The sequence below is a fragment of the Hylobates moloch genome, unplaced genomic scaffold (assembly GCF_009828535.3).
Source record: "Hylobates moloch isolate HMO894 unplaced genomic scaffold, HMol_V3 SCAFFOLD_3, whole genome shotgun sequence".
Classification (NCBI taxonomy): Eukaryota; Metazoa; Chordata; class Mammalia; order Primates; family Hylobatidae; genus Hylobates; species Hylobates moloch.
In genome coordinates this window covers 153402332-153474420 of record NW_026652278.1, presented here as the reverse complement: position 1 = coordinate 153474420, position 72089 = coordinate 153402332, and the positions used below count along the sequence as shown (strand labels likewise).

The following is a 72089-nucleotide window of genomic DNA, read 5'->3' as shown; positions in this document are numbered from 1 at the left end:
CTCACCCCCATCCAGGAAGGTATTGTAAAAGCAGTATAGAGCTGAATGAGAAACAAATGGCTAGTTTGTGCTGAAAGGTTTTGTGCTATTCATACTTGCTCTACTTATTGTGAAAAAACCCAGATAATTTATCTGACAGTTTTAGATAGGGTTGTCACTTGGGGGTAAAAAGAAGGAAGAAGAAAAAAACCCAGAATCTAGGCTCTGGTCTGAAGGGTAAGGGGGCCAGACATTGAAACCTCATTTGCACACCACAGCTGCAACAGTACAATTGATTTAGCTACAATCTAAAGTGCACAGCAGCAGTCTTAATATGAAAATAGTTATACATTTTGTTTACAGCGAAATTTCAAACCAAAATTCCAAATTTTAGAGAACAAAAATGCCAAAGTGACCGTGTGTACACAATGTATTCTTCTAAGTAAATATTGGAGCAACCAGTGTGATTTTTACTCTCGTAAAACAGAAACCACAGACTGCTAAAAATTTATGATTTTTGTTTCTAATTGTTTTATTATATGAATAATGTATGTTTCATATAATATGAATAATATGTTTTATGATATGAATAAAATAATGTATTTGCTCTGGGCTGGTAAATGTTGATAAAAGGAAATTCTAGAAAGTTTAAAGAAATTGGAAAATTTATAAGCATTAAATTGTATTTATCTTTAGGGAATGCTAATCAGGACTTGACTACATATCAAATTTTTGGGAAAAAAAGGTGGACCTAAAATGCTACTTACAAATAATTTGAAGAAAGCTTGAATATAAATGAAGTACCTTTCTTTCCCCTTGTAAATTTTCCTTTGGGTTCCAGTCCATGAGGTCTCATCCTCATGACCCTTTATGAAGCTGAGTGACCTCCAACAAAACGTAGGCATGATTAACATTTAATTAAGCAAGAGGGGATTCACAGAGAACATTTATAGAGCTTAGGACTGGAGTTTTCTATCTGAAGTTACATATTATCATTTATCTTCATATAAATAAGTGTAAAAGTGTTCACTCGTCCATCAACCCAACGACTGGCTATAGCTGGTTTGGGTGGGGCCATACTAATAACTTGCCAGGTAGATTTGGGGATAAAGGCAATTCTTATAAAATCAAAACTTCCTTCCCTTCCATTAAAAAAAAAAAAAAAGCGTGATGCCCAAAATAATTGTAGAAAGCCAGATCAAATCAACTGATTTCATTCAACGTTACTAAGTTTTCCATCATCGGCCTGTGACAGCGAAAATTCCTGAATGTTCTCAGTGATCTTATATTTTAGAACGGTTACCTCATGTAATTTGTATGTACTTCTTTTAAAAAGGGGCAGCTTTATCTGGTTTCTCGCTAATGTGCATCGTAGGTACTTTTTTTTTCTTCTAAATCCCTTTGGCATAGTTTTTTCTGACTCTGAGGCACACTTATTTTTAATATGAATAACAGCCAGTATTCATGATAACAAAAAAACTGTTGGGAAGGCATGAAAACCCCCAAAAGTAAACATAGCTGTGGCCATCTCCTGTGGAATGATCACAGCTTCCATAAAAACACATTCCTAGGGTTTAGCCTGGGAAGTTTGCAAACTAGTTAAAAAGGTACATTGTCCCTTTCTCTTCCTGTCATGTAATCTACAATATAGCTGTCTAAAAGGCACTGAGCACCCTAGTCCTTGGAATAGGATGGAATTGTCTTCTTCTAAATAAAGTGCAGCTCTGTGTCAACTCTTCTGCCTAGTTTTCTTGCCCACTGAACAGAATTGAACGTGGTTGAGATTAATACTTGTGCTCGGAGCTGTTGCCTGCATGGTTCATTTCCACATGCTTTTCAGCTGTTTTTGTATTTCCCGGTCTTAGTAGTAATATTACTTAGTAAAAGGTAAAGTAAAAGTTTTATTCACTGCTCACAATGTCTGGGAATGGGAAAAGGAGTTCAAATTCTTTGACATTTTGAATTATCCTCAGAAGTCCTTTTGTGTATTTACTACACATAAAAATGGGTAAAGGCATATTTGGAAGAATGTTTGTTTAATACTGGAATGAAGAAACAGTTTCAAAGAAGAAAAAGCTATCATGAATTGGAGAATTAAAATGGTAACACAAACAAAATTGCCTTGGAGACAAAATTTAAACAATGGGGCATAGAAAAACTATCAAGATATTTTATAGGATGGATATTGCTAATTGCTGCCATTTACTGATTTTTTTTTTCTTATGGGCCAGTCACTGTGCTTTATATACACTATAGCTTTTAAACTTCCCAAAAGTAATGTTAAGAGTAGTAGCTGGCTGTGAATTAAGACCATTATATTTCCCATGATGAAACAAAGATGGGCTGAGAGATGTTGAATAACTTGTCCATGGTCTTAAAGACAGTAACAAAGCTAGGACTGACTCAAGATGCTTAACCACATACTATACTGTTGATCTCCTTTAATGATTGTCTTATGAAATATCAGAGGAAAAAAGGTTATAAATAGCTTTATTAGTTCAAATGAGATTTTATTATCACATTTGGCAAGGTTTTCGTACCTTATGAATGCAGAGGAAACTTTCAATTTTCAGATTTTTGGATTTTGGAATTATGATAAGGGATATGAACCTGAACTTAGTCTTTAAAATGCAGTATTAAAAAATGGTCTTGAGAATGTTACCATTTTGGAAAGGAACATGCTTTCCCAGAAAGACAAAAGCAGTCTCTGAAGCCCAGTGTGCAACCTCATATTTGGAAAAGCAGTCCCTTTTACATAAGAAGTGTTTTATACCTGTAGTTCATCATCTATAGAAGTCGTTCCTTGATAGAAAACAAAGCTGTTAAATGCATCAGGTTATTTCTTATTTTCTCACTTTTTGAGGGAACAGTTTGAGGTTTCATATATATTAATCAGTACATCATCTTCTGGAATCCATTTTACCTCTACTCTAGAGCCAATTCTGCCTCAAAAACAGTATTTCCTCTTTTGAAACATTCAGCTTAATTTAAATTTAAATTGGGAAATTTTACCTTATCCCTTTAGTTACTTTTACTAGATTTGGCATATCACTAATGTAACTCCTTTCCCCAGACCTAACTCGAACAGATTTACTCATACACTGGAGAAATAGCAGAGAAAAACTGAGAGGTCTTTTAGTACATTTTATGGAGCCTGCACAAATATTGGGAAATTGCAGATTTTTAACTTTTTTTCATGAATGTGCACTGAATTCATGTCAGAATTGTTGCTATATAGGTTTCAAGTATGAACCGTGTTCTTTATGAGCTTAAAGCACAATATGAGATGATATATGCAGTGGTTACCTAATATTAGGCATCTATCATGAGACAGAATAAAGTGACTGGAAAATGATTAGCTCTACTAGAAGACACTGGAGCTGAGCGCGGTGGCTCACGCCTGTAATCCCAGCACTTTGGGAGGCTGAGGCGAGCAGATCACTTAAGGTCAGGAGTTTGAGACCAGCCTGGCCAACATGGCAAAACCCTGTCTCTACTAAAAATACCAAAATTAGCTGGGTGTGGTGGCACGCTTCTGTAATCCCAGCTACTTGACAGGCTGAGGCAGAATTGCTTGAACCCAGGAGGCAGAGGCTGCAGTGAGCTGAGATCACACCACTGCACTCCAGCCTGGGCAGCAGAGTGAGACTCTGTCTCAAAACAAAGAGCAAAAAACAAAAACGCTGGAAACCAGGAATTATGGCTTGTTTGTATATTACCTATGGGAAAAACTCTTCCTGGTTGATGTTTACATGTGTTCATTTACATTTTATTGAATAAATAAAATAATATAAATATTATATATTATATATTATTTATATTATTTTATTTATTTATTTCTTAGAGACAGGATCTTGCTCTGTTGCCCAGGATATAGTGCAAATGGCATGAACATAGCTCACTGCAGCCTCGAACTCCTGGGCTCAAGCAATCATTTCACTTTGGCCTCCCAAAGTGTTGGGATTATAGGTGGGAGACACTCTACTCAGCCAATAGAAGTTTTTAAAGTACCAAACCAGAAAATATTTTGGCAATTGACATACAGGTTAAGTTACATGTATATATATCATCTATTATTTTATGATTAATATCTTTTAAAAATTATGTTTTTATTTAATAAAAATTACGACACAGCCAAATGAAATATAGAGAATATTTTAATTTTTTACTTTTCCCAAAAGGCATCATATATAAATAATATGAAGTCTTCTCCCTTCACTGAGCCATGACACAATTCCACATCACATATAAGATGTTTTCCTGGTTGGGCGCGGTGGCTCACGCCTGTAATCCCAGCACTCTGGGAGGCCTAGGCGGGCAGATTACAAGGTCAGGAGATCGAGATCATCCTGGCTAACATGGCGAAACCCTGTCTCTACTAAAAATATAAGAAATTAGCCGGGTGTGGTAGCGGGCGCCTGTAGTCCCAGCTACTCGGGAGGCTGAGGCAGGAGAATGGCGTGAACCCGTGAGACGGAGGTTGCAGTGAGCCGAGATTGCGCCACTGCACTCCAGCCTGGGTGACAGAGCGAGAATCCATCTCAAAAAAAAAAAAAAAAAGTTGTTTTCCTGTCTGTCACTTTAAGGCCTTGCAAAATGAAATAGTAAAATGACAGTATGGTTTAGCATATAGTAGCCTGAAATGGTAGGTAAAATAGTTAATCCTGGACTTATTAGAAATGATTAATTTGTTGATATTAGAAAAAAATTTTAATTTGTATCTCAAAGTCATTATAAAAAGTGTCTTTGGAATTACTTGGTAATTGCGGTGCATAATAGTAACAACCACATTTTAATAGATCTTTCCTTTATGTTACTGAAAACTCAGGCCGGGTGCAGTGGCTCACGCCTGTAATCCCAGAACTTTGGGAGGCCGAGGCCAGTGGATCATTTGAGGTCAGGAGTTTGAGACCAGCCTGGTCAACATGGTGAAGCCTCCATCTCTACTAAAAATAAAACAGTAGCTAGTGTGGAGGCACGTGTCTGTAATCCCAACTACTTGGGAGGCTGAGGCAGGAGAATTGCTTGAACCCAGGAGGCAGAGATTGGAGCGAGCCAAGATCGCACTACTGCACTCCAGCGTAGGCAACAGAGTGAGACTCTGTCTCAAAATAAAAGAAAAAAAAAATCACACATGGTTACAAGCTGAGCCGAGCTATATGTAGCTCAGTTTAAGACCTAATTGCATGTGTGGTTTCATCTGTTAGGTCTGAATGCTATGCTATTTTCATTAACTGTGCAACATTTTATTCCAGGGGTTGTTGATTTTAGTTATTTGGGTATCATTTATCAAACTGAACTTTACAACCTTTTATTTTTGCTCATAAATTTGTACAAATCTACTTTAAAATGAAAATTTTTCATATTAAAAGAGAGCACAATGGTTTATTTGTTAAATCACCAAAGCCTGGAAATTAAAAAGGAATTTAGATTTTTCTTAGTAAGCTACATGATATTCTAGCTTTGTGTGTTACTAGATTATGTGTATAGTCTGGTGACATTTATTGTGCATCTTCTGATCCTGACAGAATAAACCTTTGATTTTGTGCTAAAGTTAAAACAGAATGTGTTCCTAGGTCCAGAGAAACCCAGCTTTTAATGTTTTGTTTAAGTTATATTTATCATTATGCTTTCAAAGAAGAAATAAATCATCACCGTTCTTCCATACAAGTCAAACAAATGAACGTGAAAATGTCACTACCAGTTTCATGATTTGATCTATTTCAAGATATGATCCCAAAACAGTGCCCAGAAGTACTCAATAAATTTACTCATCAATTTACTTCTGGTCTCTATAGATACCTTAAACAGTCTTTCTTAAATCACTGAGGAAAAATGTAGATTCTATTGATCTACATTCCCAGACCCTTTGCCACTCACTTAAGAGACACTAAAACAATGATATGGAGTTTATCTAACTACTGTCCCCTGCCACCATCATTAACTAACAAAGACAAATAAACACTGATAAGTCATCAGAGGGCCTTTTAGGAAAGTGTTAGCTCTTGGAAAAGCTTCAGGACCTCATTCTTCAGATTCGGTAGAAGAGAAAGAACTTCTTCCACCTTGATGTTGATGAGCACACCTGACTTTCAAGATTCAGGTTAATGGTGGACTCGCTTTCTTTACATGTACTTCCAATTCGAGAGATTAAATAGCGTGAGATCCATTTCCAATAATTAGGATCCAATAATTGGGCCTATTTCCTAATTGGGGTCCATTTAACTGTGGTGAAGGGAAATGACAGATTTCACAAGACTGCTCAGATAAGCCTTCACACACTTGCAGTTATCCACATTTCTTTATTCCAGCATATGAGTGGCAGGTTTTTTCCCCATCTGAGTCTCACTTTGCGTTCATGTTTCTGCTCCTTTATGGGACACAGAGGTTCAGGTGTATTACAAGTTAAAAACATTCTGCATGTGAACACTAGCTTTACTTTTTTTTTTATCCAGAGGGAGTCTCATCTCATTTCTTCAAAATCAGAATTTTAAAAAAGTATTTTGAATGCAATCGTGTTTCATACCAACATGAAGGTACCATTATAGTTAGTGGAACAGAAGTGAAGTGTTCATTAAGACAAACCAATCAAGAAGACATCCAAATAGAATCCACTAGAGATTTATTCAAAACACAGAGCATTGACATCTGTGGAAAAGTGCCACAAAAGATAAGTCAGCCTGATGGAGGGAGGAAAGAGCATTTTAGGCACAAAGAAATGTAGGCGGAAAGGTGAAAGAGCCTAGAGAATGCCAGGAACTTAATAAAGATGGTCAATGGGACCAAGATTGGGAGTGAAGGCGGGCACAGTCTGAGATGAGGGCAGGAGCCCTCACAGACACCAGATTTTGCACAGCCTTCTGGAGAAATTAAGGAGTTTTAACTTCATCATAACTACAGTGGAAAGACTGGAGAGTTTTAGGGGGTGTCTATTGTGGGATAGGGAAGGTTGGGAGGTAGATGGGATGACTGGGAGTCCTGTGAGTAATGACCAAATTTTTGAACAGTACACTAGCTCCATGGTGGAGAACACGTGGAGGAGAGCCAGTGAGACTGGGAGGCTGCTTCCCACATGTTAGTGAGTGATTATTATCTCCGGGGCTCAGATGGTGGTGGTACAGGGAAGAAATGCAGATGCTTCGGGTCTCCAAGGTTCTTTGTATACAGTTTCATGAAAAGACAAAGGATGGCCAGGCGCGGTGGCTCACGCCTGTAAAAAAATCTCAGCCCTTTGGGAGGCCAAGGCGGGTGGATCACCTGAGGTCAGGAGTTCGAGACTAGCTTGACCAATATGGTGAAACCCCGTCTCCACTAAAAATACAAAATTTAGCCGGTGTGGTGGCGTGTGCCTGTAATCCTAGCTACTAAGGAGTCTGAGACAGGAGAATTGCTTGGAGGCGGAGGTTGCAGTGAGCCGAGATTGCGCCACTGCACTCCAGCCTGGGAGACAGAGCAAGACTCCATCTCAAAAAAAAAAAAAAAAGACAAAGGAAAGTAATTTGATGAGTAATGGAGGAAATACTGAAGATAAAGTGGGAATATTGATGCTTTCCTTTGGTATATGGAATGAAGCCCAGTTTTTAATACAGTTTCTCATCTCTAATGTACAAAGGGCAAAATGTTATAATTCATTTTAGGAAAACTGAAAAAAAAAATCCAACTGAAATCATTTAATCTCCAACAACATATACTGCAAAATGAAGATGAATGAAGACTTTCTTTTTCGACAGTATATTTTAAGTTTCTTAAGTGATTAGGCCAGGGAAGATATATTTTGGTATGTACAGCAAGAGACTTAATTGGATACCTAATCAAAATTACAGATTTTTTTTTCCCCTGAATTCTTTCCTTACATGATGATGCTATGATGTAATTGGTGAAATTACTCCTAGTTGACCCATAGAACTAGTGAAAGCTGAAAGCTGAGAAGCCTGTATAATTTGATTACAGGTTTCCAAAATGTGTTCTCCATATGGTCTAAACTATTTAGAGTTATGTTACTTAAACTGCAGCAAGAGTGCAATGACAGCAAAGTACTTTTGTTTTTGTATTTTTTCTTAAGTGCAAAGGATTTTTTTCCTTGATAAAAAATGTTTGCTGTGGCCGGCAACTCTTTCAGTATGGGCATTGTGTTTCTAAGAAGAGCTTTGAGTTTCCTACACAGAACTAATTCCAAGACTTAGACTGACAAAGGGACAAGTAAACATGTTCTCTTTCTTTCCAGAAGACTCCAAGGTCATTCTGTCTTTTCCAGGCTTTTATTTAAAATATATCTGTTCAAAATGTAATCTTTTCTTTCTTTCTTTTCTTTTTTTTTTTTTAAAATATAGAGATGGGGTTTCACCCTGTTGCCCAGGCTGGTCTTGAACTTCTGGGCTCCAGCAATCCTCACACCTCAGCCTCCCGAGGCGATGGGATTATAGGAGTGAGCCATCGCACCTGGCCTGGAATGTACATAATTTTATTCCCTCTTCTCTCCCTGTTTTTTTGCAGAAAATCACACAAGTCTGAGGACCTGTAAGGCAAATGACAGGGGCAATCTTGAGTCCTTTTTTAAAAAAGATGTTGTTTTATTCTTCACAGCAGCCACCCTGGGGCCTCTATGTACAGGGGCCCCACCTTTGCCTGTGACCCCCAAGGAGTAATTTTTATCTCTTGTGCCATATGTTAGATGAGTTGTTAATTCTTTCATTGAGCCTGGATATTATTATGAGATGCTCATTCAAGTTCCCAGACTCCTCAAAAAACCTTGCAACTGCATAAGGTCCTAAAATCACTCACGGAACATTTCCAGGGAAGTGAGGAGGAGGCAGAAAATCCCCAAGGCTAAACCCCTGAGGTTAAAATTTTCAATGCCCTTCTTGTAAACACAAATTTGTGGTCTGAGATCTACGGACTGAAATCCACACCTATAAATTTATCTTATTTATGATTTTCTGAACCTGTTTCTATCTCTCTTTTTGGAGAATGCCTTTCTTCTCACTGAGAGGTAATTTGAAATCTTAGATGTGGGTAGAAAGGTTTTTCTTACTTCAACCTGAATGGTTTGATTACTTTACCTATGAAGGTCAATTTTTTTAATGTGTTTGATTTCTGAATGTAATTTTTAAAGTCTTATGTAATCTGAGCTCTAGCTTGCTTCTCCTTTTTGAAGTCTCGTATGAGCAATGTTGTGCTCCTACAAATGTTGTCTTGCGTTGATGTTTCAAGGAGGGCGAGTAGTATAAAGCAGTGCTTCCTAAATTTGGCAGCCTGGCAACCCCCCGGACTTTTCAGAAATACAAATTTCCAGGTTCTGCTTTAGACCTACTAAATCATACTGCTGGGGAGCAAGACTCTAGAGTTCATGTTTTATAAAGGCTTCCCAAGTGATTTTGATGTAACCATCGACTCATTTACAGATTGCCTTTAAGAGCTCTCTAAGCATTTTCCTGGACAGAGTTAATTTACTTAGAAAACCTCTGTATTTGGATGTGAAAAAATTTTAGGACGTCTTTTGCCATTAGGAAGGGTCATATGACAGGACAAATACAGATTTTCATTTTGGTGGCTGCCACAGTGTTAATTTTAATAAAAGTTTAGAAAAATCTAACTACCAGAAATTAAATCTATTCCTGATATTCAGTTCTCAGGCATTTAGTTATGACAGGATGGGATTAAACATTTTAAAAACATGCATGGAAGCCTATAAGGTCAAAACTCTTTTTTTTTTTTGAGACAGAGTCTCACTTTGTTACTCAGGCTGGAGTGCAATGGTGCGATCTTGGCTCACTGCAACCTTCACCTCCCGCGTTCAAGCAATCCTCCTGCCTCAGCCTCCTGAGTAGCTGGGACTACAGATGCGCATCACTACACCCAGCTAATTTTTGTATTTTTTAATAGGACAGGGTTTCACCATGTTGGCCAGGCTAGTCTTGAACTCCTGATCTCAAATGATCCACCCACGTTGACCTCCCAAAGTGCTGGGATTACAGGCATGAGCTACTGCACCTAGCCCAAAACTCATTTTGACCTTACATTTGCAAATGTATTTTTAATGATTCACCATATAAGCTTAAACAATTAAATGTGCTTTGATAATTCAGACAGTCACATATTGAAGGCATAACTATATAAAGTTCCTAGTAGTCAAGTTCATTGGTTACTGGATTTAAAATTAATATAGTAGTCCAATTCTTGATTAAGCTGAACAACAAAAAACATAAGCTACAAACAAATAGATATATACAAAAGTACTCATTTTGTCAGCAGAGTCTACAGTCTTGCTAGAAGGTGAGAGAAGACTAAATGTATTTCTTTTTTTCTTTTTTTTTTGAGACAGAGTCATCCAGGCTGCAGTGCAGTGGCGCGATCTTGGCTCATTGCAACCTCCACCTCCTTTCAAGTGATTCTCCTGCCTCAGCCTCCCAAGTAGCTGGGATTACAGGCAACTGCTACCACGCCTTGCTAATTTTTGTATTTTTAGTAGAGACAGGGTTTCACCAAGTTGGCCAGGATGGTCTTGAACTCCTGACCTCAGGTGATTTGCCTGCCTTGGCGTCCCAAAGTGCTGGGATTACAGGCGTGAGCCACAGTGCCTGGCGAAGAGTAAATATATTTCTTAGCATATGATGTTACGTTCCTTGAAAAGAAATGGGATAGGCTTTGTAATGATAATGGCCTGAGACCTAATTCAACCCAGCATCATGTGGTAGGATGTTGTTAATTATTTCAAGCAAAACTTTTGCAGGATCTCCTTTTCCCTCCCCCTCCCCTCCCCCTCTCCCCTCTTCCTCCCCTCCCTCCCCTCCCCTCCCCTCCCCCTCCCTCTCTCTCCTTTCCTTCTTCTTCTTCTTTCTTCTTCTTCTTCTTCTTCTTCTTTCTTCTTCTTCTTCTTATTTTACACAGGTTTTCACTCCACGACACATCACTGCTCACTGTAGCCTCGACTTTCCAGGCTCAGATGACTCTCCCACCTCAGACTCTGGAGTAGCTGGGACTATAGGCATGTGCCACCACACCCAGCTAATTTGTTGTATTTTTAGTAGAGACAGGTTTTCACCAGAGACAGGTTTTCACCATGTTGCCCAAGCTGGTCTTGAACTCCTATACTCAAGTGATCCTCCTGCCTTGGCCTCTCAAATTACTGGAATTATAGGCATGAGCCACCATGCCTGGCCTCTTCCTTTTATATCCTCTTCTAGGTATTTCCAGATTCACAATACTGTTGATATCACACACGTTTATCACAATAAATATTTGTTTACTAAATCAATGTGTAACTGAAACAAATGTAATTTAATTTCCCTCATAATTTATGTGCTAAAAATAAATATTGTAGTGCAACCTAAGGTCTCTTGAGGAAGAAAAGTACTATCTTAGTTAATCCTAGCAACACTGATACTATACAAAGCACTATTGCAGGAAAAAAGCAAACTATGTTTTTTGCAAGACACAATTTCATTTAAAAAATAAGGCACACATACACAAAGTTAACTCAGAATAACATATGAAGGTTTGCATATGAATGAACATTATGCACTTTTTTATAATTATACTTTACCAAATTGATACAAATGTTACTAAATTTTAAAGCAGTTTATACTTGCCTATCTATTTCTTGAGTCCATATTTGTCTGCTATAAATGTAAAAAGGTAAGCTCAGGAATCAACCTGAGAGGTATTTGAGAATCCATACAAGTTAAATGTTTCTTTTAAAAAAGCAAATTCTTGGCTGGGCATGGTGGCTCATGCCTGTAATCCCAGCACTTTGGGAAGCTGAGGCGGGTGGATCACCTGAGGTCGAGAGTTCGAGACCAGCCTGACCAACATGGAGAAACCACATCTCTACTAAAAATACAAAATTAACAGGTCGTGGTGGTGCATGCCTGTAATCCCAGCTACTCGAGAGGCTGAGGCAGGAGAATCAGTTGAACCTGGGAGGCGGAGGTTGCTGTGAGCTGAGATTTGTGCTATTGCACTCCAGCCTGGGCAACAAGAGCGAAACTCTATCTAAAAAAAAAAAATTCCAGTAAGATCATGTGAGTATTCTGATGTCAATAATAATCTATGGAAAATCATTTTGAATTTGGCAGTGTTGAGTAAAATCATCATTGAAACGTATTTGTTGCCAGGCGCGGTGGCTCACGCTTGTAATCCCAGCACTTTGGGAGGCCAAGGCAGGTGGATCATGAGGTCAGGAGATCAAGACCACGGTGAAACCCCGTCTCTACTAAAAATACAAAAAAATTAGCTGGGCGTAGTGGCGGGCGCCTGTAGTCCCAGCTACTCGGAGAGGCTGAGGCAGGAGAGTGGCGTGAACCTGGGAGGCGGAGCTTGCAGTGAGCCGAGATCGCGCCACTGCACTCCAGCCTGGGCGACAGAGCGAGACTCTGTCTCAAAAAAAAAAAAAAAAAGAAAAAGAAATGTATTTGTTATAAGTTGTGTGTTTTCTTGATTTCTCAACAGGACAAAGACAATGCTATGTGTTCATCAAACCATTTTATTTTTGTCCTGAGCACATTGGAAGATGCATTTCCCAGTTTTCTTGCAGCTAGGTAGGATATCATATCACTAATTCTGGCCAGTGGGATATTGGTGGCAACGATGTATGTATTTTCAGATCTGGTTCATAAAAATCTTACTTACATTTCTCTCCCTTTCTTATGGATAACATGTTGAAGCGGCAACATCACAATGGAAGCAGTCTTTGTCTCTGAGTCCCCACTTGGACGTAAGTAACCCATCCATAAAACCAAATTGTCAACCATGTTCAACATGAGAAATAATATATGCTCTCAGGTGCTGAGACTTTTCTTTTTCTCCTCTTTTTAAATTTTTGTTAAAACAGTATAGCATAGCTTCCTCTGACTAATTCCCACTTCAGCCTGTGTGCTAAGGATAAGCAGGTTTTGTCTTCATATCGCTCAGCATTTTCATATACTCTGAAACACTCTCAGGTCGGAATAATATCTTCTCAAACTTTAACATCTTTATTAATCCTTGTAAAATTGGCTGTATACTTTATTTTCCATGTGTTGTCGAGAACTTTGTGACTTACGGAATGTTAAGTGAAAATGTTAAGTGAAAAGTAGTTAAAAGAAAAGATAAATTATACAAAAATAGACTTAAAACTACCAAAGATTTGAAGAGAATTACAAGAGAAAGCAAGTGGCAAATTCCAAGGGAGTAAAAGGTTATATTTGATAACTGAAATTGGATTTCTTTTATATTAGAAGGGCATGAACTTGAAAAAAAGAACTACCAACAGACATTTTTTGGGAGTTAATCCAATTTTTTGTCCATTTTTTCCTTTAACTATTTAAAAACAGCTAGTTAATGGATACGTAATTCATACAAATCATAGAGCATATTTTACTTTTTTAAATTTTAAGGATTTAATTTAATTAAAATTTATTTGTTGAATTATGCATTATATCACATGGTTTGAAGTTCGAAAGATACTATATTTGTATATCTATCTATATATCTATCTCTCTATCTATCTGTATATTTTTTGTTTTGTTTTGTTTTGAGATGAAGTTTCACTCTTGTTGCCCAGGCTGGAGTGCAGTGTCACAATCTCGGCTCACTGCAACCTCCGCCTTCTGGGTGCAAGCGATTCCCCTGCCTCAGCCTACCAAGTAGCTGGGATTACAGGCGCCCGCGACCACATCCGGCTAATTTTTGTATTTTTAGTAGAGACAGGGTTTCACCATGTTGGTCAGGCTGGTCTTGAACTCCTGAACTCAGGTAATCCACCCGCCTGGGTCTCCCAAAGTGCTGAGATTACAGGTGTAAGCCACTGCACCCAGCTCTATCTCTATATATTTTTTACATACATAAAACAGATTTAATGAATCGGTATTCCAAGAAATGCCAAAGTGAGGTACCAAGACACTGGGCAAATTCCTTGAATACTCTCTGCCCCAGTTTCCTTAACTGTGAAGCAGAGGCAGCTATGGAGTCTCCAGGAGGATGGCGTCATGGGAGAACTCCATGAGGCCACGTAAGGCAAGCACTTAGTCTTGCTCACAATAAACACTTGGGAGTAAAATCTACCCAGATGCAGAGACAGGATGCCAATGTAGTTCTTCCAGTATCAAATGAAGGTAATGGTGACATTTCAAAAATCTAACCAAAGACATCTGCTTAGGGAATAAGAGGCTCAGGGTAAGATCTAAGGAATTCTAGCAAAACCAAAAACAAAACAAAACAAACAAACAAACAAACAAACCGATAGGACTCATCCCAACACGAAGAGAAAACAATACAAATCACAGTGAGGGAAATTCCAAAGTTCCCTGACGTGAAAGGAATGCCTTCATCCTCAAGTGTGTGGCGTCCACCCTGGGGTTCGTCCAAGCACACAAACCTCTTAGGCTGAACGTTTCTGTAGAGCTTCAGACAGGCTGACCACGAAAAATCCCAGCCTGCTAGAGGGAGCTTGCGGAGACAGAGATGCCATTTTCTTTGCCTATGTAGTTATTCGTCCACTTCCGCAAGCTCTGAAGATTTGCATTTTTGAGCAAAGGTATCTACCCCTCAGATCCAAGTTAGTGCTGGCAGATGAACCTCTGGAATTTGCTTCTCAGTAACAAAGAGGAGTTTTCTAACTACGTTCTCGTGCCAATTAAGCTTCAGGTGGCTTAAGGCTGCAAAGATGTTGGTTCTCAGCCAAAAAGGACCGATTTCTATTACTCCAGAGAAGAATGTCTAATCATTTCATCTATGAACTAAGACTTTTCCTTGTTTATAATTTTTATTTTATTTTATTTTATTTTATTTTATTTTATTTTATTTTATTTTATTTTATTTTATTTTATTTTATTTTATTTTTTGAGAAGGGCCTCACTCGGTCACCCAGGCTGGAGTGCAGTGGAGCAAGATCACGGCTCACTGCAACCTCCACCTTCTGAGCTCAAGCGATCCTCCCACCTCAGCACTGCCCCCCACCTCCCTACTAGCAACCGGGACCACAGGTGCTCATCACCGGCTAACTTTTTTATTTTTCACAGAGACAGGGTTTCTCCAGGCTGCCCAGGCCAGTCTCCTGGACTCAAGTGATCCACCTGTCTCGGCCTCCGAAAGTGCTGGGCCCGTGGTCGTGAGCCACTGCTCCCGGCTATAAATTTTTAAAGGAATCAATTTGGTTCCATTTAACATACATTCAACTGAGACAAAGTATTAATATTTTCCTCTATGAAGAGACTTGGGGTTGGGCATGGTGGCTTATGCCCAAAGGCTGTATGTTCAAAAGTCTCCTTCCCACAATTGTTCCCAGACCCTTAGTTCTCATTAGGAACAAATAATACAACCAATTTCTTGTTTACTCTTCCAAAGTTTATATGCAATTGTAAGCAATGACATATCTGTATCTACTCAGTTTCGCCATTATAGCTTCAAAACAGTCATAGTCAATACAAAAATGAATGAGCATGACTGTGTTACCACAATACCATATTTACAAAAACAGGGCTGAGTGCGGTGGCTCACACCTGTAATCCCAGCACTTTGGGAGGCTGAGGTGGGTGGATTACCTGAGGTCAGGTGTTCGAGACCAGCCTGGCCAACATGGTGAAACTTCATCTCTACTAAAAATACAAAAATTAGCCAGGTGTGGTGGCACACACTTGTAATCCCAGCTACTTGGGAGGCTGAGGTGAGAGGATTGCTTGAACCCATGAGGCAGAGGTTGCAGTGAGCCAAGATTGTGCCATTGCACTCCAGCCTGGGCAAAAGAGCAAGACTCCACTCAAAATAAAATAAATAAATAAATAAAAATACAAAAAAAATTAACAAAAACGGGTGGGCAGCTGTGTTCTTAGTTTGTCAACACCTACCCTAAAGCATTAATGTTATGAGTTAATTTCTCTCCTGTGCAATTAGAATAGTACTAGTTATGCACAACCCTTGGGAAAATTGAAAAAATAGTCACTCAAATAATTTTCTGTATGGCTAATTCTCTTGCAAACTGTTGTTGAGAAAGGCTGTGGGATCTAGAAAACCATCTTACAATTGAAGTCAACTAGTCCCTTTGGAACCTGAGAGCTGTGTCTCTGGAAATGGTAGGCTGTGATACATGTGGGACCAGCCACTTTCATTCCTATTTAGTATCTTCAGTTTGTGATCCCTGTAGTTTCACCTTGTCCCAGCCCCTGAAGTTGGGTTGGAAGCATACACTGCTGCCTTCTCTGTTCTCCTTCTAATTCCCTAATGTACACCACTTAATTGATGTAAACTGTATTTTTTAAACAAACCTAACCTCACGAATAGTTGTCGTAACCTTTATTCAGTGGATGGGAAATTAATGGATAGAGCACTAAAGATATTTATTGATGGAGGAAGCTCATGTAATTTTTGAGAGAAAAATTGGTGGCCAGAAGATTAATGACTCAAGCCCAGTAGCAGAGCATGTGGGGTCCAGGCTACACACACAGGTTGTGCCTTTAGAGTCACTTTGGGGTTACACAGAGCGGGATAAATTCTGAGACTGGGGAAAAACACAGTTTACTTGTCTCTCCACATTTTTCTCTTCATGTTTTACTTCCTGCAAGACTTATGGTCTTTTCCTTGTACTTTAATATCTTTTTCCACAGGGACTTAGAGCTGAAAGAAGAAAAAGTTAAAACTTAAGCTGATTCGTTTAGTTTCTGGTTAACTATTCAAATAATAGATTATGCTTAAGAGAAGCTGGAAACCACTGAATGAAGTCAGCTTTTGTACTATTTGTGAAACTTAGTTATTCTTTCTCCACTTCCAGGTAGCACAAATAACAGATTGTTGGTTTTACTTTTAGAAAAATTTACATCTATTTTCCAGTCATTAGATAACAATCATTTTATTTGGATTGATAAATGCAGAGGTAACATTTTGAACCCATCTGTGGGTTCATCACTGTTACGAGTGCCTGAAATACAAAGGTCTTCTTAAGAATAAGTGCTTCTGAAGTCCCATCCTTTCTTCCCAAATCAGAGCAAAGAGAAATAAAGTACTTCAGTCTTTTATCAGTTAAAATACTAACAGATAGAAAATAACAAAGAATAGACGGTTTTCCTGCCTATTGTAAGGCCAAATAAAATGTTTACTGTTGGAAACACTATAGCTTTCTTTTAGTCTCTCTCCCCTATCTTCTTATTTTCCTTGATGGACTCTTTCTCTTATCTGAGCAAACTTTTTGTTTGTTTGACTCTTAGTCTCTCAGTGGACAGCATAGCGACCCATTAGCTCCAGCGTTGGACTCTGACTGTGTCAAGAGTAGAAGTTTGAAATGCAATTCTTATCCATCATATTTCTCCAATTATTAACTCTCCTTTACTGCCTTTTAAATACTTCACAAAATGGAAACCCCTTTTGAATAAGAACAGCTGATTTTCTGGGAGATGGACAAGGAAAAGCTATGGAGAGATGCTGGGTTTCTTTGTTTAGTATGTGGCTGCTTGAAAGTTGCCATTAGATCCAGAGAACTTTTTTGTTAACTGTGATTAGAGTTCAAGGAAAATGTTTATTTCTTAGATCCTTCTATTGAAGCAAACATAAGGTGTCTATATCTGTGTATCTATAATAAAATTCAGAAGGCAAGTACATATTTAAATCTATATTAACTGCACACATAAAAACAGAATGTATTTCTGATGGGTAAATTTCAAAAGGTCTGAGAGTTGTAATAAACACTCCAAACTTCATATACTTATCCGAACTCCTTCATCAAGAAACCGGGATGGGTTGCTATGAGAGAAGGATTTCTTAAGAAAATTCCTACACCTTCCAGTTTCTGGAAAACTCAGAACTTTCTCACTCAATTTACTATTGCTCTGACTGCAAATCAAAAATGATAGAACACTTAAAGTAAAAGATGGTAAGTTTGTTACTACATCGAAAAAAATATTTTATGCTGGATGAGAATACCGTTGAATAAATATCTCAGTTATTTATCTGAGATGGTTCGTCTATCCTTATAGGCAGACATGAATGGCAGAAATCTTATGTTCAGTATGTCTCTGTTATACAGTTGCTTCTGAAGCATTTTTTTTTTTTTTTTTTAGACAGAGTCTCGCTCTGTCGCCCAGGCTGGAGTACAGTGGCACAATCTCTGCTCACTGCAAGCTCTGCCTCCTGGCTTTAAGCAATTCTTGTGTCTCAGTCTCCTGAGTAGCTGGGACTACAGGCACGGGTTACTACACCCAGCTAATTTTTGTATTTTTAGAGACAGAGTTTCACCATGTTGGCCAGGCTAGTCTTGAACTCCTGGCCTCAAGTGATCCACCTGATTCGGCCTCCCAAAGTGCTGGGATTATAGGCCATAACCAGTCTACCAAAGCAATCCAAAATGCTTCAGAAGGCCATGAGCCGCCGTGAGCCACCGCGCCGGGCCTTCTGAAGCATTTTGGATTGCTTTGGTAGATTGGTTATGCTTTGGGTAACAAAAATAATAGCCTGGGGTTTTGGCAGTTATTTCTTTTCTTTTCTTTTTTTTTGAGATGGAGTTTTGCTCTTGCTGCCCAGGCTGGAGGGCAATGGCGCAATCTTGGCTCACTGCAACCTCCGCCTCCCAGGTTCAAGTGATTCTCCTGCCTCAGCCTCCTGAGTAGCTAGGATTACAGGCATGGACCACCACACCCGGCTAATTTTTGTATTTTTAGTAGAGACGAGGTTTCACCATGTTGGCCAGGCTGGTCTCTAATTCTTGATCTCAGGTGATCCACCAACCTCGGCTTCCCAAAGTGCTGGGATTTCAGACGTGAGCCACCGTGCTCAGCCTTTTGCAGCTATTTCGTAAACATGTTAGGGAAATTTTATTTTACACGTCCTCTTTAACATCTAATTTGACAGGTTTTTAAAATTTTTTATTTTTTGAGATAGGGTCTTCACACCCAGGCTGGAGCTCACTGCAGCCTCAAACTCCCAGGCTCAAGCGATCCTCCTGCCTCAGCCTTGTGAGTAGCTCGGACTATAAGCATGCCCACGGCGCCTGGCTGACCTGACAATATTCCTAATTGTGAAGTGCCTCCCATTTCCAGTCAATGCAGTAATATACATAAGATGGGCTAAGGGAGTGAATGGAGCCTCATCCGAGTATTCAAAACCATGTTGTAGATTTTTTTGCTTTTCTGAAAAAACGTATCAGTAAACTTAAAAGTCCAAGTGTCCCAAAATGCTTTCCAATAATAATAGGTAGCCTTATTCAGCAATGATCCTAGGCACTGAGTTAAACATTTTGCTTATACTATCTCTCATCCATTCATCAACCCAGCAAAGATTTTTTTAAATGCTCATTTTTTCAGAGAGAACACCAAGGCTAGAGAAATTAAGTAATTTGCCCAAGGTCATATAATAAGGAAAGATTGGAGCAGACTCAAACCCAGATCTGCTCATCTCTAAAGCCCATTCTCTGTCCTCTCTGACTTAGTGAGCCCTTTTAAATGTTTAGTACTCTGACCTGGGTGACTACTTGGTTAACTTTGTAAACATTCTGTTTATACTAGTATGCCTATCTCTCTATGGCAGAAAGCCATCTTTATTGAATCTTTCTTGAAAGTGAGCAGTATAGGGCAGGGGTAAGTACAGATAAAGCGAGTCTCTCACATGACTGAAACTCAGTGGCAATGGAGACCTGAGCTATGATTCTTACGAGATGCAGGTAGGTAGGTATCTTTGGTTGTATCGTGGATTCCTTCCTGCCATGATAATGCTGCCAGCATTGATTGTGATGGTTTAATGTCTGTAAGAGTTATAAATAACAGGCCAGGCATGGTGGCTCATGCGTATAATCCCAGTGCTTTGGGAGGCTGAGGCAGAGGATCGCTTGAGTCCAGGATTTGGAGACCAGCCTAGGCAACATAGAGAGGCCTTGGTTCTACAAAAAATTACAAAAATTAGCTGGCTGTGATGTCACATGCTTGTAGTCACAGGTACTTGGGAGGCTGAAGCAAGAGGATCACCTGAGCCCAGGAACTCAAGGTTGCAGTGAGCTATGATTACACCACTGCTGCACTCCAGCCTCGGTGACAAAGTGAGAGCCTCTTTCTCTCTCCTTTTTTTTTTTTTTTGGAGATGGAGTCTTGCTCTGTCGTCCAGGCTGGAGTGCAGTGGCACCATCTCGGCTCACTGCAAGCTCCGCCTCCCAGGTTCACGCCATTCTCCTGCCTCAGCCTCCCGAGTAGCTGGGACTACAGGCATCCGCCACCACGCTTGGCTAATTTTTTGTATTTTTAGTAGAGATGGGGTTTCACCATGTTAGCCAGGATGGTCTCGATCTCCTGACCTTGTGATCTGCCCACCTTGGCCTCCCGAAGTGCTGGGATTACAGGCTTGAGCCACCGCACCCGGCCTCTCTCTCAAATTAAAAAAAAAAAAAATTATAAATAACAGAAAACTTTCAACTTTTAGGATGAATAAAGGACACAGAATGACAATTTTTCCTGGATGCTTACACATTAAGGATTTACATAGTATTGGGATGAGAGATTTACAAAAACTCATGTCTCTGTAAACCATATTGCTTCAGAAAACGTAGACATTTGTGTTTTAAAGTCTACTAAGGCAATGCTAATATTTCCATTGAATGTAAACCTTTCAAAATTTCTGCTGTAAAGCTGTAAAAATATATAGTGTTTTTTCCCTCTTTCACCTGTTTCAGATACGGAAGCAATAACACAGTTACTTATAGCTTTTCATTATCATTTGTTAGGAGAATTAAGACAAAAATTATCATGTGTGTCGCAGGACCAAAAAAAGTGATTAAAATTTATTTTTTTTTGTTTTATCTTACCAAATTGTAACACATGTAGTTTTCTTCTTTCTCTGTGTTCTATTTTATTATTGTAACCACTTTGGCCTTTTTTTTTTTGTATAGTCAATTGCAGCTAGAATGGTGTATAGCTCTTAATAGATATTTTGGATAATGCTGAGTCCCAGAAATGTTGTGAAACCTTTCCTGAGTATTGAGTTCATTAATGGTTATTATCATCGTGTTTAATCAGTAAGTGATTTTAACTTTCTTCATTATCCCCTCCTCTTGTTTACTGTGGTTAAGTAGTTCCCATGGATTGCTTCCTCTGTCTTCTTAGCAAGAAATATTCGTGGCTATGAGATCATAGCTCAACAGCTTCACTTCTATGCTCTTCCTCTGAGCAATTTTTCTTCTTTTCAGACTTTTTCCTTTTCTTTTCCTTTCCTTTTATTTCATGTTCTTCCTCTACAATAAAAAAGAATTTAGAAAAAAGAATGTAAATTCACCATTTGGAGAAAGTAGAAATTAACTTCGGTTATAAGAAGACTTGGGTGCTCACTGATGTAACTTTTCCTGTTGGCTAGGAAAGGGATTACACTTAACCAAAGGAGACAGAGCAAGGATGAGAGGACATTTGCCCACTGAGAAGAGACTAGTGAACACTTGTTTCTTCCTAGGTAATGTTTTGGTTCAATATCGCAAAGGCTAATGACATCTTTTGTAAGGTGTGAACTGCCTCTGGACTAAGAGGCACTAAGATGATGAACAGAAAGAGCACTAAGATTGATGTTAAAATTAATGGCATGGGCCGGGCGTGGTGGCTCACGCTTGTAATCCCAGCACTTTGGGAGGCCGAGGCGGGCGGATCACGAGATCAGGAGATCGAGACCACGGTGAAACCCCATCTCTACTAAAAAAATACAAAAAAATTAGCCGGGCGTGGTGGCGGGCGCCTGTAGTCCCAGCTACTCGGAGAGGCTGAGGCAGGAGAATGGCGTGAACCCGGGAGGCGGAGCTTGCAGTGAGCTGAGATTGCGCCACTGCACTCCAGCCTGGGCGACAGAGCAAGACTCCGTCTCAAAATAAATAAATAAATAAATAAATAAATAAATAAATAAATAAATAAATAAAATAAAATTAATGGCATGTGAGAAACATGTCACATATAAAGACAGAGAAAGCTGTAGAGGGCTGGGTGCTCAAGACAACTTGTGATAGATTTTGGGAGCTCACTGTCCACAGACTGGGATCCATAAGCCTGAGGGGCATTGTCACTTGGTCCAGTAACCCATCTCAGTCTGTTCTAGGGTCCCTGGATCTAGTGTGTGAGCTATCAAGATACCATTTCTTAGGCACTAGTTAATATTTCCTGAAATAAATAAGTTAAACAGGCCAGGTGCGATGGATCATGCCTGTAATTCCAGCACTTCGGGAGGCTGAGGCGGGCGGATTACTTGAGCCCAGGAGTTCAAAACCAGCCTGGCCAACAGGGCGAAATCCCGTCTCTACTAAAAATTTTAAAATCAGCCCGCGTGGTGGCACGTCTGTAATCCCAGCTACTCAGGGGGCTGAGACAGGATAATTGCTTGAAACTGGGAGGTGGAGATTGCAGAGAGCTGAGATAGCACCACTGTACTCCAGCCTCGACAGAGAGAGACTTTGTCAAAAAAAAAAGAAAAAGAAAAAAATAAGTTAAACACCCTTTAAATGTAATTATGACTGTCCTCTGGAACCTCAAGAAATCTAGGCTAAAGCATTCCCTAGGCAAGAGAAGTGGTGAAGAGCTGAGGAAAACTACTAAACTAAAAGGCTCAGATTTTCTTTACTCTTTGCCACTAGTTTGCAGAATGATCTCTCATAAATATTTGATTTCTCTGGTTCTGTTTCCTAAATGTTTTAAAGGGGTTGTGTTGGGTGAGCCTTAAAGCACCTCATGACTTTGAAATTTTACTTCTATCTGCTTTGATTGCACATACTGTCCATTTATATTATTAGTCCTGATGTCAATTAGCACCACTTATCTTCAATCATTCATTCACTCATTCATTCAGCAATTCTTACTGAGCACACACCATGCTTCAGACTGTGTTTTAAATGCTTGGGATACATCAGCGAATAAAACTGACAAAGATCACTGCTTCTTGTGATGGTTAATTTTTTGTGTCAACTTGAGTGGGCCATGGGTGCCCAGATTAAACATTGTTTCTGGGTGTATCTGTCAGGGTGTTTCTGGGTGAGATTAGCATTTGAATTGGTGGACTCAGTAAAGCAGATCGCCTTCCCCATATGAGTAGGTATCATTCAACCTGTTGAGGGCCTGAATAGAACAAAAGGCTAAGGAAGGAGGAATTCCTCCTGTTTTTCCTGCCTCACTACTTGAGCTGGGGATCTCATCTCAGATATTCTTCTGCCCTGCATTAGGCTGTTCTTTTCATTGCTATTAAAAAAATCACTCAGACTGGCTAATTTATGTTTATGTTTATTTTATTTATTTATTTTTTATTTTTTTGAGACAGGGGCTTGCTCTGTTGCCCAGGCTGGAGTGCAGTGGCGTGATCTTGGCTCACTACAGCCTTGAACTCCTGGACTCAAGCGATCCTCCCACCTCAGCCTCTTGATTAGCTGGGATTACAGGCATGTGCCATCATACCCAGCTAATTTTTGTAGTTTTGGAGGGATGGGGTTTTGTTATGTTGCCCAGGCTGGTCTTGAACTCCTGAGCTCAAGAGATCCACCTTCCTTGGCCTCCTAAAGTTCTGGGATTATAGACGTGAGCCACCACACACGGAGACTCGGTAATTTATAAAGAAAAGAGGTTTAAGTAGCTCATGCTTCTGCAGGCTGCCCAGGCATGGCACCAGCATCTGCTCAGCTTCCGGGGAGGCCTCAGAGAGCTTTTACGCATGGCAGAAGGTGAAATGGGAGCAGACACTTCACATGGTGAAAGCAGGAACAAGAGAGTGAGGGGGAAGATGCCACACACTTTTAAACAGTCAGACTTCATGAGAACCTACTCACTATCACGAGGACAGCACCAAGGGGATGGTGCTAAACCATTCATGAGAAATTTGCCCCCATGAGCCAATCACCTCCCCACCAGGCCCCACCTTCAACACTGGGGATTACAATTCAACATGAGATTTAAAGGGGACAACATCCAAATAATATCATGCCCTGAGACTGCGGTTTATGTCACTGACTCTCCTGGTTCTCAGGTCTTCGGACTTGAATGGAAATATACCATCAGCTTTCGTGGATCTCCAGCTTGCAGACAGTAGATCATGGAATTTCTCAGTCTCCATAATCCCCTAAGTCAATTTCTCATAGTAAATCTCCTTTAAAAATCATTGTATCAGGCCAGGCTCGGTGGTTCATGCCTGTAATCCCAGCACTTTGGGAGGCTGAGGTGGGCAGATCATGAGATCAGGAGATCGAGACCATCCTGGTTAACATGGTGAAACCTCATCTCTACTAAAAAAAAAAATACAAAATATTAGCTGGGCGTGGTGGTGGGTGCCTGTAGTCCCAGCTACTTGGGAGGCTGAGGCAGGAGAATGGCGTGAACCCAGGAGGCGGAGCTTGCAGTGAGCTGAGATTGAGCCATTGCACTCCAGACTGGGCAACAGAGTGAGACTCCATCTCAAAAAATAAAAAAAATAAAAAATAAAAATCATTATATCAAAAAGATACCTATACTCTTATGTTTATCGCAACAATGATCACAATAGCAAAGATATGGAATTAAACCTAAGTGTCCATCAATGGATAATTGGATAAAGAAAATGTGGTATGTATACACCATGGACTACTTAGCCCATAAAAAGAATGAAATCATGTCTTTTGCAGCAACATGGATGGAACTGGAGGCCATTAACCTAGGTGAACTAACTGACAAACAGAAAGACAAATACTGTGTGTTCTCACTTATAGGTGAGAGATAATCAATAGGTACAAATGAACATTCAGAGTGGAGTAATAGACATTAGGGACAACAGAAGGTGGGAGGGTGGAAGAGTAGTGAGGGTTGAAAATTACCTATTGGGTATAATGTTGACTCTTTGGGTAATGGGTACACTAAAAGCCCAGATTTCACCACTGTGCAGTATATGCAGGTAAGAAATTTGCACTTTAGGCCAGGTGTGGTGGCTCACACCTGTAATCCCAGCACTTTGGGGGCCTAGGCAGGCTGATCACCTGAGGTCAGGAGTTCAAGACTAGCCTGGCCAAAATGGTGAAACCTCGTCTCTCCTAAAAATACAAAAATTGTCCGGGCATGGTGGCACGCACCTGTAGTTCCAGCCACTCCAGAGGCTGAGGCAGGAGAATGGCTTGAACCTGGAGATGGAAGTTTCAGTGAGCCAAGATCATGCCACTGCACTCCAGCCTGGCTGACAGAGTGAGACTCTGTCTCAAAAAAAAAAAAAAAAGAAAAGAAAAGAAAAGAAATCTGCACTTTACTCTCTAAATACATATATATATATATATACATGTATATAAATGTCCTTTTTTATCTGTGTTTATATCTATATTCTATTGGTCTGTGTTTCTGTAAACCTTGACTAATATATTTTCTTCCCATATCCCCAAGTTTACCTTCTTGCAGACAGAGATAGACAATAAATAACAAAATATAATAAAGAAGAAAATGTATGGCATGTTAGCATGCATGATATAAAAAAAGTAAAACTTTGCAAGGAGGATCAGGAATGCTGAGGTAAAGAGGAGATTGAAATTTAAATGATGTGGTGAGCGTAAAGCTTATTAAGAAGGCGACATTGAGTAAGTACTTGAGGGAGATGAGGAGTGATGTATGTGAATATTATTAACTAAAAGAGTCGTCCAAGCAATGACAGCAGCCAGTAGAACAACCTAAAGCAGGAACCCCTCTGTGTATTTCAGAAACAGTTGGAAGAACAGTGTAGTCAGGGGTCTCAGAGACAGATACAGAAAAGAAGATCAAGAGGCTGGGTGAAAGACGTTAGGCTCTGTTAGTCATTGTAGGAATTTTGGCTATTGGTCTAAATGAAATAGCAAGTCGTTACAAGATTTTGAGCCAATGAATGATATGATCAATTACTGCCATACTCTGGGGTGAGAGATGATGGTGGCTTGGATCAGGGTGGTGGCAGTGGAAGTTTAAGGAATGTGATCAAATTCTGGGTGTATTTTGAAGCTACAGCCAACAAGATTTGCTGACAGTTTGGATATGGGTTATGAGAGAAAGAGGTTTGTCTTGAGCCACTGGAAAGATGAAGTTGCCAACAACTTTGAAGGGAAGGCGGTGGGTGGATGAGGCTTTGGAAGCAAGATCAGGAATTAAGTTTGGATTTGACTTTGAAGTAGGCATGCTGAGCAGAAAAGAGGTCTAGGCTAGAGATACAAATTTGTGACTCATCAGCTTACAGATGTTGTTTAAAGTCAAAGCAACAAGGTAAAAGCGATCCCCAAGGGAATGTGTACAGATAGAGAGGAGGTGGAAGGACTGAGTCCCAGGCACTCCAGCATTAGGCAGAACCTACAAAGGAGGCACACAAGGACTGATAGGGGAAGTAGAGGGGGAACCAAGAGGTGTATATCTACTCATTTCTCGCTATTGAAGGAATTCAGATTTAAAATCATCACCGCAGTAATATTTTCGGCAGTTGTGAATAAATTAAGTTTGCAAACTGAAGAAAAAGAACAGAATAAGTGATGCTGCAGAATTTATTTTACACATGGTGGCTTGAACACAACCCAGTCAACAGAAATAGTGCATCTCCTGATGGGCTAGTTGAGGATTTTTCAGAGGAAATGATTCAAGTTCACTTATATTTTGGGTAAGCAAATTCAGGCATTAAAGTATTTCTAAGCCCACTGAGAATTATCCCATAAGCTGGATACTTCTGTAAATTTCTGATAACATTGCCACCCTCTCAGAGTCTTTTGAGGATGTCAGCAAGGAGTGAAGGTGGGGGTTTCTCTGCAGTGTCTGGCGACCTGTGATCAGAAGCCGAATGGAGGGACGTGAGAAGTTGCACCTCACTAGACTGTGCTTTCTCGGAGGGCAGAGGTTCTGCTTTAGTCACCTTTATACTATGCATCCCCGGCATATTGTAAGCAATTAGTAAACAGTTATTAAATGCATTATTAACTGATTATAATTAATACTTGATTGCTTACAACATGGCAGGCATTGGAAATATGAAAATGACTAAAAAATACAATCTTTATTTATTTATTAAACATTTGCTCTTCCCAACAACTCTGTGAAGTAGGATTATATTCAATTATCTTATATTCGCTTATATTCAATTATCTTACTCTAACAAATTAAGATTCTTCTTTTTTCTTTCTTTCTTTTTTTTTTTTTTTTTTGAGATGGAGTATCTCTCTGTCACCAGGCTGGAGCGCAGTGGCGTGATATCGCCTCACTGCAACCTCTCCGCCTCCCAGGTTCAAGTGATTCTCCTGCCCCAGCCTCCAGAGTAGCTGGGATTACAGGCGACCACCACCACACCTGGCTAATTTTTGTATTTTTAATAGAGACAGGGTTTTGCCGTGTTGGCCAGGCTGGCCTCGAACTCCTGACCTCAGGTGATCCACCAGCCTTGGCATCCCAAAGTGCTGGGATTACAGGTGTGAGCCATGGTGCCTGGCCCCTACAAAGTAGCTCTCAAGGAGTCAGAAGCAAATTTGAGATTTGAATGCAGAACTTTCTGATGCAAAGTCATAATACAATGTTGACTTCATTAAAATTAAATTTTGTACAATCATGTAGCCGAATTTAGAACTTGCAGTGTAAAAATAGAGATTTATTAGAATTGAGAGGACAATTTTATTTTCTCATTACAAAGTATGTAAAGTAAGAAGTGAAAGTTATTCTTTTCTAATTCCACTCATTAGAGTTCATGTTAAGAGGCAATAGTTCATTTTATATATATTTCCAGATTTAAAAAAATATTTTTAAAAAAATATTTTTATACTTTCTCTTCCTCTCTGTGTATCTCTATAAGATATATTTATTTTAGTTTTTTAAAATTATTATTATTATTATTTTTTTTTGAGACGGAGTCTTGCTCTGTTGCCAGGCTGGAGTGCAGTGGCCTGATCTCGGCTCACTGCAACCTTCACTTCCTGGGTTCAAGCAATTCTCCTGCCTCAGCCTCCTGAGTAGCTGGGACCACAGGCGCACGCCACCACGCCCAGCTAATTTTGTATTTTCAGTAGAGATGGGGTTTCACCATGTTGGCCAGGATGGTCTTGATCTCTTGACCTTGTGATCCACCCGCCTCGGTCTCCCAAAGTGCTGGGATTACAGGTATGAGCCACCGCGTCTGGCCTTATTTTAGTTTTTAAAGAGAAATGTGATTGTACTAAACGTATTGTTCTATATGTTGCTTTTTTACACTAAAGATTGTGGAAATTTCCCCACATATACATCTACTTTTCTTCCTCTTTCTTCTTCTCCTTTTTTTTTTTTTTTTTTTTTTTTTGAGACTGGGTCTCACTCTGTCACCCAGACTGGAGTGCAGTGGCACAATCATTCATGGCTCACTGCAGCCTCAACCTCCTAGGCTGAAGTGATCCTCCCACTTCAGCCTCCCAAATAGCTGGAACTACAGGTGTGCACCACTGCTACCAAGTAAATTTTTAAAATTTTTTGTAGAGATGCGGTTTCCTTATGTTGCCCAGGCTGGTCTGGAACTCCTGGGCTCAAATGATCCACATGCCTTGGCCTCCCAAAATGCTGGGATTACAGACATGAGCCACTGCGCCTGGCAGGTTGCCTTTTCAACCTGTTGATTGTGGCTTTCGATGCACAAGTCTTTAAGTTCGATGTAGTTTACATCATTTATTTATAGGTATTTATATTTAGTTTTGTTTGTTCTTACTTTTGGTTGCATATGCTTTTGGTGTCATAGCCAAGAAATCATTGCCAAGTCAAATGCTGCGATGCTTTTCTTATGTTTTATTCTAGAAGTTTTATATTTTTGAGTCTTACATTTAGCTCTTTAACCCATTTTGAGTTAATTTATGTATATGGTATGTTATAGACTGAATGTTTCTGTCCCACTTAGCTCCAAATTCAGATGCTGAAGCCCTAACCTCTACTGTGTGTGTTTCGAGATGGAACCTCTAAGGAAGTCATTGAGGTTCAATGAGGTCATAAGGATGGGGCTCAGGTCTAATAGAATTAGTATCCTTATAAGGTGAGACACCAGAGATCTTGCTCTTTGTCGCTGCATTCACACGAAGAAATCATGTAAGCAAACAGCGACATAGTGGCTGCCTACAAGCCAAGAGAAGCAGCCTCAGAGTAAAACCCACTTGATCAGTACCTTGATCTTGGACTTCCCAGCCTCCAGAACTGTAAAAAATAAATTTTTATTGTATAAGCCATCCAGTCTAAGGTATTTTATTATGGCAGCCCTAACAGACTAATACCTGGTGTAAGATGAAGGTCCAACTTCATTCTTTTGTATGCAGATATCTAGTTTTTTTGTTTTATAATTTCAACTTTTATTTTAGATTCAGGGGGTACAAACACAGGTTTGTTACCTGAGTTATTGTGGGATACCGAGGTTTGGAATACAAATGATCCTGTCACCCAGATAGTGAGCCTCGTGCTCAATCATTAGTTTTTCAACCCTTCTTTTCTCCCTCCTCACTCCGTTAGTCTCCAGTATCTATTGTTGTCCATGTTTATATTCATGAGTACCCAATATTTAGCTTCAGCTTATAAGAGAGAACATAATGGCATTTTATTTCCTGTTCCTGTGTATATTTGCTTAACGTAATGACCTCCAATGTCAGCCATATTGCTGCAAAGAACATGATTTTGTTCTTTTTTTATGGCTGCATAGTATTCCATGGTATTCAGTTTTCTCAACACCTGTTGTTAAAGAGGAGGCCCTTTTGCAATTGAGTGAGCTCTTTATTCTAATCCATTGGTATGTTTTTTCTGTTTTTATGCCAGTGCTACACTGTATTGATTACTGTGGCTTTGTAATGTTTTGAAATCAGGAAATATGAGTGTTCCAACTTTGCTCTTATTTTTCAAAATTGTTTTGACTAGGGTCCCTTGAGACTCTATATGAATTTTATGATAAATTTTTTTATTTCTGCAAAAAAAGTTATTGAATTTTGGTAGCAACTTTGTTGAATCTGTAGAAAACTTTCAATAGTATTTGGATTTTTATGTGTACTGAAGTGGTCTTCCATAGTAGTAATCACAGTTCAGATGCTGAATTCACCAATTAATAATGCTAAACAAAAAATTAAAAAGACAAAAGGTTTTGAAACAAATTCAGTACTTTGAACTGCTATAAAATTTAGACAAATTTTGGCAAATTTCTCTTTTAGGAATTATAGACTGCATCTTCATGTTGTTCCTTTCCTCAAATCTCATGTAGAAAACCTTAATTAAATAAACTGTGAAAAAAAGTTATTGCTAATGATTTATTGGCAAAATTTACATAAAGACAAACTAAGTTTCCCAAAGGGTGCAGAAATTTGCCAAAATATTGCCTAAATATTATATTACTTCGGAACACTCCTTTTGTTAATGAGTTTCTACACATCTTTAAAAAATATATTTTCGATTATCTTCCCCTTTTTAGACAGCTTTCAAGAAACTGCTTTGAAAAAGGTTAATGATAATCCAGAATGTTGCTACTTAAAGTGTAGTCTGTGGCCTAGCACCATGACGTCACTTGAGAGCATTCTGAAACAATGCAGAATCTCAGATCTACTAAATTAGAAGTTGCATTTTAATAAGATCTTCAAGGGAATCAAATGCACATTAAAGTTTTGAGAAGCACTGATTAATGCATAGCCAATTCAATGGAACTTTGTGTAGCAAGGATCTAAAGCATCAGCTTGCCCTGCCTTGCCCAGAAAATCTTGTGTAGCTGACAATAATATTGAATAGAAAACCAAATACCACATGTTCTCACCTGTAAGTGGGAGCTGAGCTGTAGATACGCAAAGGCATACCGAGTGGTATACATAGACATTGGAGACTCAGAAGTGGAGAGTGTGGGAGGGGGTGAAGGATGAAAAATTTTAACCTTAAATACTGTAAAGGTTTGGTAAAGTAAAAATACAAAACTTTATTTTATTTTTCGCGTCAAAATTTAGTCACTTTGAAGTTTTCTGTGTTTTATTTTTTAGCAGCCTTGGTTACTGGAAGCATGAGAAAAAAAACTAAGGCTAATTTACTTTATTTGTAGTCATAAGAATTTATTCCCACTCCCACTGCTTCACTGGACTAATAAAAAATGGAATTTATGTGTCATGTGATGTCACTTAAAGTGAATTACTTGCATGTTGAAATTTATTAGATAACCTTATTAGTGATTTTGCAATCTGTAACATACGTAAATAATTTAGTTTTCAGAACTTGTTTTAATACTTGAATACTAATTCATTTAAAAGAATTTTTTTTTTTAAATACAGTATCATTCAAATTAGTGATAGCAGGTGAAGTAATTATTTAGCTTATAAGTTTTCAAATTTCCTGTTTAGGTGTTTTAGTCATCATAGCATTTCATGTATATTTTTTAAAGTTAGGATTTTGCTTAGTAAAATGTGCCTAGAAAGTAAAGTGTGCCTAGAAGAATTCTGATGCTGTGTGTGGCCTATTAAAAACTAGGGAATCATGTGTTCTTTGCTTATCTGTTTCCCTTGAATATATTGTGAGACAGAAGTAGGCATAACCTGAAGAAAGGAAAGCTGAATGAAGTCTCCAAATGAATAAATGTGTATTTTAGGGTCTTAAGTCCTCTTCTATGTATAACTAGATTTCTAGTCCTTTGTTACATAAAAACAGACATACTACATAACAATTTTAGGCTTGTTTGATGTATCCTGGAAATAACTAAGAGATCTAAGAGAAAAGGGACTCAGAGAGAGAAACATTAACTTCAGTTTTTGTCAGAGAAGGATAAAAGATGAAACAGAACTTATTCTCAAGAATAAGTACCATCTTCCAGCATTGCTTATCTCTTGAGTTGCAGAAGTGCACTGTGGTAGTGCAAACACATTTGTGACAAAGCGTCGGATTAATAAAATTTAGTGAAACCCTTACATCTCTGTAATGACTATGGGGTAAAATTCATTTGAATTTTACTCTTTTCCACTTATAAATCTTCTATATAGGTAGGAGCAAGATCCCAAAAGCTAAATTACTAAAAATTATGCATTGAGAGTATTCTGCCTCTACCCAGTGAAGTTTCTCCTAGAGTGGACAAATACTTTGGTAGTCATGAAAACGCAATCATTTAAAATGTTCAGGTTAAATGACAAGATGACTTTTATGTAAGTATGAGATTCTTAAGTTATTCCTTAATTCAGTCCGTATAGACATTTGAGAAAGTTTTTTGATATTACCTATGGAGTGTAGATAAAGGAGAGACTGAAGTCTTTTCCTGAGTGGGTTCATTTGTACCTCTGCTGGCCTTTGATTCTCCCTCAGTGCTTAACACCAATGCTGCTGACAGACCTGTTTCCGCATTCCAGCATTGTCAGCTAATTATTTGCAGATCTGTGGAATCCGCAAACGTTCAGAGGCTAGCCTTGAAGCTGAAAAACTCCATATAATAATTAAATTATTCTTTAATCCTTGTTATGTGTATAAGGAAAAATATCCAACAACAGTCACTTTCAAGATTTTTTTTTCCAGATCACAATTTTCAAGTAAGAGCATTAGCCTTGTACACAAATCAGTTTCTTGTTTTTATTGCTTCTTAAATCTAAAGTTCCATTAATGTCTCAGAACTCCCCAATTTTCCAGTTAAAAGATAAAATCAACACATTTTTCTTTCGGGAATGATAAATTTTGTACTGAAATAGCATATAGAATACCAAATATTTCGATTTGAAAATGTTTAAAATTTCTAAAGAAGAGATACAAAATATAGCACGTTTTAAAATCTAGCTCAAAAAGTGCTCTTAAAAAATTAGAAGAAAAGGGCTGGGCGTGGTGGCTCACGCCTGTAATCCCAGCACTTTGGGAGGCCGAGGCAGGCAGATCACCTGAAGTCAGGAGTTCGAGACCAACCTCAACATGGAGAAACCCTGTCTCTACTAAAAATACAAAATTAGTTGGGCATGGTGGTGCATGCCTGTACTCCCAGCTACTCGGGAGGCTGAGGCAGGAGAATTGCTTGAACCTGGGAGGCGGAGGTTGTGGTGAGCCGAGATCTCGCCATTGCACTCCAGCCTGGGCAACCAGAGTGAAACTCCGTCACAAAAAAAAAAAAGAAAAGAAAAAGAAAAATTAGAAGAAAAGAAATTTTATAGATTTGGATTGGCCACGAGTAGTTAGTTTATTTGAAATATTTTTCCATCAGTACTACCCCAGGGCATTAAGTTTGGCGATTCTGTTTCTCCTTTTATAAAATGGAAATTCTAATATCTCTCACAGTTTTACCACACAGGACAACACAGTGCATTTAGCCCTGTAAATAGTGTTATTGATCAGAAGAATTGGCACTAGCAAGTCTCAAGAGTTAGAGGGAGCAATTATCCTCAGCTCTCTACTTTTCTGAAACATAATTATTACATAGCATTAAAAACATTCTTCCAAACAGGGACGAGTGGGTTCAATGGATTGCTGATGATACTTATTTTCCAATAAAAGCAAGTTATTGAAAATACATCTGAGAAACATTTCTGCCGTCTTCCTAATATATATTGTGTAAAACTGAGGATGGTGGGGAGAATCTTTGAAAAGTACTGAACCGAAGAGCTGAGTGTAGAACCTAGGCAGGAAATGGTATTATAATTCTGAAAAATTGATGATAATATGTGCCCCAATGTGGTAGTACATCTATATATAAGTAGATTGCCGAAGATGTTAAAAGAACAAATACGTGTCTAAATCAGAAAGTGACGCTATTTTCAAAGACTTTCTCTTAAATGGCTGACGTATAGCACTAAAAAGACTTGAAGAGAACTGGATGAAAAATAGGCCTATATCCTTGGGCACATGATAGTGTGCATATGTTTACATAAAACACACTTTTTAAAGAGGTAGGGATTTGGAGGCCAGGATTAAAAGATCTAGAATTTCCATTATCCAAGTAAAGTGAGTTCTAGTTCATGACATTTGAGATTCAACTGTCATGGAAGAGAGAAGACAGAGCACACTGGGCCTACTCTGACTGTGTCCACCAGTTTTGGCTTAAAAAAAAAAAAGCCCAGATGCTTATTTTTAACTTTGAAAAAAAAAAAGAATAGAGAAAAGAAGGAAAAAAAGGGAGAAAGAAAGAAAAGAAGGAAATAAATTAAAATATAAGAACAACACTGCGTTTATCCTCTGGAAACTCTGCATTTCTTTTTTTCTTATTTTTTTTGTTTTTTTTAATCGAACACTTCATGAATTTGCATGTCATCCTTGCACAGGGACAATGCTAATCTTCTCTGTGTTGTTCCAATTTTAGTGCATGTGCTGCCAAAGCGAACACCATTTCTTTCTCTAAACATATTACAGTAGTTTAAAAAAATCTTGGCACACCATTTAGTATCTCTCCAAATGCTGTCCAGGAAGTAGTAACTAATACCAATTTACCACAAATGTCAATATCCCATTGTTAAGTAGTTTTAAGAATTATTTAATAAAAACTTGGAGATACAAAAAAGGAGATTGAAAATTATTAACACACAACCATCTATCCCTGAGTGTAGGACTTAATGTCACTTCTTCCCTTAAGTTGCTGTCCTTAAACATTTCTGCGAAATGTTCTTTAGTTTGTGCAAAGAATTACTGGTGCCACCTGTAACCTCATGGTTCTACTAGCAATTCCAAGAATAAAGTTTGAGCTATGATTCCTATTGGTTTATGTGTGCTTATCTAAGCTCAAACAATTTTTTAGTTAAATGTTTTTGTGTCCTTTACCTACTCATTTATATCTGAAGTGGTCCATCTGGATGAAATCAAGCAGGCTGTAAGCCTTTTGACCCAACGTAAAGTGTCCACATGTTCAAACAAGGCAGTGACAACGTCCTTTGGGATAGGGGAAAATTTAATCCAGCTTTATTGGCCTGGATCTATACCTATAAAGCCTTGCCACTAGCATTTGGGCGTTTAGGCACACAAAAACAGGGATTTTAGTAGCTGAAGTGTGAATAAACTTTCTGGATAACTAGTTTCTGACTCAAGAATGGTAGAAAAGAGCACTAGAATTCTAGCACAAAATATACATAAAAGCTAAAATATGTTTTCAAAAGTGAGCAAATATTAACCTTTTTTTTAAATTTTTGTTATCCAGAAATCCTAGGGTTTCTGGCAATAATTCAGATTATCCATAGCAGAATTTTAACTATCCCTAAGGAAATGTAGTTATCATCATTTCTGGAAAGATGTCTTTGATGTACTCTTTCACCTGGAACACAGACTAGGCCCTGGGAACAGCTTTCAGGTAGCTCCTGAATGGCGTTTTCAGTAGCTGCTAGGGTAGTTTAAATGTAACTCGTTACATAAAACTGGAGCCACAAAGGCTGTAACTGCTGGCTGGTGGGAATTGTTTTACTGAGCAAATAGTATAACAAACATCCATCCTTAGCAAACATCCTTCAACCAAGATTAAGTTCCTGGGAAATTGTGTCAGAAAAATAAGTTTTATTATTTTTCTAAAATCTGTGAAGTTGATTTTTCCTTAGGGTTATAATATTTAGATTTAAATTTGATAATGGTTTATTTTACATGCTGTCTTAAAAGTGCTGGAAGTCTCGATCATTTCCGATAGGAAACCGTAGTTTATGTGGTCTTTAGGGACAACCACTATCCCTCATAATACGTGATTTTTACTAGCTACAAATTGAAGTTTGGGATGGGATTTAGGGAGCTCCAAGGATCTGGGCTATTTGTAGCCGTGACATTTAATAACCTATTCCAAATGATATTCTACTTCTTCCATTATAAGAAACTGATTCTTAAAAATTCTCAGAAGATAGGTTTCCTTTTGTTAAAGATATATGTGTATGTATATATATATGTGCGTGCACACACAAGAAGCTTAAAGATTATGTAAATATATGCTTGCATAGGTGAACACTGAATAAGATTAAGGTTAAAGATATATATATATATACACGCACAAACACGTTTAAAGATTATGTAAATATATGCATTGCATAGCTGAACATTGGATCTGTGTCTCAAATTCATTTCAATAACAAAGAAAATATATTTGGTACCTACATAAATAATTCCTTAAATATGGTTACTATTTTATAGTTTCCATATCATTTGATTCTCACAAAAACCTTGGTACATGGTGCTATCTCCATTATATAGAGCAGGAGATTGAATCTTACTAATGTTTGATGATGGACTTTGAACTTTGGAGTTAGTTAATAAAATTTTGAAAAACAAAGTGTAAACAAACAAGCAAAAAAAATGGTTAAAGAAACCCATTTTGGAGTGTTTTTAATTGCTCTTGTCATGAAGAAATCATTCTTCTTTTAGTAAATGTTACAAGATTATTTTTTATTTTTTGTTTATTTATTTTTTTGAGATAGTCTTGCTCTGTCGCCAGGCTGGAGTGCAGTGACATGATCTCTGCTTACCGCAACCTCCACCTCCTGGGTTCAAGTGACTCTCCTGCCTCAGCCTCCTGAGTAGCTGGGATTACAGGTGCGTGCCACCACACCCGGCTAATTTTTTTGTATTTTTAGTAGAAACAAGGTTTCGCCATGTTGCCCAGGCTGGTTTCGAACTCCTGAGCTCAGGCAATCCGCCCACCTTGGCCTCCCAAAGTGCTGGGATTACAGGCGTGAGCCACCGCGCCCGGCCTTACAAGATTATTTTTACAACTCAAGGAATTAAAAAAAAAAAAAACCCAAACAAATAAACAAACAAAACCTTGGGGAGCGGCTGATGATAGCAAAGATCATTTGATTTCATGTATGGCTACTAATCTCTTCTTTTCCAAACACAGCACTCCAAAACATCCTATTTATATAATTAGTCCAATGAGCCCAGCTATGGCACAACTCCTTGAGATGATTCTGTACTGATTCTTGTGATTCTCAGACTCATAAGTAGGACCCAGGATTCCCAAACCTAGGCCTTTCTTATTTCCATTTCAACACTGTAGGAAGTAAACTGTTAGTAAATCTTATTTCTCCCAGCATCTTTGTAGTCCCTTCAACAGGAATCAACAAACCATATTCTTCAATTTACTGGCTTAGTGCTAAATTTCCTTTCATACAAAATTCATTATATATTATCTGATTCTACCTGTTTGTGGTTGTTTTGCCATCTTTTTAAAAAGTTTTCTTGTACTCATCAAATGACTTTTTCTGTATTAGAAAAATACTTTATCCAAAATGTGACATATAATACTATCAAGAACCAATGGCGTCTAGCAGTTACATTTACCCACCACAAATAAAACTCCTGTTTGTTTCAGGGTTCAGTTAGAGAGCTAGCCAAACTGCGGTCATTAGTCTATAATAACTCAAAGGCGACCAGTCTTGGGAGTCAAGCTTGGAACGTCTTTTGTTGCCTTAATCATATATTTTACATCTCCCTGGGGGGTGATGAGAAAGTCTTAATGTGCAGTTACCACTCCCACAGTATTAGTCTCAACTCCCAGCTGGGCCCTCGCCCCCAGATTTCTTCATCGTTAGTTGTACTTTTAATTTTTATTTTTAGGGCCACCCTTCTTCCAGCCAATGATGTGTGAGCAGGGGAATTTATTATGCTCTGGTGAAGGAAAATAATGCCTGGAATTCTTGTCATTTCCAAGTTACTAAAGCAGTACTTTGAGAGTTAATTTTAAAAATTTTATGTCATAAAGAAAACTCCTTCTTTTTTTTTCACATTTTCTGAGGTTTTTCTGTATAAGTAGTTACAGGAAAATTCATATAAATGAAGTGAAAATGTCAGTACAGGCAAAAAATTAATTATTTTATTTTATCAAGATATATCACATATTTTTCTTTTTATGTGTGTATGTATTTATTTTTTCAGAGATGGAGGTGGGGGATGCGGTCTCGCTGTGTTGCTCACGCTGGTCTCGAACTCCTGGCCTCAAGTAATCCTCCCACCTTAGCCTGCTAAGTAGCTGAGATTACAGGCATGATCCATTACACCCAGTTTATGGATCACATGTTTTTCTAAGAAGCATGAAGAAAACACTGTTTTCTGTATTGGCAGATGTTTAGAAATTTCATTTCCATTTAGAAATGGAATGGAAATTCCTTTTTTTTTTTTCTTTTTTTGAGACGGAGTCTTGCTCTGGCACCCAGGCTGAAGTGTAGTGGCTCAACAGGGGCTCACTGCAACCTTTACTTCCTGTGTTCAAGCGGGTCTCCTGCCTCAGCCTCCCGAGAAGCTGGATTTAGAGGCTCCTGTCACCATGCCAGGCAAATTTTTGTGTTTTTGGTAGAGATGGGGTTTCACCATGTTGGCCAGGCTGGTCTTGAATTCCTGACCTCGTGATCTGCCCGCCTCGGCCACCGAACGTGCTGGGATTACACGTGTGAGCCACCACACCCGGCCTAGAAATTCCATTTTTATTTAGAAATTAATTTAAGAGATCCAATAAATTCATTTTTTTGAAATAATTACTGTAAGTAAACTATTATAAAGTCTTTAAAAACTATCCTGTATGTATAGATATCCAGTTATTCATAGAGAACTTTAAACCTTTCAGTACTGTTTACATATTTTATAATCATTTCTATATTAATTTATTTGATATTTGATGTGAAAATTCAGAACTTTGTTATTCAATGCTGAAATAAGTAGTATTCTTTTTAAGTTTAGGAATCTCTCCTATGATGTTTATATCACTTAAGAGATAAAGTAGTGTTGGGGCCGGGCACGGTGGCTCATGCCTGTAATCCTAGCACTTTGGGAGGCTGAGGCGGACGGATCACGAGGTCAGGAGATCGAGACCATCTTGGCTAACACGGTGAAATGCCGTCTCTATTAAAAATACAAGAAAATTAGCCAGGCATGGTGGCGGGCGCCTGTATTCCCAGCTACTCGGGAGGCTGAGGCAGGAGAATGGCGTGTACCCGGGAGGCAGAGCTTGCAGTGAGCTGAGATCCTGCCACTGTGCTCCAGCCTGGGCAACAGAGCAAGACTCTGTCTCCAAAAAAAAAAAAAAAAAAAAAAAAAAAAGAGATAAAGTAGTGTTTTATAGGTTTGTAAAAATTCATTTTTAAAATTTATGTAGGGTAAAATTCACTTTTTTTTTTTTGAGATGGAGTTTCACTCTGATTGCCCAGGTGGAGTGCAATGGCGCGGTCTTGGCTCACTGCAACCTCTGCCTTGCAGGTTCAAGCGATTCTCCTGCCTCAGCCTCCGGAGCAGCTGGGATTATAGGCATGTGCCACCACCCCCGACTAATTTTGTATTTTTAGTAGAGACGGGGTTTCTCCATTTTGGTCAGGCTGGTCTCGAACTCCCAACCTCAGGTGATCCACCCACTTCAACCTCCCAAAGTGCTGGGATTACAGGCATGAGCCACCATGCCCGGCCCAAAATTCACTTTTTAAGGTAGATAGGCCCATGAGTTTTGACAAATGCACAGACAAATACATCACCCATCATCAAGATGTGGAACAAGATTCTGGCTTGTGCAATTCCCTGTGCTACTCCTATGCAGTCAAATCTTCTTCCTGGCCTTAATGCCTGGCAGCCACTGTGCTGTTTTCTGTTTCTGCGGTTTGGCCTTTTCCAGAATGTTACGTAGGTGGAAGCATCCACTGTGTAACCTTCTGAAGTTGGCTCTTTTTGCTTGGCACAGTGGGTCTCACCTGGGAGAAACCTTGGCCTCACCAGGGGACATTTGGCAATCTCTGGAGACATTATCGGTTGCCACAACGAGGTGGGTTGGGGAAGTGCAACATGGATCTAGTGGGAAGAGGCAGGGAGGCTGCTAAAAGTCCTCCTATGCGGGCCGGGCGCGGTGGCTCACACCTGTAATCCCAGCACTTCGGGAGGCCGAGGCGGGCGGATCACGAGGTCAGGAGATCGAGTCCATCCTGGATAACACGGTGAAACCCCGTCTCTACTAAAAATACAAAATAATAGCTGGGTGTGGTGGCGGGCGCCTGTGGTCCCAGCTACCCGGGAGGCTGAGGCAGGAGAATGGCGTGAACCCAGGAGGCGAAGTCTGCAGAGATGATATCGCGCCACTGCACTCCAGCCTGGGCGACGGAGCGAGACTCCGTCTCAAAAAAAAAAAAAAAGTCCTCCTATGCTTAGGACAGTCCGCTACAACAAAGAATGATCTGGCCTAAAACAATAACGAGGTTGAGAAACACTAACTTAGCAAAACACATTTGAGATTCATTCGTACTGTTGCATGTATCAATAGTTTGCTTCTTTTTTATTGCTCAATAATATTCTGGTTTATAAATGTATTATAGTCTGTTTATTCATTTACCTGCTAAAGGACATTTGGTCTGTTCTCATTTTTTGGCAATTGTCAATAATGGTATAAACATTTGTGTGAATGTTCTTGAGTGAAGGTAAGTACTGGGGTAGGATTGTTTGGTCCTTTGGTAAGCATATGTTTTATCTTTATAAGAAATTCCAAACTGCTTTCCAAACTGGATATATCATTTTGCATTCCCACCAGCAACATATGAGAATTCCAGTAGTTCTTCATCTTCAGCAGTACTTGGTATTGTGTGTGTGTGTGTATATGTAAATTTAGTATATATAGGGCCAGGAATGGTGGCTCACACCTGTAATCCCAGCACTTCGAGAGGTGGAGGTGGGACAATTATCTTAAGGCCAGTAGTTTGAGACCTGCCTGGGCAACACAGCAAGACCCCTGTCTCTACCAAAATTTAAAAAATAGCTGGATGTGGTTTCATGTGCCTCTAGTCCTAGCTACTAGTAGGCAGAAATAAGAGGACTGCTTTAGCCCAGGAGTTTGAGGCTTCAGTGAGCTATGATTGTTCCATTTTACCTAGCCTGGGTGACAGAGCAAGACCCTATCTTTAAGAAAAATAAAAATAAAAAAAAAAGTAGTATATGCATTTAAATTTTAGTCATTCGAATAGACGTGTTGTAGTATCCCATGATAGTTTTAGGTTTGTCTGTTTTGGCTAATTTTTAGAATTTTAGAATTTAATGCACATTTTCTGAGATTTCAAAAACAGTATTATAAAAACAGAGTGTTTGATAATACACACAGTTATTAATGCCTTTGTAGCATTCATTCCGTTCTTCCTCACTGTAGAGCTACTGATCCTTTTACAGCTTCTATTTTAAGATAATCCAGTTTACCATTGTTAGGATTCATTGATCTACAAAGGCCTTCAGGACATACCTGGCCTAGGCCCCTGCCTACTAAGTGGATTTTGAGAAAAAGAAAAGAAGTTATTCGTTTTTTGTTGTTGTTGTTTGTTTGTTTGTTTGTTTTTTGAGATGGAGTCTCGCTCTGTCACCCAGGCTGGAGTGCAATGGCGTAATCTCGGCTCACTGCAACCTCTACCTCCCGGGTTCAAGCAATTCTCCTGCCTCAGCCTCCTGAGTAGCTGGGACCACAGGCACGCGCCACCACGCCTGGCTAATTTTTTGTATTTTTAGTAGAGACGGGGTTTCACCATGTTGGCCAGGCTGGTCTTGATCTCATGACCTTGTGATCCACCCGCCTAGGCCTCCCAAAGTGCTGGGATTACAGGCGTGAGCCACTGTGCCCGGCCACTATTCCTATTTTTAAATATGATTAAGGGATTATCTGGAAGATTTGCATGCATTGCTCACAGTTCACTGGGGAAAAAGACAAAGCTTTGGCATTCCCAGTGTTTAGCATGGTGGCTGGTGTGAAATTAGTTCTACAGAGGCAGCGCCGTAACACAACAGAGCAAAATTATTTTTCTGATTCGGGTGTTTGTCAAACATTGCCATCTACTGGCTGGCTGCTGCAATTACTTCTAAGACATGCAAAGAAACCAGTTTGTTGCCTGCTCTCAAAATTTGCTGTCTCCACCTCTAACAATCCATATTAAATAGATTAATAATCCTTCTTTTAAAGCATAGCTTTATTGATTCCGCTATATCCCTAAATATGTGTGTCAGGAGCATTGATGCATAGAGGATATTTTGATTTCATTTAAAACAAGCCTGAAATTTGCCCTAGTAAATAATGAACATTCCAGGCAAGTTCGTGGCTTTCAGTTGAGATAAATAGGAAGACCTCAGTCTCACTTATGGCCATGCCTTCTTAATTTTGGACAATTTGGTTTATAAAAGCAGAAGAGTCATTGTATTCAGAGATAACAGAAAAATTGCAAAAAAAATTGTTGACTTTTTTCATGACAAAAATTTGCAGAAAAATAGCTTTAAAACTCTGTGAAATAATAGAAAATCTACAGATTGGCCACTAATCTCAGTTTGGTCTTTTGCTAAATAGGGGCTTTCCTCACTTTTACGAAGCAAAAGCAGAAGCTTCCAATTCAGGATCCAGACATTTTGGCATTTTTTTCCTAGCAATTTAACTGGAAACCTTGGTGCCTGTGGCCTTTGGCACCCACAGAACTATGTTGTGAAGTATTAGCTCAGCATGCCCAATAGTTTACCCACACACTACGGAAATAGCTGGGGTGACCAAAATGTAAATCCACCTCTAATTACTGAAGAGTTAGAAATGAACACAGTCTTCATGACATTCTCTAAGACTACACTGTTTTAGGCATACATACTGGAATGTTGAACTTCTCTGCGACCAAAAGACATTTAATTTATGTTCAATCAAACCTAGTTAATTACAAACACAACTTTAAGGTAGTTAAAGAAACCGTTAGTTGAAAATGATGTAGCTGATGCGCTGGAGTTTTTTTTTTTTTTTTTTCCTATTTAGTGGATTCCATTCTCAATATTATTTTACATTTTTTCCAGGTTGAGAGGCCATTTTTTATTCACAAAGAGTTTATTGTTATAGTAAACATGGTGGATCATCAGTATCTGTCTATGTTTGTTCAAGGATACCTGAATTTAGATATGAGGGTTAACTTGGCAACTTGCCCATGATCACGCAGTTAATTCTGAGTCAGTTCCCATTTTCACACTCACCCCTGTCTCAGGCATGTAGATGGAGAACCTGAGCCGTGATCATGCTCACCGAGCTCTTCCTGCCTCTTCCTCTCCTTGGGCACATTGCTTCTGGGAATTTCATTTTCCTTATCTCCAAAGTAGACATAGCATTACTTCCCTGCTTTACAATGTGGTCATAGGGATGAAAGAAGGCTTAAATATGTTAAGTGCTTGGCATACAGTGAACACTCAACATATTATTTTTGTGCTATAGATATCATCAGTTCTTATTTTGCGGACAACCCAAATTGTGTACCAAGGGAAGAAATTTTTCATCGAGTCATCACATATAACTCCCTAAATGTGTGCAGGTACTATCAAATCATTTTGTATATTATTAGAGGTGTATATTAAACTTTTGTGCTTAATGTTGATTTTGGAGAAGAATGAAGTGGCATTGCAAAAAAAATTTTTTTTAAATCTATTTACATGGGTAAAGTTTGTAGCTTCCCTACTTGATTTTGCCTCACTACTCTTGAGCGCTGAAAGGTTTATGTTTATTTATTTATTTATTTTTAAATAGAGATGAGGTCTCACTATGTTGCCCAGGCTGATCTCAAACTTCTGGGCTCAAGCCATCCTCCTGCCTTGGCCTCCCAAAGTGCTGGGATCACAGGCATGAGCCACTGCATGCGGCCAGGTTTATGACTTTGACTCTGGTTTGTGAGGCCAGCTTTGAAAAAATGGTAGGGATCTTCTTAAATAACAAACATGCTTATTGCTGTCTGATTAATATAGAATCACAGCAGTGGCAATTTTTCTTTATGAACAGATATCTTTCTGTGCTGTAGTGCTGTAGGGCCTTTTGGCCACATTGACACAGTTGGACAACAGCAATATATGTAATATCTAAATGAATTCTTAACAGACATAAAGTTTTAAAACCTAAGACTTTCTAAAATTATAAAGTTGATTCTAATCTGGACTGGGGATCTGCCAGCCTTGGGCTTACTTTCTTTAAAGCTCTGTGCATCATGGACAAAGTCACCAAGACTGTTCACCTGGCAGTTACAGCTATTCTGGAAGGGAGTGTCTGGCATGGGGATGCTGGATAGCTACTGTTTGTCAAGAGGCTGGACACACCTTTGATGAAGGATCATTACCTTCCCAGAATATCCTTATAATTCCCTGATGGGTCACTTACATTTTATCACTTCCTACTGGTCATTACACCAGACAACTTTCAAAGACAGGGCCTAGTGTGCAGGTGGACAGCAATATAATTCAGGCAGGAAAGAGCTGCTACTGCTGCGTCACTATGTGCTACCTCTAGAGCTATAAATAGACAGTTATACTAATCTCTTCTAAACTGATACTGCAGCTTCACAGTGGTAAATTTAAAAACTAAAGAACAACGAAATAGGTGCAAAATGATTCTTTATAATTTAAGAAAATACAAGGAAGCAGTGGTCTGGGTAACACAAAAAATGGAAATACACCATGCCATTTATATTTGACTTTGGCTTGCAGAATATAATTTCTTCTGCCCCGAGGGCATGCCTACCCTGGTAATGTTTTGTTTGACAGACATTAAAATCCATTTTCAATTCATGAATATATCAAACCTGAACATTACAGAAAGTTGATCAAATATACATTGAAGACCATCATGAAAAGCCTGTCTACATTGATTTGTGTTATTCTGAATTAATTTGTGCTTCATGTCACTGAGTTTTCAAGAGGAGGTTTATGAATAGCCCGTATATTATCTTTGTGCATAAATCAGCCTGTGATTCTGCTCATATACAAGTCCATGAGAGCCTAGTGAGTATTTCTGAGGATGTTAGATTTAGTGTAGTATTATAACACTACTCATAGGCCTAATCTTAGGATTAAATGATTAATATAGATAAAGCAACATGAACTAGTATTGGGTAAAAAGTTGTAGGAAGAGCTATAGAATGAGTGAGAAAGATGATGTATAATGCTCATGAAATGTGAAACTCGTATGTTGAGCTTCTCTAAAGAAATAAGCTGTAGGTATTTATTAATTTATCCAGTCATGAGTTACTGAAAACTGCCTATTTCCCAAATAGTGTTCTAGGTGCTGGGATGAGCACTGGTTAAACAGACCAAATCTGCATTATGGAGCTTACATTCTAGATGACACGCAAAGTGTGATTTCTTATTATCTTTAAAACATGCTTTTGTTAGTTTGCTATTTTATTTTTGGCCATTCAAGGAAAGGCTTCACACAGGGATGAAGAATTTTATTTTTATGTGAATAGGAATTATCATCCTGTACTTTGCTACCTGTGTTACCTCTCCTCTGAGACTCTAAACTTTCAGGGCAAGACTGGTAATTGGCTAATTTTTCATCTGTGCCCATGCCTCTACAGTGCCTTCTTGCAAACAGCATGTAAAAAAGTATACTTGCTGAGTGGTCAACCAAGTCAAGTAACAAATCATGGAACTCTAGTTCATTATTTTATAGCCTCTTTTCCTACTCATATAAACATAACCAATAGTACAAGATGATGAAGATAAGCACCAAATTAGTGAAATATTAAAATGCTCTATAAAAGTTCCACAGAGAGGGAGTTCATTTTGGGTTAGACTGATTAAAGAAGAGAGAAAATGACTTATTTGAAGAATAAGCAAGATTTAAGCAGAGGGGGAGGAGGGGATTATTGGTGGACAGGTGGACATTTTCTACTTGGAGGAATAAGAATGCTCAAAAGCCTTGGAAATTTTCATTTTATTCTGCAGGCAATGGCCAATTAGTGAAGGTTTCTGCCTGGGAGATGGACACGTAGTTTAGGTGAATTGCCACCAGCCTTGCAAAAAAGAACAAAACAGAATGCAAAGTATTGGAGTATATCACCTGTAGAGAGGCTGAGTTTATGAAACTTTCATGTCAGCTGCACACACATTGGGTAAATGTGTTGTAGGTGAGGGAGCAGATCTGGAAGAGGGTTTTACTGAAAAAAGTTCCAACATCCCTGAGCTAGAGCCCCTAATGAGATTCTTTTCTAGTGAGCCATTGTCTATTTTCTCCGTGCCAGAAATAGTTGTAATCGTACTAAGCAACTATATTATTTATCATATCCACACCAGTTTGTCATATATAGGGACCAGATTGTGTTTTGTCAAAGACACACACACACACACACACGTGTGCGCACAAGTAAGCAGATTGATTTTATTCAAGCTATTACTATAGGGAGAGCACCTCAAATCCAGAGATCAAAGTAGCTTGGCAGGGTAGTTTTACTTTAGAATTTTATAGGGAGGAGTAGAAAAGTTGTAGGTAAGATGATTTATAGTTGGGATTGTTTTGCTATCAGGAGAAGTCTCAAATAGCTGTAATGCAAATGTTTAGCTCTATCTATCTGGCTAGTTTCAGGAGGACAAATAGTTCAAATCTCAGCTAAATCATTCATGAGACAAAGAACAGGGAGTTGAAAGGTCTGTGTCTGTTCTTGTCTGCAGCTTCAGGCAAAAGAGGAGAAAGGTCTATATTTGTCCAAGGCTCAGGTAAACAAGCGAGTCTTCATGGGTCTTAGGGAAGTCAGGAGAAAGAGTGGACAGTGAGTCTTATCTATGTCATAAGGGGAAAGGTAGTTCTTTTCCTTAAGCCATTTCCTGGAAAATAAGAGTGGGGAGATTTCAGAAAATAAAAGGTTGGTGGAATTTCTGGATTATACCTGCTTTCCAGAAGCACAGAGCTCAGATAAAGTTCAGTGTTGTCAGTTTTCTCCTCTGGGCTGGCTTTAAAGAAAGAAAAGACCCAAATGTCTGGCCCATTTCCTTTAAGTAGATTTAAGAGCATGCCTCCAGCTAGTTCCTTGGATGATAACTGATGTTGGCTAACACTGTTGAGGATATAATTCTGTAACAGGTAATTTCTTTTTAATCTGAGAATAAATGGTACTGAAATGGATCAATTAAAGTGAATTTACTTGAGCCACGGCAAAATTTAATATAAAATAGCCAAAAAAAAATACAAAAAACAACTTTGAATGAAACTTTATATTGAAACTTGGAAGTAAAAATAATGAAAATAAACTTATGTTACTCATTTAATAAAATGCAGTTTGTAATTGCAACTCAAAGTTAATTTTAGACAAAGAATGGATGAGATGTTGATTTGGGTGGGTTGGGGAGCATCACTTTTCTGACACATTTGCATCATAGCTCCATACAATACTCTTCTTGTTACTTGTGATTTTCATAGCACGATTCTATAGAGGATACCATTAGCAAAAAATATTCAAAGCATCATTAATTTTCCGAGATGTCTTTCACTTCTTTGGCATTCACTTCACACTATTTTGGGGTGCTTATGTACCCATCTCTTCTTTATTGGATAGGTGGTCTAATTCTATTAAGCACTCATTTGTCAGTGGCTTTGCCTGAGGGATTCCAGTGGCCCTAACTTTACCTTCCCTTACATCAGATTTTTATCTTTTGTGACATGTGTGATGTCACCTTGCAATTGATTTGTGTGGAATGTATTGTATTGCTAGATATTTAAAACAAAGACATTGACCCAGTGTGTGGATTAAGGGAATACAAGTTGTATTGGTTTTGTAATAAATATTTTTCATGATGATGACCCTTTTTTTTGAGACAGAGTCTTGCTCTGTTGCCCAGGCTGGAGTGCAGTGGCATGATCTCGGCTCACAGCAAGCTCCGCCTCCCGGGTTCATGCCATTCTCCTGCCTCAGCCTCCCGAGTAGCTGGGACTACAGGGGCCTGCCACCACGCACAGCTAATTTTTTGTGTTTTTAGTAGAGACGGGATTTCACCGTGTTAGCCAGGATGGTCTCGATCTCCTGACCTCGTGATCTGCCCGCCTCGGACTCCCAAAGTGCTGGGATTACAGGCGTGAGCCACTGCGCCCGGCCAGATGATGACCCTTATTGCTCTATCTAAATTTCTAATCACGAAGACTCCCAAGAAGAAGACTCCACTAACCATCACCCTTCAGCATTTTATATGCTTTATTTAATTCTCACTGCAACTCTGCAGGGAAGGTTCTATTATTATCCCCAATACATGGATGAGGGAATGGAGGCTGATAAGGTTTGGCTGTGTCCCCACCCACCCAAATCTCATCTTGAATTGCAGTGCCCATAATCCCCACGTGTTGTGGGAGGGACAAGGTGGAGGTAATAGAATCATGGGGGCAGTTACCTCCATGCTTTTCACCTGATAGTGAGTGAGTTCTCACGAGATCTGATGGCTTTATAAGGGCCTTTCCCCCAATTTCGCTTTCTTCTTCTTCTGGCCACTAAATTAAGAAGGACATATTTGCTTCCCCTTCCACCACGATTGTAAGTTTCCTGAGGCCTCCCCAACCATGCTGAACTGTGAGTCAATTAGACCTCTTTCCTTTATAAATTACCCAGTTTTGGGTATGTCCTTATTAGTAGCATGAGAACAGACTAACACAGAGGCTTTGCAAATTGGTATGATTTTTCCAAAGGCAGAATTACCCAATGGCAGAGCCAGGACATGAATCCAGGTGTGACTAATCACAAATTTGTGCTCTGTGCTGAAATGGTATGCCAGCCTCTTTCTCTCTACCAAATTCACCCATTTTTTTCCTACCCTAATTTTTCCTTTTGCCTGGATGTCCTTATCTACTTATTAAAAATTAAGCTGTATCTTGTTATATCTTTTTAGCCAATTTAAGCCCTTTGTAGAAAGAAAGATAAGTATATATGCTTTTTTTTTTTTAAGCCAAGTATCTTTTTCAAGGTTATCTGAAGAGAAAGTGTGCTGGTTATGCACACTCCAGATTCTGGAGTCCTATAAGCTGGAGATCAACTTCTAGCTCTCTTATTAGCTGAGTGATCTATGGTAAAGTTTAAAACTTCAGTGTCCTTGCTTGTGAAATAGTGAGGTTATTATTACTCATCTCCTGGGATTGTTTTAAGATTAAACACAATAATACCTCTAAAGTGCTTCGCGTTCTGCCCTTTTCATGGAAGGCTCCTGATACTGTTTGGATCTGTGCTCCCTCCCGATTCTTCATGTTGAAATGTAATACCTAGCGTTGAAGGTGGGGCCTGGTGAGAGGTGATTGGATCGTGCGGGCAGTTTCTCATGATTTAACACCATGGCCCTTGGTGCTATCGTCATGGCGGTGAGTTCTCATGAGATCTGGTTGTTTAAAAGTGTGTAGCACCTCCCTTCCCCCTTTTCCCTCTTCCTCCTGCTTTGGCCATGTGAGATGCCTCACCACCCCTTTCCCTTCCACCATGATTGGAGGCTTTCTGAGGCTTTCACAGAAGCAGAAGCCACTAGGCTTTCTATACAGCCTGCAGAACTATAAACAAATTAAAATTCTTTTCTTTATAAATTACCCAGTCTCAGGTATTTCTTTTTTTTTTTCGAGACGGAGTCTCGCTCTGTCGCCCAGGCTGGAGTGCAGTGGCACGATCTTGGCTCACTGCAAGCTCCGCCTCCCGGGTTCACGCCATTCTCCTACCTCAGCCTCCCGACTAGCTGAGACTACGGCACCCGCCACAATGCCCGGCTAATTTTTTGTATTTTTAGTAGAGACGGGGTTTCACCATGTTAGCCAGGATGGTCTCGGCCTCCTGACCTCGTGATCCACCCTCCTCGGCCTCCCAAAATGCTGGGATTACAGGCGTGAGCTACCGCGCCAGGCCTCAGGTATTTCTTTATAGCAGTGCAAGAATGAATTAATATAGCTCCTGATAAAAATTTCCATTGTTTTTTATGCTTATAGGCGAACAAGATAGTAAACAGTGTACTAAACTGGGAAAATCAGCCCTGCTTCATTCTAATTTCCACTACAGCTAAATAATTTCATTTTAATCAATTTTTAAGCCACCAAAATGAGACAACCATTTTTCCAGATTGAGTGGATTCTTTTTTAATTTTTAATTTTTGTTTTTTGAGACAGAGCCTTGCTCTGTCACCCAGGCTGGAGTGCAGTGGCGCAATCTCGGATTACTGCAACCTCTGCCTCCTGTGTTCAAGTGATTCTCCTGCCTCAGCCTCCTGAGTAGCTGGAGCTACGGGTGTGTGCTACCAAGCCCGGCTAATTTTTTTAATGGTATTTTTAGTAGAGACGGGGTTTCACTGTGTTAGCCAGGATGGTCTTGATCTCCTGATCTCGTGATCCGCCTGCCTTGGCCTCCCAAAGTGCTGGGATTACAGGCGTGTGTCACCGCGCCCAGCAAGTGGATTCTTTAAAATTTATGTCAAAGATGGAAAGAACCAAGGTAGAAGTAATCTGAGTTCCAAGATTGTATTAAGTGCCACGTCAGCCTTGAACTCACTACCTCCGGGCTTCCTGTCCTGGTGAGGGAAATACATTATTATGTAGTTAAAGTAACTGCTATTTTGGTTTTACTCTTTCAGCCAAACCCATTTTAAACTAACAGTGGAAACAATTGTGAGCAGGAAAAAGATTTTATAGATTCCAATTATGTTTCGCAATCTGCAAGTCAGCATGAACTGGAATGTCTATTTACTGCAGCTTTTTGTTTCCTAGTTATGATAGTGTTGTATGTCTATAGGATAGAATAGTCTTTTAATTCATAGACAGTACTTATTTTGTAGTCAAGAATTGATGGGATTGGGGATAAGCTACGAAGCACAAATACAATTTGCTTTTTATGTTTTTATCTTATTCTCTATGGATATATATAATTTCCTAATTATATATTTACACACACATATACACAAATAAATATAAATTTTTGGTTCCCAAATGTATCATTTCCCCAGTTATCAATTTTGTCTGAAATGTGGTGGGCCCTGAACTACTAAGCACAGTCATTTAAATTATATATTTCTCTTATTAACAATTGTTTTTACTGGCAATGAGGGAAAAAATGTGGTACTGGGTTTTTAAAATACTTCTACATAATTTTTTTAAATGTTTGGGCTTTACCAAGAACTCATTGAAAAATTCTAATCCTTTTCCTTTCTATGTATAGTTGAATGAACACACATACACACACACATGCCACAAAACAAAAACAAAGTTATCCTCACACACAGGATAGAAACCAAACCAAATCCCAACACACAGCAAGATGATAGGCAGGGAAAAGGACACAGTAGCCACAAAGAGCTTTTTTCTTTTTGTCTTTTTTTACCTTCATTACTGTCATCCGGAGTAGTATAGATGGAAGCCAGGGTAAATAAGGAAAAGATAACAAAAGCCAATAAAATGAATGCCATTTCCAAGTTGGTGTAGGGAAGCTCCATGAACTGCCACTGAAAACTTCTTCACCTACAATAGGAATAAAACATGGGCTCAGTATACTCTAATCCAGAGAGGGCTTGCTCAGCAATGATTTATTTTAGAATTCAACATGTGTGAGATTTACTAAAGCTTGTTAAAATACTTCCGTATACCTGGAACAATGTATTTGGCAGTGGCAAGAATGGACTGTGCTCTTGTTTTCTTGAAATTTGGCATAAAATTTCACTGTGTAGATTGGAAGAGAGCCTAGAAATCTGAATGGCAGAGTCAATTTACCTTTACACACCTTTGTGAGTTTTTCGACACAACTCTGGGAATAAAGATAAGGTATGCTGACATGCAACGAGCACTTAAATGGGACCAGGCACTTGAAAAACTTGAGCTATTACCTCCTTTAATCCTCATAATAACTCTGTAAGTGAGGTACCAGTATTGTCTCCATTTCATAAATGAAGGAACTGAAGCACTAAGATGTAACTTACCTTAAGTTATGCATCTAGTATATGGCAGAGGTGAAATGCCAACTCGGGCAATCTGGTTACAGAATCCTCACTCTTAATCGATATACTATACTGACACTCGACTAACCAACTAACCAACCAACCAGCCAACCAATCCCAAACCCACCGTAATGGTTAGGATCACGTTTTGCAAAAGCATTATGTGGATTGATTGGAGAGGAGTTTTTATGTTAGGTAGTAGAAGATACAGTGGGTTAAGTAAAGGTTAATGGAAAGAACTTAACGTCAAGATGAGAGCTTAGTCTTATTTCAAATGATATTAGAAGATGAATGTAAGGTCCTTAGTAGTAGGGAGACATGATGAAGCAGTATTTTGAGAATATTAATGGCATCTCCATGTAGAGGAGAGAATGAAGGAAGAGAATGGTAACTGGAGAAAACGCAGAGTGAGGTTTAGCTCTATGTTAGGATTTTAGCAGGAAGGATAGAGAGGAAGGGATAAAACTCAGAGCCTATTTGATGGAAAGGCAGAAGGATCTTGGCAGCTTGTTGGCTATATAGGGTGCAGAGGGTGCCCCAACATTAAAATGAAGTGCAGGGAGAAAGAGGAGAAACAAAGATCACTGGCCCCCAGAAGCATGTGTGAAATCGGTGGTAGAGAGTATTAATTCCTCAAACTTCCTTGTGGTTAGTAGGGATGCAGATGTACTCTCACATATTTGGCCATTCATCAATATTTGGAAAATCAATTGATCAACTTTATGCTTCTTCAGAGAATATGAAGACTATTAACTCTGGTAAAGCAGCACAGAGAATACGCTTATTTTTACTGTCAGTTTTCTGTGAGGACTCTTTCCTGAAGAAAAAATAAAAATAAAAACAGAAAAAATTGTGCCATCTAGTGGTTTTTAAGTGCTATAGGTCGGAGAAAGAAAGGATGAATTGCCCACACTCTCTAAAGATGTTTCATTATACATATGTGGTACCCTGTGCTCATGCAAAATGGTTTCTCCTATTCTCCAGTTTTGTCCTACGCCTAGAATATCAACAGATTTTAAGGTAGCTGTCTTTGAGAGGAGGCAGCTGTTAATGTTTTCTGGACACATAGCTCATATGTGGTGATTCCCTCCCTCCCTCCCTTCCTCTGGCAACCTGGTTACAGAATCCTCACTATTTTTTTTTTTTTTTTTTTGAGACAGACTGTTGCTCTGTCACCAAGGCTGGAGTGCAGTGGTGTGATCTCGGCTCACTGCAACCTCTGCCTCACGGCTTCAAGCAGTTCTCTGCCTCAGCTTCCCGAGTAGCTCCTTCCTTCCTCTCTCACTCTCTGTCTCTTTCTCTTTCCTTCTCTTCTTTCTCTTTTTTTTCTTCCTTTCTTTCTATCTTTCTTTCTTTCTTTCTTTCTTTCTTTCTTTCTTTCTTTCTTTCTTTTCTTTCTTTCTTTCTTCTTTCTTTCTTTCAGACAAAGTCTTGCTCTGTTGCCCAGGCTGGAGAGCAATGGCATGATCACAGTTACTACAGCCTCAGCCTTTTGGGCTCGAGCAACCCTCCCATTTCAGTCTCCAGAATAGCTGGGGCTACAGGCATGCACTAGCACACCCAGCTAATTTTTTGATTTTTTTTTGTAGAGACAAGGTCTCGTTATGTTGCCCAGGCTGGTCTCAAACTCCTGGGTTCAAGCGATCACCCACCTCGCCTCCCAAAGTGCTGAGATTACAGGCGTAGCCACCGCATCTGGCCCTGTGATGCATTATTTCTAGCTCAGTATCCTAGATGCTGTCATTCTAGGCATAATAAACACAAAATAATGGTCTTTGAATTTTTAGTAGTAATTGAAAGTTAGGGGAAAAGACATAGTGGGATAATAGATATTGTCAGACATCTATGACTATGGAACTTGGAACCTGTCTACCTTCTCATCAAGTGCTCAGGGCAAAGAGCCCTTGACCAGGAGCTCTCCACAGCTATGCCCTAAATTCCAGAAGAAGTGATTTCTGCATAAATAAACCAGCCAAGAGTTATTTTCTAAATGCAAAGATGATGCTTCTGGTGCCTACACAGTTCCCATTCTTGCGTATCCTTGATGGAGCATCTGAAGAACAGTTGGTTTTACAGTCTGCATTTATTTCTTCCTGGGTTGTGTATCTGTAATCTGTTCTCTGGACGTTTTCTCCATCTCAGCTTACTTGGTGCAAAAATGTATCACTTGTTCCCTGCAGCTTCTCTAAGGGTTAGGACCAATTGAAATTATTATCTAGTAACAGATAGTAGGTAAATCATATACTTTTTTGTATGATAAAAATTAATCTAACTCCTTTTATCATATATTCTATCACATTTAAGCTTATCTAAGCTTAGTTAAGTTAAAATCATTTACTAGTGACTAAAGCATGCGTTCCTTGATATGTCATTATTTCTTAGATAATTTAGGAAACAGATTAAATTCAGACATTATCTTCTTGATTTAAGGAGGGAAATGGGTCATTAGACTATCCCAAGCCTACCATTCTGTATTCCTACTATCCTTCAGCATCGTGAAGGGAATCATCTTTATAAATGTAAATCAGATCCATTCCTCTTCTACTTAACTAGCCCATGGCTTCCCTTGGAATAAAATTCAAACTCCCAGTTCTTCCCTACTAGGCCCCCATCACCTGCCCCACATCCCGTCTGATGGTAGCATGTGTGAGAGTTTGCATGCTCCTGCACTGACCTTGCTTGTGTTCCTTGCCCTGCTAATCTCATCCTCTCTTCCTCCTGCCTGAGAATCTCCTCTACATTCTCATTTGTCTGCTTTCTCTGTGTCTTCTCTTCAGTTCAAGCAACACCTCCCCACAGAGGCATTTCTTGACTTCTAATCTAAGCCAGGTTCTCAGCACTGTTTTATTTTCATCGCAGCTATTCTCCACTGCATTTTTTTCTTTTTTGAGATGGAGTCTTGCTCTGTCACCAGGCTGGAGTGCAGTGGCACGATCTCAGCTCACTACAACCTCCGCTTCCCGGGTTCAAGCGATTCTTCTGCCTCAGCCTCCCGAGAAGCTGGGACTACAGGTGCATGCCACCACGCCTGGCTAGTTTTTTGTATTTTTAGTAGAGATGGGGTTTCACCGTGTTGGCCAGGATGATCTCGATCTCCTGATCTCGTGATCCGCCTGCCTCAGCCTCCCAAAGTGCTGGGATTACAGATGTGAGCCACTGTGCCTGGCTGCATTTTTTTGTTATTGTTTGTCTGTCTTTCCCCATTAAAGTTCTATGAAAGCAGGCTGCTTTGTTTATCTCCGTACCTATAGGGCTTAGAAAAATGACTGGCAGATAGTACATTTTCCCATAAGTGTTCATTGAGTGACCAGAAACGAGTGGATGCAAGCAGCAGCGAAGAACGCAATTTGATGCAAAAATCTGAATTTCACAGCTGCGAATGGAAACTCTGGATTGAAGATGTATTTGGAAATCTCAGCGGCATCAAGCACTCTATTACTTGAGAAAATCCCACCCAGAGGACAAGAAGTATATTTTGAAAATGGCTTTAAGGTTTCCGTAAAACAGGCAGCGTGGTTGGGATTGATGGTTTTTCTTGCTGCTATTGCCCTCACGGGGGAGATGTGTTTCCTTTCCTTTGTTGCTTTATTTTTCTGTCTCATGGTTGCTGACCGAGCTCACTGCCCTCTTTGTGCACCATCCATTCATTCTCTTGTGGCTCCCTTGAGTGCTGTTATGATTGCTTGGGGACAGCATGGAACATGCTCTTCTTATTGGGTCTCCTTCCTATTGTAGATGCTGTGTGCATGCATCAAGGGCCAAAGGGACTGGGTAAAATGACTGCCTTTATCTAAAGAAAAATCTGCCAGAGTAAAAATAAAGGGCTTATTTACAGGAAGTAAATGCACTTTTCTGGGCAGTGGGAATTTAGTGTTTTGAATTCTTACAGCCTGCTACATTAGAAAACTATGGGCTGAAAAAAGTTCTGTGAGATACTGCAGTGCCCACTCCCCCCTTGCCTTCAAAGGCCTTGTGGAAGAAGTCTAAAGGCTACTAACCAACGTGCATGCCACTTCTGTTGCTTACTGGATTTATCTGCCTTTTTTTTTTTTTTTTTTCTGAGACAAAGTATCCCTTCTTTAAAAATTCTGAACAAGACTCACCTGCTGCATTGAATGCTTACCTAATTTAAATAATCTGAAACCCGTGGCACTTTTTTCTGTTTTATCTGTGGGAGGGTGGCTCTGTCATGGTGTAAATCCTGTCTACGAAACAAAGCCTTGAATTATCCCGTCCATCTGTGAAATGCTCATTAGTCTCTGCATATGGTTTCTGAATTACGTATTCACCTTGAAGGCTCATACAGGCAGAAAACTGTTTTTCTTATTTACTTCCTGACACTAAGTACTTGGCAAATCACGCTTGCTGAATGACAAACGATGTGTCCCAGCTCCTGTCATTGCTGTCACTACTTGACATTTCAACCTGCTACATGTCTCTTTGATTTTCTCAATCTTTCTTTTTGGATGGGTCCCCTATCATGTTGCCTTCCTCTGTTTCTTCAGGCAACTCCATGTTTCAAGTCTTCTGGTCAAACTCTGAACAAAAAGCCATCTTGTCCTTGAGAACTTTCCTCCAAATAAAGTTTCAGGTTTGGAAAGAAAATAAAAAATCACCTTGTCCAGACACCATACAATGATTGAATTTTCCCTAAACTGTTTTGGTGAAATAGATGCCCAGCCTGAATTCCTCTAGTGATGAGGAACTCACTATCATTGGAGGCAATCCGTTTAATCTCTGGATAACCCTGCTCTTTAGAAAACTCTATATGAGCTACAATTCTGTTCCTTTTAACTATTACCACGTGATTCCTAAATACAGAACAAAAAGTTCTTCTTTTATGAGAGGGGTCCTCAAATATTTGAAGACCAGGAATTTGTCATGTTGCCTGGGCTTTTTTTCCTTTGTCTAGACAAATATTCTTCATATGACATAATTCTGTGTCCTTTGTCACTTTTGATTCCTCTCCTTTACTTCCAAATCCCTCTAAAGTGGAGTAACCAAGCTGAAGGCAATATTTTGAATTAGGTTGACTGGATTCCAGTAAGGCAACAGCACCCACCACATTTTTTTCTTTTTTTTTGAGATGGAGTCTCTCTCTGTTGCCAGGCTGTAGTGCGGTGGCGCGATCTTGGCTCACTGCAACCTCCGCCTCCCGGGTTCAAGCGATTCTCCTGCCTCAGCCTCCTGAGTAGCTGGGACTACAGGCACACACCACCACGCTCAGCTAATTTTTGTATTTTTAGTAGAGACAGGATTTCACCATGTTGGCCAGGATGGTCTTGATCTCTTGACCTCATGATCTGCCCGCCTCAGCCTCCCAAAGTGCTGAGATTACAGGTGTGAGCCACTGTGCTCCGCCACACCCACCACATTTTAACTCAATGGTCTGGTTGCCAGTAAGGCCTCATTTAAAAAACCATGTAATATAGGGCAATCCATGCCTCCAGTGATAGTGAGTTCCTCATCACTAGAGGAATTCAGCCTGGACATCTATTTGACCAAAAGAGCTTAGGGAATATTCAACAATTGTTAGTTTTCAATTTATTTAATATCACTTTCTGAGTTTCTAAAGGATGATTTAAAAATTACAGTTATTAATTTTTGTGATTATAAATATATGATTATAAATAATATGTTGAAGAATTTTGGAAGCCAAAGATAGATATAGCACTTCCTATCTACTGTTATTTTTCTTATCTCACAGAATATTTGAAGATTCCTTTGGCTTTATGTCAACCACAAGGTTTTTTCTCCCCAATTTTATTGAGGTATAATTGGCAAATAAAAATTGTATACAGTTAAGGTGTACAACTTGATTTTTTCATATATACACACACCCACTATGTTAATAAGCAGGTGTTCTATGCCTTCTTTTAAATCTTTGGCAAAAACATTGCCTGAAACAAGATTATCTTTTCCATAAGAACAAGCTAAATGTACTGTGTTGAATTTGCTTAACCTGTAAGCTTAGGAGACTGATTTTTAGAGTTTTAGGGAGGATCACATGTGAAATAAAGAACTTTGAACAGTGTCTGGTACTTGGTGAATGCTCAATCATACAGTCATTGAGATTCATCCCCTTCCTGTGTCACTATAGGAATTCTGAAGTTTAATTCACTATTGCAGATTTATTCTTTAAAAAGTTTTTTTCTTTAATTTTAGCCTGAATTTCTTTTTGGTTCATTTTTTAAAATTCCGAGATGTAAAATGTCTTTTAAAAGACATTCTCATCCTTCCTGATGTACACTTTAGTTTTCAATTTATTTAATAACACTTTGAGTTTCTAAAGGATGATTTAAAAATTCCAGTTATTAATTTTTGTGATTATAGATAATATAACATGCTGAAGAATTTTGGAAACTAAAGAGAATAGGAAGTAGGAAATAAAATCATGGAAGGGTTTGTGTTTTTATTTTGATATTCTCATTTAATGAATTGAATTATTGAGGCAATGGGCATTTATAAGGTTGAAAGAAGCATTGCCAAATTTGCAAGTCTCTAAGGTATAGGTTTACTAAAGTTCTTTTCCCCTTCATAAGGGTATATACACCGTATATAACGTTGTGAATAATAACTTTCATTTTTTTATTTCTGCCTTTTGTCTTTAACTAGGTATTCATCCCCTAAGCAAAACAATTAGAATTCTTTTGTGCTTGAAAAATATTAGAGCTCCAAAGTCACTTTAACTTGGGGTCATTAGAGCTTCATTTTGCCCAAGGAGAGCATGAATTCAGGTATCTTTAGGTTTTCCCCTTTCGTGTTCTTCAAAGCGTTTCATTCTTCTAGGCAGAATGGAATCACATAAACTCACCCACAACTGTGTAGCTCTGATGCTCTCAATCTGATAGGTGAAGTGTGCACTGAATATAAGCAAATGTTCTATACATCGTTTTATAGCAGCATTGTCAGCTCTGATTAGATACTGAATACTTTCTTTCTTTCTTTTTTTTTTTTTTTTTTTTGAGACAGGGTCTTACTCTGTTGCCCAGGCTGGAGTACAGTGATGCGATCTTGGTTCACCACAACCTCTGCTTCCTGGGTTCAAAAAATATATATTTTTTTGTATTTTTAGTAGAGATGGGGTTTCGGCCTGTTGCCCAGGCTGGTCTCAAATCTTGACCTCAAGTAATCTGCCTGCCTTGGCTTCCCAAAGTGCTAGGATTATAGGTGTGAGCCACCAAGCCTGGCCAGATATTGAATACTTTCAATCATTTGATTGAATTAAACATTTATTGAGTCATCTTGGTTGAATTAGATATTTGGGCTTTACTTAGAACATTATACCTTATTCCCAATTCCTTGACTTTCTATTGATGTTAGGTGTATCTCCAGTCTTTAGGATCCCTAAAATTTTGCAGAGATTATTCTGTTTTTGCCCATGCTTGCTATCCATTTTAAGGAAGATATATTTATAGTCCCCTTTCAGTCATAAGCTTCACACCCCAAAGTTCCTATTTCAGGTTGCCAGCAGTTTCCCATTTCACAACCACTAGACCCTGCAGAGTGAGCTCTGTGTGAGCCTTGGGGGTGGTGGCATTGGAGAGGTGGGGTGGCTCCCTCACATTTCTCCTCCCTTCTGCTGACATTGGCTGAGCTAGCAGGAGCTCTGGAAGTGGGAGCTGATGCAAAGCATCAGAGACCTGATTATTTATTTATTTATTTATTTATTTATTTATTTATTTATTTGAGGTGGAGTCTCGCTCTGTCACCCAGGTTAGAGTGCAGTGGCGGGATCTTGGCTCACTTCAACCTCCACCTCCTGGGTTCAAGCAATTCTCTGCCTCAGCCTCCTGAGTAGATGGGATTACAGGCACCAGCCACCACACCTGGCTAATTTTTTTTTTTTTTTTTGTATTTTTAGTAGAGACGGGGTTTCACCATCTTGGCCAGGCTGGTCTTGAACTCCTGACCTCATGAGACACCCTCTTCAGCCTCCCAAAGTGCTGGGATTACAGGCATGAGCCACATTGCCCAGCCAGAGACCTTATTAAACTGAATCTTATGAACAGGGTGGAGATCACCTGTCGCAACCCAAGTATAACTATGACGGTGGGCCACTGGGCTGCTGGACAGTAGAACTGACCCAACTCTTTGCAACTACAGACTCTACTGTAGGCATGAGGAATTGACTGTGGCTTCTTTTATAATGTGAATCAGTGTTGTAATTTCTATTTTGCTAGGTTTCAAAGGGCAGAAACTGTAACTACCTCGCCAAGGTTCAAAGGTGATTTATGAATTTTTTTAAGATAAGGATGAATGACTTAGAGTTAAGATGATTATGTAAAGAATAAAAATCAATTTAAGAAAATCGTTCTATTTGTTTTCTAGAACTCTTAAATTGTTGATTTACTTCTTCACAGTAGAAAGACTATTTCTCTGATAAAGTTATGCTATGGCATAAAGATAAATTATTAGTAAATCCTGTGATTTTCTTTTAAATGAAAAATTGACACTCAAATACTACTATATTTGAAAATATGGTTGGTTTCAAAATGGGAAAAATAACCAAGGCATTTAATTCTTTGGCTTAGAATGGTAATAAAAAATTTATCGTAAATGGGCAATTGGCTTTGAGAAAATATGTAATATTTTTAAACTTCAAGAAACTTAAGAGATTTAACTGGACAAAGATCTCATGCATCCTTGGACTTGTATATACTATTTCTCAAACTTAATGTGTTTAAAACAGAATTCCTTCTTTATCTCACCGCCTTTATTTCCCTTTTCATTTGACAGCAGCTCCATGTTTCTAGTTGTTCAGGATAAAATCCTCAAAGTCATCCTTGACTCCTATCTTTCTTTCACAGTTTATGTCCTCTTCTATCAAGAAATCCTATTGGCTTTGTCTTTTTTTTTTTTTTTTTTTTGGTGGAGTCTCACTCCGTTGCCCAGGCTGGAGCATAGTGGCATGATCTCAGCTCACTGCAACGTCTACTTTCCAGGTTCAAGTGATCCTCCCACCTCAGCCTCCTGAATAGCTAGGATTCCAGGCGCCCACCACCACACCTGGCTCATGTTTGTATTTTTTTTTTTTTTTTTAGTAGAGTTGGGGTTTCACCATGTTGGCCAGGCTAGTCTTGAACTCCTGACCTCAAGTGATCCACCTGCCTTGGCCTCCCAAAGTGCTGGGATTACAAGCATGAGCCACCAGGCCTGGCCTCTATTGGCTTTATCTTCAACATATATTCAGAATCCCACCACTTCCATTGCAACCACCCTGATTTGAAGCACTACTACTCATGAAGTTTAACGAAATAGGGTCTTAACTGATCTCTCAACTTCTCCCTTTGCTTTTCTTTCTACCCTTAAGACAGCATTTTAAGATTGTAAGGCATACTACATTGCCTATCTGGTCAACACTCTATTACGGCTTTTATTTCACTCAGATTAAAAGCCAGCATCCTTGTAAATGTCCTGTTGGAAGACCCTAAATTATCTGGTCCTGCTTTGTCTCTGACTTTCTCTCCTACTTTGCTCCCGTCATTTGCTCCATTCTAGGTGCACTATCCTCCTGGCTTTTGCTCCTTCACCCCAGGCATATTTCCACCAGAGGGCTTTTGTACTGGCTATTCTCTTTACCTGGAATGCGCTTCTCTGCAGACCTGAATGGCTTACCCTCTTACCTCCTTCAAGCGTTTGCTGAGACGTCTTACTTTCTCAGTGTGGTCTACTCTCACCATCATATTAAAAGTTGGAACTCCCCCCAGTCTCCTTAGCCTGCTTTGTTATATTTTTGCAAAGCAATTATTACCTTCTAATCTTTACTTATTTATTATACTTATTGTTTAGTATAATAGAATTTAAGCTTCACAAGGGCAAGGATTTTTGTGTGTTTTGTTTGCTGAGCCTAGAACAGTGCTTGGAATAGTACCTGGCTAGTGGGAGGAGCTCAATTAGTATTTACCAATATGATTCAGTGAATGAATGAATGAAGATCTAATGAAGTGGATACAGATTTGCCTAGTGGAATGATACCCCATTGATAGGGATATCTTAAGGTCACTATAAAAATAAATTTGATAGGGAGTTTAGTTGAATGGAAAAAGCTTACCCATTTGAGTCATACCTGACTGTAGCCCCTGGCACTTACAGATACAGTTTTTGTATTTTTGACATAAGAATAATATCTATTCTCGGGGGTTGTTGTGAGGATTAAATTAATTAACATACTTAACATACCAAATGAAGTAACTGATACATTGTAGGACCTCACAAAATGATAGCTATTATTATTAGCAGTTTCCTCTTCCATGGAAAGATTGTGAGGAGCTCTCACAAGATGAGTGCATTCTATCAAACACTTAAGGAAAAAAAATTTACATAAAATCAGAAAATAGAGGCAGAGGAAATAATTCCTAATCATTTTATGAGGCCTGGATTAGTTCTGATATCCAAAACGGGCAGACTTTACAAAAACAATAACAAAAGTAAATTGCAGACTAATATTCTTAATGTACATAGACACAAAAATCCTAATAAGATGATAGCAAATGAAATCCAGCAATGTACATAAAAGGATACTATAATGATTAAGTAGGGTTTATCCCAGCGTCGGCTTAACATTTGGAATTCAATCACTGTAATGTTCTCTATTAACAGAATAAAGCAGAAAAACTACATATATGAGGCAGGGCATGGTGGCTCATGCCTGTATTCCTAGCACTTTGGGAGGCCAAGGCAGGTGGATCACGAGTTCAGGGGGACAGAGTGAGACTCCGTCTAAAAAAAAAAAACAAAAAACTACATGTATGGTCATTTCCATAAATACTGACAAGGCATTTGAAAAAACTTAACACTCTTCATGATAAAAATGCCCAGAAAGTTAGGAATAAAAATGATCTTCCTCAATTTGGTAAAGGACATCTATGAAAAACCTAGAGCTAACACCATACTTAAAGGTGAACTGTTGAATCCTTTGCCCCTAAGCAACAATATTTACTTCAGTCATTTCTATTGAACTTATACTGAAGGCTTTAGCCAATGCAATGAAGTTAGAAATAAAAATTTAAAAGCCTAAAGATCATAACTTAATAAGTAAAACAAACTCTATTTTTAGATGATATGATTGTTTATGTAAAAAAATCCTAAGAATTTTATAAGGTAACTATTAGAATTTAGTAACATCTTAGGATACAAAGTCAATATTGAAAAATCAATTGCATTTCTATATATTGGCTTCGATAATTGTAAAATAAAACATAACAATTATATTTTAAATAGAATTCAATAATTTAAAAATAAATTAACAAAAAATACAGAAGACATATATACTTAAAACTATAAAACACTGCTGTCAGAAATAAAATATCTAAATAAATTTTCAGTGTTTTTTTTTTTTTTGAGATGGAGTCTCCCTCTGTCGCCCAGGCTGGAGTGCAGTGGCGCGATCTCTGCTTACTGCAAGCTCTGCCTCCTGGGTTCACGCCATTCTCCTGCCTCAGCCTCCCAAGTAGCTGGGACTACAGGTGCCCGCCACCACGCCCGGCTAATTTTTTTGTATTTTTAGTAGAGACGAGGTTTCACCATGTTAGCCAGGATAGTCTCAATCTCCTGACCTTGTGATCCGCCCGCCTTGGCCTCCCAAAGTGCTGGGATTACAGGCGTGAGCCACCGTGCCCGGCCTATTATAACTTTTTAAAGTTTCCTTTTTAAAAAAATTTTACTTTAAGTTCTGGGATACATGTGCAGAGATGTTCTCTATATCTTGACAGGGGTTTGGATTACATAGATGTATGTATCCATTAAAATTCATCAAATCATAACACTAATGATTTGTACATTTCACTCTAATTGAATTTTATCTCAAGAAAATAGTTAAACAAGTATTGATTTCTAGTTAGTGATAGACTTTCCTAAATGTTTAGGGGTAAAGTTTACTGAGGTCTTCAACTTTAAAAGGTATAAAAATAAAGAAGGTGAATCAGTGGATGTACAGACAGATGGATATTAGATAATATGTAAAGAAGCCAATATAGCAAAATGTTAATTGTACAATCTACATGGAAGGCATTTGGATGTTCATGATATAATTATTTCAATTTTTCTCTGTTTGAACAATTTTCATAACAAAGTGTTGGGAACTAAAAGGCTTTGCTACTACTGCATTCCAAATAATTTTTTAAATTGTTAATGACGTAATTGCTAGTCTCTGTCCCACCAGAGACTGGTGTGAAACTGGGTGCGTTTTTTATATTTTATCACATGGGACAAAAGGCAAATCAGTAACATCAGTTTCATTCAATTTCAATTTTCAAGGCATACCCCATAATATTTCAGCTCAGATTTGCGGGTTGAATATCTAGAACAAAACAATGCTGGCCACAGATTTCCCTCCCCTCCCCTCCTCTCCCCTCCCCTCCCCTCCCCTCCCCTCCCCTTTTCTGTCCTTTCTTCTCCTTTCCTTTCTTTTTGAGACAGAGTCTCCCTCTGTAGCACAGGCTGGAGTGCAGTAGTGTGGTCTCGGTTCATGGCAACCTCTGCTTCCCGGGTTCAAGTGGTTCTCCTGCCTCAGCCTCCCGAGTAGCTGGGATTACAGGCACACACCACTGTTTCCAGCTAACTTTTGCATTTTTAGTAGACACAGGGTTTCACCATTTTGGCCAGGCTGGTGTTAAACTACTGACCTCAAGTGATCTGCCTGTCTTGGCCTCCCAAAGTACTGGGATTATAGGCATGAGCCACCGCACCGGGCTGTGGCTGTGGATGATAGAAAAATATTTCTATCATCAGATTTATGTTATTAAAAGCCTTTAGAAACTCAGGAGGAAATACTGTCATTTATCTGCTTTTAACCTTAAACTTGAAATAAATAATTATTTAACTATATCCCTTTAAAATATTTCCTTTGAAATTATTTCCTGCTTTCACCAAAATATGGTACCATATTTTCAGTAGTAGAAAAGTGTAAGAACTGAGTGAAATCGTATGATTTAATTTAATTTGGTTAATTCTAGCTTGGAATTAAATAAAAATACATATCTTCTGGGTTTGGAAAAAAACAAAACTAGGACAAATAAACCAAACATAGCAAAAGAGAAGAAAAATATTCTGAGGGGGAGTTGTTCTACAAAACAGAAAATTTTCCTTCCCTCTTTAGCCATTTTTTTTTAACAGAAAAAAAAAAAAAAAATCTCCAGGAAAGAACAATAAGTAAAATTTCTTAGCTGTGGCAATTAAATATTACATTTCTAGTCAATATGAATTAGTAAAAAAAAAAAAAAAGAGTTTTGAGGTAAATAAAATAGAGGATTTATAAAAACTTACCAGAAGCATTCCTGTCCCTGAGAATGGCTAGGAAGGAACCCGTGAGTCCGATTCAAACAGAGTCTTCAGTGTCTTGGGATTTGGGACTGAATGGCCTGTGTCTGTTAATGAACATTTTCACTGAACGCTACCAGGCCATGAAAATGTAGGCACTTCCTGATGCCACTTCACTAACCAAGGCTTACTAATGTCTTAGCCAGAGTTTTAATCAGGACTTGACTAAGGGGAATCTGTACCTCCAAAAAAGAAAATCTTCCCTTGTGAAGGATCAAGAAGGAAACAGGAAACTGTAATGAAACGTAGTTATTTACTTTTTCTGTCACCCAACCATCTGTAAATACCACTACTATACACAGTTCTGAGCAAACAACGATTGTGCTTTGGTTGACAGACAAGAAATTCAACAGGTAGTTTATAGGAGTGACGTGTCTGAACACAGGTCAATTTCTACAGTATTCTTTAATGTCTTTAATGATAACAGGCAAGCCGAATACATGAGAGTTTGGTAAATAATTAACTTTTCAACCACAGTTTATCTTGGGACTTCACAGCTACTTGTCAGCTTTTGTCTTTGGTTTTTTTTTTTTTTTTAGACGAACCCTCGTTCTCTCGCCCAGGCTGGAGTGCAGTGGGGCGATCTCGGCTCACTGCAAGCTCTGCCTCCCGGGTTCACGCCATTCTCCTGCCTCAGCCTCCTGAGTAGCTGGGACTACAGGCGCCCGCCACCGCGCCCGGCTAATTTTTTGTATTTTTAGTAGAGACGGGGTTTCACCATGATAGCCAGGATGGTCTTGACTTCCTGACCTCATGATCCACCCACCTCAGCCTCCCAAAGTGCTGGGATTACAGGCGTGAGCCTCTGTGCCCGGCCTTGTCTTGGTTTTTATTGTTGCATATTAAGTGGCCCTTTTGCTGTTTACAATAAGGAGATCTTACTTCTTTGCTTTATTTTTACTCATTTTTATTTTTAGTTTCTACTTTTAGTTCAGCTGGGAAAAATAAAAAGGGAAGAAGTGAACTATCAGTAATGGTACAGATGAAGGCTGAGGATGAGTTCCACTTGGACCACTTGAGCACTTGTTGCGGCACTGATGTCCAACTTTTGTCTTTTTTTTTTTTTTTTTTGAGACAGAGTCTCACTCTGTTGCCCAGGCTGGAGTGTAGTGGTATCAGGGGAACCCACCCCCAATATTTCAACATAGGTTCTTTCTATTTTCCATAAGTGTTGGCTGGCTAAGAAATAAAGAGGAAGAGTACAAAGAGAGGAATTTTACAGCTGGGCCGCTGGGGATAACATCACATATCGGTAGGACCGTGACACCCACCTAAGCCTCAAATCAGCAAGTTTTTATTAAGGGTTTCAAAAGGGGAGGGGGTGTAAGAAAAGAGAGTAGGTGAAAAGATCACATGCTTCAAAGTGCAAAAAGCAGAACAAAGATCACATACTTCGAACAGGACAAAAGGCAAAAGCAGAACTACTGATAAGGGTCTATGTTCAGTGATGCACTATTTTCTTGATAAACATCTTAAACAACAGAAAACAGGGTTTGAGAGCAGAGAACTGGTCTGACCACAAATTTACCAGGGCAGAGTTTTTCCCCACCCTAATAAGCCTGAGGGTACTGCAGGAGACCAGGGCGTATCTCAGTCCTTATCTCAACCACATAAGACAGACATTTCCAGAGCAGCCGTTTATAGACCTCCCCCAAGGAATGCATTCCTTTCCCAGGGTACTGATATTAATATTCCTTGCTAGGAAAAGAATTTAGTGATATCTCTTCTACTTGCACATCCATTTATAGGCTCTCTGCAAGAAGAAAAATATGGTTCTTTTTGCCCGACCCCGCAGGCAGTCAGACCTTATGGTTGTCTTCCTTTGTTCCCTAAAAATTGCTGTTATTCTGTTGTTTTTCAAGGTGTGCTGATTTCATATTGTTCAAACACATGTTTTACAATCAATTTATACAGTTAACACAATTATCACAGTGGTCCTGAGGTGACGTACAGCCTCAGCTTACGAAGATAACCGGATTAAGAGATTAAAGACAGGCATAAGAAATTATAAAAGTATTATTTGGGAACTGATAAATGTCCATGAAATCTTCACAATTTATGTTCCTCTGCCACGAGTCCAGCCAGTCCCTCCATTTGTGGTCCCTGACTTCCTGCAACATCTCTCCCTTTGTTTTTATATAAATGTGCCATGGCGATGAAGGCTTGTTCATTCTCTCGATTTTGACGCAGGATTCTTTGACTGGTCCGCACACTAAAAACAAGCCGATTAAACAGAGAAACATGATTCCAAAATCTACTACAGTGGAGCCCCCAATAGACTTAATCCAAGTCATGGGGTTTCGTCCAGAAAGACTTTCTGCCACCTGATCTAATGCCTCAGCTCCAGGCACAATGGATAAATGAGCTTGAGAGGCTTCAAAAATTTGTTTCTTTAATTTAGTTATGTCCAAGGATAAATTATCTTCCCTACCCAGCAGGTGTCCTTTGACCATTTCCCATGAATGATCAGTCTCGTTGTAGGAATATGGTGTGATACAGAAGTCAGAAGTATTCTAATCGCACTGCATTTGCATGCAATGTTTGAGACTCATTAGCCAAGCTCCAAGCCAAATAAGAGACTGTCTTAAATCATTAATTTGATTAGCTAATTTTTGATCAATGCCCTGTTGAGAATTCCACATTTGGGTAGAATTGGCTTGCCAATCATTAACAAAATGAGCCATTTGAATAGATTGGTGTAATGCCATTCTGGCAGTGGTGGCCAGTGCAGTGACTGTAATTAGGCCCATGATCACAGTGATTAAAGTGAAAACAAATCTCTTAGATCTTTTGAGAACTCATTGTAACACTTCATTAATTAAATGTACTGAGAGGGAAGGTTCCCAAGGTCTGGGTAAAGTTACCGGTATCCAGATTCCTTCTCGAGCTCGAACCAACATTACCCTTTTCCTGAAGTCAAAATGGGAGTTAACACAAGTGTATAAATGATAATTAATGCATTGGACAGTTGGGTTGCTTGTCCAAATTTTGATATTTCCCACTAACAGCATGTAAGGAGGCTTAACACAACTCTGTATAGGAATAGTCAGGTTGGAGGTTAACAAAGCAGAATGTTTGAATCTACGCTGATACTGAGGGAGAGGAGCGGCAGTGGCAACGCCCGATGTTCTCCACCCTAAAGAAGCAATCCGAGGTGCCCGGGAATGCCGAAGAGGTAGAGGGGCATACCTGGGTTGAGAAGAATTATCATAATGCCAGGTGGAGTCCTATAAAGGGGGATCGGCAGCAAAAAGAGGAAAAGGGTTCAAAGGGGATTTATCATAGGGTTCAGAATCACCGATGCGAGGGGCGGTAGTGGGGACGACAGACAGAAAAGTTTCCCCTTCCCATACTCGCAGTCCGGACATGGCAATAGCCAATTTCCAAAGTTCTGGGTGTTTTGGGCTCAGAATGGGGAATATCATATGAGCTCTTGGACGGGTAATACCCTTATCTTCCCATTTTAAGGGAAAGAATGAGCTGAACCTTCTATGCAAGGTAGGATGATGATCCTCGTCCTCCCAATAAGAAATAAAATAAGTAGCCTCCAGGCATTCCCTTCTGCCAGAGGAGCAATTGTTTTTCAAATAGCCCTTTAGTGCCCCGTCTATTACTAAACCATATAAGTCATCTTTTATACTACTGTCTGTGAATTAACACAGTCTTTCCAAATTAAAGTTTTAGATGGGCCCTCAAAATTTTTAGGACATGGTTTTTCTACAGGTTTATACTGAAAGTATGGGGTATCTCCTGTTACTCCCCTTTTCATTTGTCTTAAGGGAGAAAGGGAGGGGCCAGAGACCAAGTGTCCCCGTTCTCCTGTGGCTAATCGCTCTGGAAGGTAAGCAGCCCAGACTTGAGTTTCTAGATGGATACAACCAGGTGCATGTCCGAGGCACAGAGGAGGGTATTTATAACCCATAGTAACATTAAATGCAGTGCCTTCTTCTCCTGGTTGAGTGGGGCAACAGTCATCTGTAGCTCCAGGCATCCACACACTATCATTAGTGTAGATTTCTGCAGGGCCATCCATCCAGGTGAGAGGTTGAATAAGTGGAGGAAAAGGCACATAAGTGCAATAAGAATAATTTTGTGTAGCAGGGAAATCAGTTTAAGGGAAACTGGCAAGACAGTATAAGGAGGAGAATTATTAAATAAAACCTATTGTGAGTGAGATCCAGTGCTGAAGGAGAAAGAGAAGAACAGGGGGATGTTATTTTCAGGCTAATAGAAATGGTGAGATTTTTAGGTTCATAAGGAGAAAAAGAAAGGTAATTAGGGGAAGTGAGATTAGTTAGAGGGGTCTCCGTTGCCATTAGGGAGGATTGAACCAGACCCATTTTGATTTGGCGTGCCAGTTTCTGAGGAGTCGGCACAGATCTCACCACATATGAGGGCAGTCTCTGACGTGGACATCTTTTCTCTGTGGTTTTTATTGTCAGTATTCACACAAAGTTTCAGTCTTCTAGTGGGCACCCAGACAGGGGATTGATGATCTGGTGAAACACAAGCATACCCTCTTCCCCACGTTATAATTGTTCCAGGTTCCCAGGTATTGGTTTGGGAGTTTTAAGAGTTATGTGAAATATTAATTTCAGCCCCCCATTGTGCCAGCAAATCTCTACCCTAAAGGTTAATGGGGATTGGTGTGATATGAGGCTGAATTATACCCTTCTGACCATCAGGGCCAGTGCAAGGCAAGATAAATGTGCTCTGGTGAACCTCATCAGCTTTTCCAATCCCTACTAGTCCCATGTTAGCGGGATGTTTAAGCCAGGAGGAAGGCCATAAATTAGAGGAAATAATAGAAACATCAGCCCCAGTATCTACTAGACCCTCATACTTTTTTCCTTGAATATGTATGATGCAGGTGGGCCATTGTTTGGAAATTACATTAATCCAATAAGTGGCTTTTTTGCCACTGGAGCCCATCCCAGGGCCCCATGTCTTATCTCCTTTGTTTAAAACAATATTAGGTAGTAAAAGTAATTGAGCAATTGACTTACTGGCCAGAATGGAAACAGGAATCTTGGCAGACACCATAAGTTTAATCTCAGCAGAGGAATCAGAATTAATGAGACCAGTATGAACTATGATACCTTTAGCGGAGGTGGATGCCCTACCTAACATCAGACCCACCGAACCTTGAGGTAAAGGGCCAGTGACCCCCGTGGGGACAATTAAAGGCAAAGAATTAGGTAGTAAATTTAGAGGAATGGTACTGCAGAGATCAACTGCCCCGCCCCCTACTGTGGAGGTGGACAAGCATTGTACTGAGACAGAAGAAGAGGCTGGGACCCATCTGGGTTGGCTGTAGGTAAATTTGTTTGTGTTGGGGGCTGTGTTGGGACCACTTGAACAGGAAACGCAACACTGGTCTGAGTCTGAGGTGTCCCATTTGATATTGGGGCCAGGGACTGGCCCCGCTTCCTGTTTCCCTGGTTCTGTGGCAGGGGGTTTCCATCTATATCAGACTTAGAGTGGCCAGTGTTTACCTTTATGCATGTATAATCTAATATGTAAAAATCTGCTTTTTTTAGCCGTGTATTTTTTAGCACAAATAGTAGATTATCACATTTTTTTGTATTTGATTTTTGCGTTTGATACATCTTGGAGATCGTTCTAAGACATAAAGCCTATAAATAATTATGAGGACTTGTTCTTTCAAATGCCATATTAAAATGTTTTTCCCTGTGCTGTAGTTGCTTGCTTTTATTTTAATATAAAATATTATTAAATATCACTTCAAAGTCAAAAATATTCTAAAAGTTAAGTTAACATAGACCACTAGATAGTGCTGTCATCACAAAGAAATAAAACATGTCTTTAAAAAAAAAAAAAAATTTGGCCATCTAAGGAAAAAAATCCAACTACTATAGAAGTGTATAAAACAAAAAGTAACAACTGGGCTTCTAAGTTCTGTGTCCCAAAAATAGTCACTAATAATTGAGATTTTTCTCTTCCCACTTATTTTATCTATACTGTTTGTGTGTGTGTGTGTTTATGCTCTTTTATAAAAAGTATCTAATACTGTACATTGCTATTTTGAAACTTGTTTTTCTAGAAACCTAATATATGATGGAGTTCTTTCCATGTCAGTACATATACATTGATTTCATTCTCCAGTGAAATTTGGTGAATAGATTATTTTAAATTATCTGAATGTTATAAAATGTGCTATAATTTCTTTCATCTCTAACATTAGGTATTTAGGTTGTGTATGGGTTTTTGCTCATATAAACGATGCAGAAACCATCCTTGTACATTTATTATGGTGCACTGGCTATAGACATCTCTGATGGACATGATTTTCTTTCAGAACTTTAAAGGCATGATCTTCTATTGATTAAAGCTGCAGCATTGCTGTGGAGTAAATATGCCATTTGGATTTCTGATTCCATTCAAATCCTTTGCATTTGATATGTTCACTTTCTATTTACACTGCTCCTCTCCTTCTCCACTTTAATAATTGTTTGTTCACTCCTACAGCTCTTAACACTCTTGAGGAAAGTCCTCATTGCCATTCCTTTTTCCCAAATGCTGTTTGGACCTCCAGTGAGCCCTTTTCGTCTGAAAACTTAGGTCCTTCCAGTTTGGAAAATGTCCTTGTATTATTTCTTTGATGGCTTCTTCCCTTCTATATTTGATTTCCTCTTTCAAGAACTCCTATTATCCAGATGATCTACCTACCTCCTAGATAGAGTCTCTGTTTTCAAGAAATATTTTTTTCCCTTTTATTTTTTCTTTCTTTTCATTCTACTCCTGCATTTTATCCTCAACTTTATTTGTCAACCCTTCAAATGGCTTCTTATTTCTTCTTAAGTCATGTCCTTAATTTATTAAAGCATTCCCGCTTTTCAGCAGGGTCACCAGCTCTCCTGGTTTGCCTGGGACTAAGGGTTTTCCTGGGATATGGGACTCTCAGCTAAAACTGGGACAGTTCTGGGCAAACGGGGATGGTTGGCCATGCTACCCCTGGATATTCTTTGCTGGTAGCCACTGTTTCTTTTTTCTTGCTTGAAATATTGTTTTATCCTCAAGCTTGTTAGCTATAGGTTTTTTAACAGCCTTTGTTTTTCACAGTATCATGCAATGCATTGACTCTAATTTCTTTGAATTCTTTTGATTTACTTAGTCTCTCCTTTCATGCTGGAGACGGTTTACAAATGTCTTGTGATCTGTAACTGGCTAATCATATTTAAGAGTGTTGATTGGAGGCACTTCAAGAGTAGCAGGGCTCATCAGCTGCTGGGTTTTACTATATACGGGGATTTGAGAGGAACCTAGGCATAAGACTGCGAGATTACCGAATGTTAATCTAGAGCTCTTTTTTCTTGG

At 39.1% G+C, this 72089-nt stretch overlaps 1 protein-coding gene, 1 long non-coding RNA gene and 1 other non-coding gene across 3 annotated transcripts; 1 reads left to right on the top strand and 2 right to left on the bottom strand.

The window, feature by feature from the left end:
* Positions 1–12430: 12430 nt before the first annotated feature.
* LOC131383155 (uncharacterized) lies at positions 12431–17277 on the top strand. The gene is made up of 3 exons (XR_009212987.1): positions 12431–12515; positions 12642–12691; positions 17154–17277. It is a non-coding gene; the product is annotated as an uncharacterized LOC131383155 (long non-coding RNA).
* Positions 17278–18434: 1157 nt separating this feature from the next.
* SMIM31 (small integral membrane protein 31) lies at positions 18435–64978 on the bottom strand. Its single transcript, XM_032172246.1, has 3 exons — positions 64698–64978; positions 50822–50958; positions 18435–21154 (listed from the first exon to the last, which is right to left on the bottom strand). The coding sequence occupies exons 2-3, from the start codon at positions 50931–50933 to the stop codon at positions 21051–21053; spliced, it is 216 nt and encodes a 71-aa protein (XP_032028137.1). The 5' UTR covers positions 50934–50958; positions 64698–64978; the 3' UTR covers positions 18435–21050.
* On the bottom strand, positions 34031–34137 carry LOC116466117 (U6 spliceosomal RNA). The gene has a single exon (XR_004247373.1). It is a non-coding gene; the product is annotated as a U6 spliceosomal RNA (small nuclear RNA).
* Positions 64979–72089: the final 7111 nt, after the last annotated feature.

Bases quoted from the DNA above. Each gene is read 5' to 3' on its own strand.
- SMIM31 (XM_032172246.1), bottom strand. From the start codon at position 50,933: ATGGAGCTTCCCTACACCAACTTGGAAATGGCATTCATTTTATTGGCT. The intron at 21,155-50,821 runs GTAAAAAAAGAC...TTTTTATTGTAG, and splicing joins TCCGGATGACAGTAATGAAG to AGGAAGAACATGAAATAAAA.